At 36.3% G+C, this 70,203-nt stretch overlaps 6 protein-coding genes and 2 long non-coding RNA genes across 12 annotated transcripts; 6 read left to right on the forward strand and 2 right to left on the reverse strand.

The window, feature by feature from the left end:
* The first annotated feature begins 4,961 nt into the window (after positions 1 to 4,961).
* On the forward strand, positions 4,962 to 9,506 carry LOC118061173 (endoglucanase 8). The gene is made up of 7 exons (XM_035074566.2): positions 4,962 to 5,223; positions 5,326 to 5,733; positions 6,575 to 6,667; positions 6,765 to 6,926; positions 8,163 to 8,274; positions 8,549 to 8,712; positions 8,922 to 9,506. Exons 1-7 carry the CDS (start codon positions 4,996 to 4,998, stop codon positions 9,243 to 9,245), a joined length of 1,491 nt encoding a protein of 496 aa, XP_034930457.1. The 5' UTR covers positions 4,962 to 4,995; the 3' UTR covers positions 9,246 to 9,506.
* A 3,034-nt stretch (positions 9,507 to 12,540) lies between these two features.
* LOC118061185 (protein PLANT CADMIUM RESISTANCE 2) lies at positions 12,541 to 14,236 on the forward strand. Its single transcript, XM_035074579.2, has 4 exons — positions 12,541 to 13,041; positions 13,338 to 13,409; positions 13,555 to 13,767; positions 13,888 to 14,236. Exons 1-4 carry the CDS (start codon positions 12,837 to 12,839, stop codon positions 13,971 to 13,973), a joined length of 576 nt encoding a protein of 191 aa, XP_034930470.1. The 5' UTR covers positions 12,541 to 12,836; the 3' UTR covers positions 13,974 to 14,236.
* A 5,111-nt stretch (positions 14,237 to 19,347) lies between these two features.
* LOC118061184 (protein PLANT CADMIUM RESISTANCE 2) lies at positions 19,348 to 20,851 on the forward strand. The gene is made up of 4 exons (XM_035074578.2): positions 19,348 to 19,681; positions 19,828 to 19,899; positions 20,102 to 20,314; positions 20,420 to 20,851. Exons 1-4 carry the CDS (start codon positions 19,471 to 19,473, stop codon positions 20,503 to 20,505), a joined length of 582 nt encoding a protein of 193 aa, XP_034930469.1. The 5' UTR covers positions 19,348 to 19,470; the 3' UTR covers positions 20,506 to 20,851.
* A 1,360-nt stretch (positions 20,852 to 22,211) lies between these two features.
* Positions 22,212 to 26,496, forward strand: LOC118061167 (uncharacterized). The gene is made up of 2 exons (XM_035074561.2): positions 22,212 to 23,106; positions 26,189 to 26,496. The coding sequence occupies exons 1-2, from the start codon at positions 22,876 to 22,878 to the stop codon at positions 26,342 to 26,344; spliced, it is 387 nt and encodes a 128-aa protein (XP_034930452.1). The 5' UTR covers positions 22,212 to 22,875; the 3' UTR covers positions 26,345 to 26,496.
* Positions 24,667 to 27,421, reverse strand: LOC118061168 (uncharacterized). 5 transcript variants are annotated; one of them, XR_012170460.1, is made up of 4 exons: positions 27,289 to 27,421; positions 26,825 to 27,048; positions 25,615 to 25,687; positions 24,667 to 25,455 (listed from the first exon to the last, which is right to left on the reverse strand). It is a non-coding gene; the product is annotated as an uncharacterized lncRNA (long non-coding RNA). The 5 variants fall into 5 exon arrangements; XR_004689547.2 differs by having other exon boundaries at positions 24,667 to 25,044; positions 25,308 to 25,687; XR_012170461.1 differs by having other exon boundaries at positions 24,667 to 25,044; positions 25,200 to 25,687.
* Positions 27,422 to 27,425: 4 nt separating this feature from the next.
* On the forward strand, positions 27,426 to 32,323 carry LOC118061169 (uncharacterized). Its single transcript, XR_012170462.1, has 2 exons — positions 27,426 to 27,540; positions 27,693 to 32,323. It is a non-coding gene; the product is annotated as an uncharacterized lncRNA (long non-coding RNA).
* On the reverse strand, positions 29,724 to 35,232 carry LOC118061166 (glucan endo-1,3-beta-glucosidase 3). The gene is made up of 4 exons (XM_035074560.2): positions 35,011 to 35,232; positions 30,720 to 31,973; positions 30,354 to 30,381; positions 29,724 to 30,171 (listed from the first exon to the last, which is right to left on the reverse strand). The coding sequence occupies exons 1-4, from the start codon at positions 35,066 to 35,068 to the stop codon at positions 30,015 to 30,017; spliced, it is 1,497 nt and encodes a 498-aa protein (XP_034930451.1). The 5' UTR covers positions 35,069 to 35,232; the 3' UTR covers positions 29,724 to 30,014.
* Positions 35,233 to 39,074: 3,842 nt separating this feature from the next.
* LOC118061164 (mediator of RNA polymerase II transcription subunit 23) lies at positions 39,075 to 59,525 on the forward strand. Its single transcript, XM_035074558.2, has 21 exons — positions 39,075 to 39,344; positions 39,442 to 39,485; positions 39,564 to 39,663; positions 39,779 to 40,762; positions 43,607 to 43,841; positions 44,212 to 44,429; positions 44,903 to 45,110; positions 45,623 to 45,903; positions 47,582 to 47,665; positions 48,536 to 48,630; positions 49,017 to 49,179; positions 49,284 to 49,529; positions 50,677 to 50,847; positions 51,002 to 51,115; positions 51,221 to 51,346; positions 52,092 to 52,240; positions 52,585 to 52,825; positions 52,951 to 53,716; positions 55,706 to 55,887; positions 58,620 to 58,723; positions 58,814 to 59,525. The coding sequence occupies exons 1-21, from the start codon at positions 39,216 to 39,218 to the stop codon at positions 59,013 to 59,015; spliced, it is 4,842 nt and encodes a 1,613-aa protein (XP_034930449.1). The 5' UTR covers positions 39,075 to 39,215; the 3' UTR covers positions 59,016 to 59,525.
* Positions 59,526 to 70,203: the final 10,678 nt, after the last annotated feature.

Below are 70,203 nucleotides of genomic sequence, written 5' to 3' on the forward strand. Positions count from 1 at the left end.
TTTCATGTTAACTAGGACCACATCTCTTTTTTTGAGTGATATTAAGAGTGTATTTTTCATGCATCTCTAAACCCATAAAATTAAAGAATCAGACATGTCTTCTTAATTAGTAGATTAACTTCTTGATATAGAAAATTACAGACTTATCCATGAACTCATTATTTTTTCTTTACATGTAAAACAAACTCATGTGCAAAGTAATAAAACTTGACCAGGTTTTACTTCCAAACCGTCTTTGATATATATATATATATATATCATAGCTTTAATTGACTCATCATTTTAAGAGTCGACTCGCCCAAACCAATGATTTTAGTGCTATGCCCAGCTCATTCTCGACCTGGGTCTTGTAACCATACTCCCATGGCAAGTATATTAGTTTAACAAATAATCATGAACAAGTTTCAAGTTAAGTTAAATATCTGGATTATCTAATATATGAATTTGTTTCCTGAATTGATAAATAAAACTTCTATATTCAATAATTGATAAATCAACTTAAAATGAGTTTAAATGACTCTCTTGTAAAGGTAAATCCTAGTATTTTGAGACATGATTTTAATTATCTGAACACTCAGCTTTTTTGTGTTTAAAATTATGATAAAATTATTTTATAAAATATTTTTATTTTAAAATATATTAAAATAAATAATTGAATTTTTTTTGTAAATATAATTCATCTGCAATAATAAACACCTTCTAAACTTAATAATATCATAATGCAATTGCCAATGGACATGATTCATATAAAATGGCCTTCTCTTTTGCAATAATTAATTATATTAAAAAAAAAACTAAAACAAAATCAATGTATTGCATTGTACAATCCAAAACAAAACTAATATTTTTCTGTTAGTAGGCAAGCTTGGGTTTAGGGGTATGAAAGTCTTTTACATGGAGCTTTTTAGTAATTATATTAAAGAATGATATTAATCAATAATTTCATGTTTTTCTTACAATATAATTACAAAATGACATTTTAAAAAAGTTTCATTTGTTTCAAGGGCTTTTTGAGTTTTTTATATTTTTTATGCATGTCAATTACTTAAATGCTCCTAAAAAATAAATTTTTTTTTACCATGGATACAAGATCATTTTAAGGTTTTTGCTATGGTTTTCTTATAATTCTCATGTGGGGTTAGAGGTGATTTGATGTTTTAATATTTATAAATTAATCCATGTAAATTAATTTCATCATTCGACATTTTATTTATTGAGATTTCATCTCCTTTGTTTTTGCAACCTTTTTCTAAGCCTTGCCTAAAAGTCAATTTAGGATAATTATCAGGGCATAGGTCAAGTGGTTGGGTTGAGTTAATCCAAGTCAACCAGATCCTTCTATTTTATAAAAAAATCAAAATGATATCATATTTTAAAAAAGAAAGAAGCTAGTAAACGAGTCTTTAGATTTTTCTCGGGTTAACCGAAATATTGGTCAACCTAGGTTTTTGACCATATTACACTGAATGAATTCTCCCATAATTTCATTTGAAACTCGATTTGGTTTAAGCAAAGGGTCACCTGGGACAAGGGTCAACCTGTCGGGTAGAGCCAAGTTTTTAAATAATTACTTTTCAGATACGGTGCTTTCAGTTTAGTCACCATCTAAGGTCATGAGTTTGAAAAGTCAACACGGATTGACGTTGTTTTCTTTTCCAATTACATCCCTCAAAGTTGTTCGTTTTTAAAAATAAACATCTTTACTTTCTTTATTTTTCTTTTTAATCAGACAATCCTTATCTTATAATCTTGGTAGGAGGTTTATCTAGGTGACTTAGATTTTTATAAAAATCATTTTTTTATTTTATTTTGTCCTTTAAAATTCAATTCTTTTAAAAATTAAACTTTGTTTTTTTATATTTTTTTTCTTATATTGAATTATCATGTCCGCATGATACTACCCATGATTTTTGGTAACCTCACTTAGTTTTGTTGGTGATTTGTTTTTTAATATATTTTTTCATCGTTTTTTCCCCCCCTGATTTCATGCTACAATTTGATTCCTCAGATCTGATGATTATTTTTCTTTTTATTTTGTCAAGTTGTTGATTTTTTTTTCATTCTTTAAAATAAAATAAAAACATTTTAGCATCATTTTTTTACGCTAAAAAAAAAAATTAGCCCGCCCACGAGAATCTCGGCCCATAATTTAGTTATATAACTGTACATCATCATAGTCCCTGTGGATCCCGATCGCCCATAATCCATACCGAGACACGGAGCAGCCTGCTTTGAACAAGTTCTTAGCCCAAGTCAATAACTTGTTGGTCATCATGGTACTGTCTAGTTAGCAAGGTGCCTCCTTCTCAGAAAAATGTCATCCGCTCATCAACTCTTCTTCCTTTTATTTTTCCAGGCTTTTGTATCTTGGTGTCGACGTCTACTACAATGAGGTTACCTTCATGGAGACTAATATGTGGATCCCGATCGCCCATAATTTTTAATCTTTCGTACTCGTCTTTGTTGGAGGTGAATCTAAGTTGAAAGTTTCTATTTTTTTTTCATGATCAATTTTTAACAAGTACAGTACATTAGCCAAGAAATGAAATATGAGTGTTTGACATTTATCAAACAAAGTTAATAAAGATAATCAGTAAAACAGCATAGATTATTTTAGAATGCAATTAAAAAATATTAGTATAATAAATTATATAGGTATATAAATTTAGGTATGGAGACGATCAAGTGGGTCGGAGGATATCAGTTCCATCTTTATACTTGAATTTTAAATAAATCAGGTATTTTTACTGGTCTCTACCTCCATATAAACAAATTTGTATATTTTTGTTTAATGACTGTACGAGAGAACTTGAGTATCTGACTACACACACCAAAGCAGCTCGGTAGATATACATTTCTTCATGATTTGTATTTCATTTTACTTGCGAAGAAGGGAAAGGAAAATCGCTGATGGTCATTGGATGGCTCAAAAATATATAATCTTTGGAGTCTTTCGGCTTCAATGGAGTCATTACGTAGAATGAAGCCACTGTTTCTATGATGAGACGAGGACTTTTTGTTCCCTACCTCATCACCGAACACACATGACATGGGCACGGGTAGAGTTTTGTTTCAGGTTGGATTCACGGGATCAGACAGTATATGAATCATGGAACCGGCGAGAAGTAACATAGCTGCTTGGTCACGTTGAATCGATCACGTTACGTACACCAGAAAAGGGCAAGTCGAAAGGGTCCTGGAGACGAAGCACTTGGTTTTTCTTTCAGTAACTTGATTGTTTAATCGAGTCGGCCGAGTAATTATAACTGGATTTGATAAGCCTGTCATATCCAGACATGATAAACTATGTTTCGCTTCCGATTTCATCATGGGCTAATAGTTTTGGAGACACCGAGATTGCGGGTTTATATATACAGGGCACCGAAGAAACTTTGATCCTTTGAAGCTTCGCCTTTTTCGAAATAACACCGGGATACCAAGAGAAGGTTTGAACAGATACCGTGACAGGAACTGCATCATGCAGTTCTCCGGCTCCCATATTTTGCATTATTTCTCCCCTGAAGATCGTAACGCCGTTGCGTGATTGAACTTATAAGTCTAATTCGATCCTTTTATTTTCCTGTATATCCTCCTTTTTTTTCTTATCGTGGTTTCGCCTGTGCAAAAGTCCATGATCGTAATCTTTTCAATTATTAAATAAACTCGGACTCCAATCTTGTAGGAATCTACTCTATAACAATTCAACTATAGTTCATTGGGAATGTTCCACGATTCAATTTACGTTTGATTTTTGTGGGAAAAAAATTCCATCAAAAAGTGTTGTTTAAATGAAATATTTTACAAATAAATAAAACACCTTTACATTCATTTAATGATGTTGAAATATAATCAAGATAAAATGACAATGATCATGTTAATAATAACGCAATGATAGTTAAAATAATGATGGTGATAGTAGAATGGTTTAAATTAATGGTGCTAATGGTGAGGTGATAAGGTTATCAAATTACAAGGTGAAAGTTAAAAGCATAAAAATATTAAGGTAATTAAGTGATATCATATTATATAATTATTGAATAAAAATTAACAAGTCTTTATTGCAAATCTTAATAAAAATGGCTGAAAGCCATAGGACCACGTAATCTAAACGCACCGCTCACTTATTTTTCACAAGAACAATTATTAATCTGGATTGATAGAATAGCTTTCCAGCAGAACTGAACAGAAAACTCACATGTCTCCCTTCCCCTGGTCAAACCTCTCCGATGCCCAGGAATGATCATTCCCTATCCTCTTCATCATCAACGTGCAGAACCCTCAGGCCATATTTGATCCGCACATGCCTGGTTCAGCTTTCTCAAGTGTTTCCTTCATGGCATTAATCAAGGAAAGAGAAAAGCTCAATTGGTTTCAAAACTCGATGGAGGAAATCTGTTTTTCAACAGCAATTATTAAAAGTAACCATGCCTGTTCTAAATCAAAAAGTAACCACGTCTCAGGCTGGAATCATGCGAATCTACCACTAATCTGAAAAATCAAAATACAAGAAAACTTAATTTAATGGTCCCCTAAATTTGGTGCTTCTTTTTTGAACCACACCGAAATTTCTCGACATCTTCCTCCTAAAATTATCTTAGCAAACAGAGGAGGGATTACCGCCCTATACGCTCAACTATTCATTCTCCTATGTAGGACCCACATTCAGTTCTTATCCACGTGTCGACCATTAATGGTTCGGTGGACGATACACTCCATCAATCCTTCAAGGGCAATAAACCCACCGACCGACCCTCTTCGTGGGTTTTCTTGTTCGGGTAACCTCTTGCCCAGTAACCCGAATTGACCCGGTCAAGCATGTTTTGCATCGGGATCCTGACTCCATCCAGTAATGTCCATCCACGTGGTGACGATCCACTGGTCCATAATCTGGAATCCAATGACAGCACTTTCCTTTTTTTGTTATTTCTTTTATTTCTTTTCTGGTTATAAAATCCATGACACTCCGCCTTTCTACTTTGCTCCACCCTCAAGAAAATGGCGCGAAAATCCCTAACAACTTCCCTGCGAAATCTCCGCGTCACTACCTTTCTTTTCCTCGTACTCCTCTCTCTCCATGCAGTCATCGGCAGTGGCCATGATTACCATGACGCCCTCCGCAAGAGCATTCTCTTCTTCGAAGGCCAGCGCTCCGGCAAGCTCCCACCAGATCAAAGAGTCAGGTGGCGCCGCGACTCCGCCTTGCATGACGGCTCTACCGTTGGCGTAATTACTCTAAACTCCAGCGTTTTTCATTAATGTACATTGCTGCATTGCTTTAATCAGCTGCTTATTTTACTTCATTTCTTGCGACATTCTATTTTGCAGAGGGATTTGACGGGAGGATATTACGATGCCGGGGATAACATAAAGTTTGGATTCCCAATGGCATTTACGACGACATTATTGTCATGGAGCATTATTGATTTCGGAAGGAACATGGGGCCGGAGTTGAAGAACGCCGTCAAAGCAGTCAAATGGGCGACTGATTACTTACTAAAAGTAACCGCGGTACCTGACGTCGTTTATGTCCAGGTAGGTGACGCGTATTCGGATCATAACTGCTGGGAGAGGCCGGAGGACATGGACACACTGAGGTCGGTGTATAAGATCGATGGATCCCATCCGGGATCTGACGTGGCAGGTGAAACAGCCGCTGCATTGGCGGCCGCATCCATTGTATTTCGTTCACGTGACCCTGCCTATTCTAGGTTGCTTCTCAATCGGGCCGTTAGGGTAAGTCATTTTCAAACTGGGCTAAGCTAGCTCTGGCTCCTCTTTATTTTTTTAGTGTTTGTAAAATGTCTTCTTGATATTTCACTGTCTTCTCAATTAGCGATCGATTCTACATCTTTCATCTCGTTTACTGGTTATAGCCTGCTGTTTTACGTTTATACTTTTGAAAATTATCTCCTGGTTTTTACAGCCAGTTTTGTTTTTTAAATACAACATGCATGATTGTTAGCATTTTACTATAAGAGATAGTGTGCTATTTTCTAGCAGCAAGAGTAGTGTCTTTCTTTTCCTTGGAAATTTAAGTGGGGTGGACCGTAAAGAATAAAGGCATATTAATGCGACTAAGTATTATCTTGAACTGGGCTGTGTGTTGATAATATCTGTACCTTGTGTGAATACTTTTCAATGATTAGTGGCATGAACTTTGAAGTAGTACCAAATAAAAAAAATGATGCTTGTAAAAGGACAATGGTTTATGGAGTGAACTTAGATTTGTGCCACCGCATGTCTGATCAATTATTTTTTTCCTTGTATATATATATATATATATATATTTGCCCAACTGTTCATATCATGTTTGACTGCATTGGAGGACAGTGAGATTTATTCTGTTATGCTGATTAAAAAACAAAAGGTTATTCTTTTGATATTATTATTCGAGAAAAAATGCACTAGATCAGTTATTTTAAACATTCGTCCCTAAACTTGTTTTGGAATTATTCAATCACGGGTTGGTGTAGACGTGTGGTAGCTGTTGTCATTTAAATCGTGTGCACATTTTGGAAATAGAGCGAGAAACTGACCGTTTTGTGGGTGTATGTGTGAAACGGTCACTTCGTAGGTCTTCGACTTTGCTGACAGACACCGTGGTGCGTACAGTAGTAGCTTGCGTTCTGCAGTGTGCCCTTTTTACTGTGACGTGAATGGTTACCAGGTAAGCAACAGCCGTGCCACGTACTGAAAAGCAGCCGTTAGATCAGCTGTCAAGATAAAATAACGGCCCAGGATTAATAATAATGGTGATATTGCAGGACGAGTTGCTCTGGGGAGCAGTGTGGCTGCATAAGGCCTCGCGCAGGCGCAGATACAGAGAGTATGTAGTGAAAAACGAGGTAATACTGCATGCTGGAGATACCATCAATGAGTTCGGGTGGGATAACAAGCATGCTGGCATTAACGTCCTCATTTCCAAGGTAAGAAAAAACCCTTACGAAAAATTTAACTTTTCTAGCTCTTAATATTAACCAGTAGTTCCTCCTAATATATAGTATCATCTTATTTTACGAGAATATCGATGCTTTTAAAATGCCCGATTGCTTATCAAACCCCTCTGTCTTGTCTAGGTTTTTATTATTCTTTTTTTTTTTTGAACAGAGTCGTTTTTGTCTTGCGTTTTTTGTTTGCTACGCGGGGATCGTTCTTTCATTCTGAAAGAGTTATAAAATAAAAATTGTACGGGTATCACGTGATGAAGCATAGGCAAAGAACATCTTTGGTAGTGTGGATTCTGCTCATCTTTGGACCCATAAGTTCAGATAAACTAGAAACAGTGTAAAATGATATGCTAGATATCTACACTGGCCTAAATAAAAGCCTAGACGAAGGGAAATGAAATCTAAGAACTCAAATCATATTATTATTGTGGGGTCATCCATATAATTCTGACCCTGCTAGCTAATTTTTTTGATCGTGGTGAGCATATGAAAATATGGGAAGTGAATATAAAATAATATGAATAAAAATGATAAAACTTATTAATTTTGATGATTGCACATGATTAGATTAGATTTTGGTTCTGTTTTTCAGGTGCGCTGGCACCGATTTTTCCTCAGTAAAATCCGTGCATTCCTCAAAGCATAAAGCTACAAAAAAAAAAAAGAAAAAAAAAAAGCCATGGAATTAGGAGCTTTAATTAGAAGGGTATAACTGTCTTTAAAGTCGGTGAGAATTGAGAGTCGTTGTGTCCTTAAATTAGAGCCAAGTCACCACAGTCCAAAGGTGCCAACGTGAAATGCCCTGAAAGTCTATATATGTGTTCGTTTTTCAAGGTCTGAGCTTTTCGGGGGTCCCAGAATCACTAAGATAGTAAGTTCCTGGTGGACGCATGTGCCAAAAGGCTGGGTCTGTTTATCTTTTCGACCCCCACTTTTCTTGAAAGTGATCGTGGCAATTCCTTGATGAGAGATTTCTAGTTTCGGTCTCCCAAGTTTTAGTAAATCTGTTAGCTGAACTTTGAATATTAAGTAACTGGGAGCCAGGAAAAAACATGGAGAAAAAGAAAAAAAAATTATCCATGCGCATGAATAAAAGTTTGGGGTCTCGTAACATGACAACTAGTAAGGCAGCAAGTATTCATTGAACCTGATATACCAGGCAACACCATACACAGTTACAGCATTAATTTTTTCTGTTAAATTTATTTATAACAGGAAGTGTTAATGGGAAGAGCAGAATATTTTGAGTCTTTCAAGCAGAATGCAGATGACTTTATTTGTTCTATATTGCCTGGGATTTCTCATCCTCAAGTCCAATATTCTCCAGGTATGCAAATATTATATAATCACAATTTTCCCTGATCATTTTGACAGCTAAACCGCAATACATTTTAGTATCTTCTTTACTGTGAAAAATACCGTTATGTAGGAGAAGCATGTGAATAAGCTTGTCATTTATATGCAGTAGTCAGAGAATTATTGTGCTTTTTCAGCAAAGTTTTTGTGCAATCACTCTGTTTTGGGTTTGGAATATTTTTTCTACTTTATTATGCGTGGCTAATAGTTTGCTTGTCGAAATGTATCTGTCATGATTGGAAAAGGCGGGCTGATCTTCAAGGCTGGAGGGAGTAACATGCAGCATGTAACGTCTTTGTCTTTCCTGCTTTTGGCTTATTCTAGTTATCTAAGCCATGCCAATAAGGTCGTGCCATGTGGCGAGACAACAGCTTCCCCTGCCCTTCTCAAGCACTTGGCCAAACGTCAGGTAACTTCTATTTTATCTTCTTCTCCGTTAACCAGAGAGTAAAAACAAAGGACCCGCTCTCCAATCGGCATCATGATTGCATCAGTCTGCTTTAGGATAATTCATGGGACAGTCGGTCCGTCTATCAAACTGGCTTTAATCATAGAGGAGATGCAAAATAGCGAGGAAAAACCTTGTACGAATAATTATTTGCTTGTGGGTTGTGGCAGGTAGACTACATTCTTGGAGATAATCCACTGGGGATGTCATACATGGTTGGATATGGTCCACGTTATCCACTGAGGATCCACCACAGGGGCAGCTCGCTGCCATCAGTGCAGGCGCACCCCGCTCGCATTAGGTGTAAGGAGGGGTCGCGCTACTTCTTAAGTCCAAATCCAAACCCCAATGTGCATGTGGGTGCGGTTGTTGGTGGGCCTAACATCACAGATGCTTTTCCAGATTCCAGGCCATTCTTTCAAGAGTCAGAGCCCACGACTTACATCAATGCTCCCCTAGTAGGCCTGCTTGCATACTTTTCAGCCCACCCTTGATTTCCGGAATGGAAAGGATCATTAATTCAGTGGTGCGCAAAATGGTCACCCTACCACTTATTGTCAAAGATTCTAAGTGTCCCTAGCTAATGAAGAAAGCATGTTGATTCTGCGAAACGATGGCGCTTTCATTTTCTCCTTTGTTTCTGTCCTTGGTAATAATTGAATATCCCAGATGCTATGTTCAATGGCGAAGCCACCTAGATGGCAGACAAATTACCATAATTGAAAATTTATAATATACTAATAAATTATTGAAAACTGTTAAACTCCAACAATTGGGATGACAAAGGTACACCCTGAAAACGATGTAACGATGAAAAGCTAGTCTCTGGATTTCAATTTTTCTTTTTTAAAAAAAGAACTTGGAAAGGTAGAAGTTTCAATTTGTTCACAATATTTGAAATTTTTAAAGGGTGGTTTATAATTAAGTTTTTGGCATTGGAGATTGGAGACTATATTATTTAAAACAATGCCTAAAACAGGGGGGGGGGTATTGATTAAAATCTAAAAATAATATTCAGTCATAATTTACTCTTTTATATATATTTAATATAAATTTTAGGAACAATAGACTACCCTTTAATCGTAATAGCCGGAAAAGAGAAAAGTCGTAGCAATAACATTGATTCATGAAAACTCTGGCCATCTTAAGACCAAATGTTGTTGGGAGATGGGACTGTAGATTTTGCTAACATTCTTCCATTTTCTGAACCAAGTTTTTCTGGTCTGTTGAGACCAAAGGTGGAGCTGGTTAGGGACTATTATTTATGTCAAAGCTCATGGAAACGCAGGGGCACTAGGTGCTCGGTTTTCTTCTTCTTTTTTTTCCTTCGCCTTGGACTCCTTTCCATTTTCAATATATATTTAAGCACTGACTTGTCATCCATCTGCTCCTCAGGTTGGTGATGATGAGTCTGGGTAAGAAACAGAAGTGAACCGCACCAATTAGAGTCCACTAGTGTTGTTGTGGTAAAGAATGGTGGTTAGGGTGGAGTCTGTGTGGGTATCAAGAATCATCGCCTGGTCTGGATCTGGGCAAGTCGGGTAGTAACTCAATTAACCCGATCAAACAACAGATGTTTTTTTATTATTATTTTTTGTTCAAAAGATGTTATGTAATAACTATCAGATCTTGTTTTATCTTGCGATGATAATATTGGCATATAATTATGCAATGAGATTGCCCTTCTTCTTTCTAATTGTTGCACAGGTTGCCCGGAAGAGCGTTGACTAATAAACAAACCAGCTGGTTGTGAATGCTCAATATGCATATAGCAAAGCATTCTCTCACTCTTTGTTGGCAGGGTTGGTTGACTCTTTGTTGGCAGAGGTTAGTTGAGATGTGTTTCACATTCAATGCAAATTCCTTTTTCCTTCTTGTTTTCTTGTTGGGTATGGTTTGGGTGTATCTAATTCCACATCTGCTGGGACAGTTGATGCAGACGGAAGTTATGTGGGACAGTAACAACATAAAATCCCAAGAAAAAAAAAAAACTTTAAATATTTAATGATGGAAAAAGGTTGCAGATTGCATATCAGAACCTAAATTCCTAATTCCATTCTTAAAATTAAAATTATAGTGGTTGCATATGAAACCTAAATTCGCAATTTTATTCTTATAATATTTTGTTTTTAAATAAATTAGAAAACTCTACCTCACTACTAGAATATAGATAGAATTTGAAAACCTAAAGAAAATAAAATAAATTCGAATTATAAACATAAAATTCAAAACAACATAGAAAAATTAATAAAAATTGTTATGTTATGAGCTGTATCAGTGCTCAAAACATGATTTTAAAAGATTCAACACGCAATGGTTTTCTTAGCAACGTTGTGGGTTTTTTAAGAAAAATTACTAGTAGAATCACCTATAAAATTTAAACGTGATTCAATTTATGGATTTCTTATATTATCACAATTTTAATGAACTAATTAGTCCTGATCATTCCAAACCTTTTCTTGAACATTGAATCAATAAAAACATCTTCTAAACTATTTGCATAATCTATCTAGATTATATATATTTTCATTTAATAAAATCAGATCATCACGAGAGAATGCTCAGAAGCTACTTATTTATGCAAAGCCAGGAGCCATCAATAGTTGGCCCTGTAGCAAATCTTGCTTGGTAGTTGCCTGGTGTGTTTCCTTTTGTGCTTGGCTCTACATCTGTGTTTATCCGGGGAAAAGAGGATTGCATAGGTTACAATTTCCAAGCATTTTCATGTCATCAAGTTTATAAACCATGATGGAATGGAGATGAATTTCTGAGTACTGCTGTGGTCTCTCTTTATCAGCAGTTAGGTTTAGAATGGTTCCTCCTGCTTTGACTTTGATCCAATTATAAACATGGAAAGGTTCCATGAATAACGTATTGAACTTTGTTTTGGTATCTTTCAAGCAAACATCAGCTGGCCTTGGTACTTATTTTAATATTGGCCATCAAAATGTTCGTTTGTTTGTCCAGTGAACGGAATCAATATGTGTGTTGCACGAAATCAATTTCATGTGCCCCAACAAAATAAAAATGGTTGAAACAATAACAAGTTTCAAGTTTATATCACTTTCAATTTACATATGCAGTGCTTGTCCACAAAGTCAGTGTAAGGGCAGCCGCCAAGAGCGACTTCCCTAAGCATTCCTTAAAAAACAGATGCTCTCTCCGTCAATAACTAGGTGAAGCGTTACGTCAAGTTCTCAACCATAGATGCCTGGTGTGCAAGATGCGTGTTAATTTTGGAGGCAATTTTGACCACACCCTCGTGTTTCTGGGAAACAGTGTTCTGATGAGAATTTATAATTTTATTCAATGCTGTAACAGATTATCATAATATATAGTTTCATAAACTAAAGAAAAAATGATCTTTCAAAACTTTGAACATTTAATTATGGTTCGCGGTATAATTTCTTAGAATCTTATGAGAAATATGGAAAAACGGGATCAGATAATAGTTTTTAGGGTTAATTACATAAAAACTCATGAATTATAGTTTATTATCAAAGTGGTCCTTCGTTGACATGTGGTTACTCTTTTCATGTCTCATCATTTAGAAGGTCGTGTTATTTTATTAAGTTCATCTTCTTACAACGTCACCGGCATTGCAAACACATTAATTTATTGTTTATGAAACTCGAAGGACATACCAGGAGACTCCATGGAAGCTAACATTTCAACTCGTATTTAATTATTGCAGATTAGACAGGGCACCAGTTGAGACCTCGTTTTGGATTACCGGTGAAAAGTCCACGCGTGTTACTATATATCTCAAGCGTTTAATATCATCCTCGACTCTTAATGTCAAGTCCGCTTGACCGGCTCTCTCTGCGTTAAAATACACTCGTATTGACGTGGTCATGGCGGCTGATCACTACTTGAAAAATTGAAGTTTCTAACCCTCCCCTTATCTTCACTCGTATTATGGTTCATATATATATATATATGCGCATTCCTCTGCTAACTAATAGTGCACAAATTCAGCAAAAACACTTCGATTCTACTCCTTTCATCATTTTCTTAGCTAGTCGACGCCATTGTTGCTGCTTCAATACATTCTTTCCACGGTCTACGTACTATTTTTCATCAGCATGTATCCATCAAAGCAAGACACCGCTCATGAGATGAACCAAAAGCCATCACCTCCCTTGCCAGCACCGGTGACCGGCTATCCAGCAGGACCCTTAACAAACCAGCATCACAATGAGATTCATTCTCACCCCATTCAGCATCAACAGCAGCAGCCCGGTAGTTGGTCCTCCGGTCTCTGTGACTGCTTCTCTGACATCCCTAATTGTAAGTTCTTTCAGATGATTTGGATTTCAATTATCAGTAACATTAATTTTATAGCAAATGCTGGATTTATATTTACATTAGAATCAAATCTCTTTTTTTTTTTGAGTAGAAGCTAATATATCTTTTAACTTGTTTTTATAAATCAACAAATGCTAAACATAATTGAAGTGAAAGATGCAATTACACTAAATTTATTTATGATTTCTTATGATTGAAAAAAATAATTTATAAAAATCACAGCAAACGAAACCTTACTAATTAGTTGCTTAACATTAGCTGCTATCAAATGGTTGCAGGTTGCATCACATGTTGGTGCCCGTGCATCACTTTTGGACAGGTCGCTGAGATTGTAGACAAAGGAACAACATGTGAGCACAATACTAGTTCGTTTGTTTGTTCTGGAGATGACCATTTATAATTATGTGCAAATGTTTTAGCGCAAACCACACTTATGATGGTGCTGGAAAGTTAATATTTATTAGATGTGCGGTTGTGATTTGATATTTGTTGCAGCCTGTGCTGTAAGTGGAGCAATTTACGGCGTACTTTTATGGTTCACTGGTTGTCCTTGCATATACTCGTGTCTATATCGAACTAAAATGAGGAAGCAGCTGATGTTCGAGGACAGACCTTGTAATGATTGCTTGGTTCATTTCTGCTGTGATGCTTGTGCTCTGTGTCAGGAGTACAGAGAGCTCAAACATCGTGGATTTGATATGTCGATGGGTAAGCTCCTCGGGTGCTCATTCCCTTTCCTCTTCGATGATTAATTGCATAAGTGATCATGCTATATCCCTTCTGGGATGTGCTCTGTGGATCTATATCAGTTGGTTTTTTCTTTCTTAGGTTGGCAAGGGAATGTGGAGAGACAAAATGGTGGAGCGGCCATGATCGCATCAGCACCGCCCGTTGAACAAGGAATGAAACGCTGAATGAGCCATGCATGCTCTGAATGTTTGTGTGTTATATGTACGGCAGAAGAGATCAAGATTTCAGTTCAAAACGAAGAAGAATAAAAGATGTGATCAAGATTGTGCCGTTGGCATCCTTGTATGTTTTGTGCTGCTATATTTCTCTTTTCTTCTATTTTTTATTTATTATTATTATTGATATTGAGATCACAAAAGCAATGTTCCTCAATCTTGTACGATAATAGTCTGCTTCAATCGAATGTAAGATTTAATCATTTGTTTAATTCTTGATCATTGATTAAATTTGAACAAAAATCCATCCAATCAATAGTTGACATGCGTCCACCATGAGGATGGAACCCTTGCCATTACGAACTGTGGCGCTAGTGATGGTGTTCCTGCTGGGCGGCGTATTTGTTTGTTCTTCTATCTGTAATCGAAACTGAAGAACGTCTTCTCTCCCCGCATCTCCTTCTCGTCCTCCCGGTTGGAACTTGGAAGATATACATGGCCGCCACCGCGTTGAGCCTAGCTGTCTAGCATTTTAATATTCTGCATATATAGCTTGCTTTCTGTTGACAGCTAAGGTGCCTTAAAATGATATTAACTAGAAAATTAAAACAAGTCGGTCCACTCGCCGGTAAATTGATATACAGTGTATATTTCAATAATTCTTTTTAGTCCCCCATGTTTTATTTTAGGCGATTTAGTCTTAATTAAAGACCAAGCTGCTTTTGATTTTTTAGGCAGGGGTGAAATTTGAAAGGAGTGGATCAAAATAAAAAAGCATCAAATATGGAAGACATGCCAAAAAGTTTTTTAAAAATACACTTAAATCCTCAAACTTAAAAAAATAACACAAATTATACAATTTAGGTCCTTTAAATTCCAAAAAAAAATGATGCAAAATTTATAGTAATATTTTTCAATCCCTAATTATAAATAAGAGAGAGAAGGGGTTGCTATGTTCCCGCAATGAGAGAAAAGATCATTGTTCTAATCATTTTCAACTATAAAAATAGAATTTTTTTTCACATGGGTTCTATAAGATATAAAGAGCTTGATTGTGGTTGTTTAGAACCTCAATGTTGCCTGAAAAATAGATCTAAGCTAAGGATGACAAATCTAACCTAGTTTAAATTTTTTTTTTTTTTTAGATAGTTTTAATTGATGAATTGGTTTATAGGTGCTCTAAAAATGTTGTTGGGTTAAAATAACTTAAAAATTAGATTTTTTAAACCAAAAAAAACATTCTTTAATTTTTAGCAACCACTGGATGGTCAGAATATGAGTTCATAGACAATAAATCGTTTGCATTTTTTTTTTCCCAATTGTTCACCCTTTTAAAAAATATATATAAAAAATAAAATTAATCTCAAGTGTGAGGCCTGGATTTAAAGACCCACTTGCACGCTTAGGCTTTTCCTTGTAATGTCCGAGGCGCATTATTAGGTTCATCCTATTGGAGTTGAAGCTGTTGGGTTCAAATATGGATTTGAATGGGCGGAGACTAAATCTCTTAAAGATCTGGCATCCATTTAGGACAGTGTTATGTACCGATATTTTTCTTTTTTTTCTTTTTTTTTTTTTTTAATGATGATTGGGTTACAGATTAAAATACTTGATTGGAAGGTAGCAATTTTAATATCAGATTGATATAAACTAGGCTCAAATTGGGTTCCTTTTAGTCGATCTTGTTTTGTCCCTTCTTATTAATGGATTCATATTTAAGTTTTTGGTGTTTTTTTCATATTAAATCAATTATTATAGTAAACTGATAATATTTATTATTATTTTTAGTTATAAAATATAGTTCATTTAAAATGTTTCACAGAAAAAAAAAAAGTGTGATGCAAAACAAAACGGACCTAAATAATAAAAGGAACCTTAGGTGACTTGAGTATAAATGATGAAGTAGAAACAACTTTTGTTCATGTGGTTATAAAGAGTTTTTTTACAACGAAAATTCTATCGATATGTCCTTATATATTACTTTAGTAACTGGTAGCTACACTTCTTGTGTGGGATAATCTTATTATATTTAATATGATTTTAAATTTAAACTTTAAAAAATAAGAATATTTAATAATTACCTATATAATAGGATGGACCTCCATAGAGCTCTGGTTTCTACCAAACTAGGCGAGTGATATTTTTTGGACATTATATGAACAGGCCTCGATCTAATTAATATAAAAAATTAACAATATGATATTTTTATTCCAATTTTTAATCAAGCATGAATAGAAAAATAATGTTATTTTTAAATAGTTTTAACTTTTAAACCTTCAAACTTGAAAATGCATCTAGTACTTTTTATTGCATCGTAGATTATTTTTACTTATAAAATTAGATACAGATCTCCACCAAGGAGAATACCATCTCTGACTTGGTAAAAATAATAATAATTCCACCTCCACCTTTACATGGATTTAGAAACCTCCATGCCCACCTTTATCAAATAAATGGAAGCATAGCTTAACAAAGGCCAATCTAATTGTCATCCTTATTCATGGATCCATATAAAATATACCTAACCCTAAATAGACTTAAAAAATTTCCCAAAATAAACTTGAAAAACATCTTTTAAGCTCGGGTGTGATAGCCTAAGCTCAAAGCATAATAAAGAAGGGCTAAAGAGAGTGGGCTCGGGCGTGGTAGCCTAAACTTAACTCCTTAGAGGGCATGGTCTTGGCTAAAAAGCTTGAGCTCCATGCAAGGCGTACGCCTAATTAGGTGCACACCCATGTTGGTCATGACATGCCTAGTAGGCTCAACATGCACTTCAACACCCTTGTGATCTCGAGCTTGGGAGCGCTCCTCGAGCCCAACATACTTGGGTCCGAGTAGCGCTCCTAAACTCATTTCTTATCTCTAATGGGCCCGAGCCTCACCCTCTCCATGGATTTTTTCAAGAACCTACGCGTGCATCCTTCATATTTTATACTGATCCAATATGTATTATTTTGAGTATAATACAACTCAAAATATCACAAAGGTGAAATTATACTCTAGCCCCTTCTCTTTACAAAATTATAGGATTCATGAGCTATAAATACACCATGAATCCTTTAAGTCAAAAGTTCACAATCTCTTCATTCTCAATAATTTTATCATACATATTTTCAGAGTCTACCTTTCTAAAATATCATTGCATTTTTTCTTTTAATAAAATTACTAACTTTACCATCAAAGAATTTCCACGCCCATAAAAGAGGATCTTTTGCAGGTACCATCTATCAGTCACTTGGCTTACCAGGCACCACCTACTACTACTACATCTACCGGTCATCTAGTTTGCCAAACACCATATGCTACTATCACAACTACCAGTCATCTTGACCTACCAGACACCACTTGCCACTACTTCTCAACCCTCCAAGCCTTCCATCTTAAGTTGTTAGATACCTTTATTATAGTTCATTAATCAAATTGTTTGAATTAAGATATCAGTTAATTATCCAACACATCACCTTTATTCCTAAATATCTTGGATTCTGGGACTCATCACTTATGAGTCTTTTTTCCTTTCATTAACTAACTCGAACTCATCTAATAGCTAAATGCTTGAAAAGCTAAAACTTTAAGTATTTTTCATGAATTATCAACAACCTTCATTTCAACATGCATTGTAACCGGAATAATCTTTTTAATTGCCTTTGCAATCTTATCTACATTACATTTACATCTACATCTGCATTAAGATCTCAATCTTTAAACCAATTATTGTAGTGTTAACTTACAAATTATATGTCAATTTTAAAATAACCTCATTTTGAATAAAGAAATTTCAAAAAATAAAATAATATTTTTTGGACAATTTTTAGAGTGAACCAAATTATACGTAAAACTTATAAGGTTTACTAGGTTTACCATGGAGCCATCTTTAATATTTTTTCCAAGTTATCCAACAAAATTCAACTAGAGTTAGACCTCTAATTAATGTTGCATTTCATGGGGCCATCTTTTTTTTTTTAAAATGTGGATATCTAGAACAGTTTATGTATACCTTAACTAATCTCATGGATCCTGAAAGTTAATGACTATATAAACTTTCAGTAGCTCTGAAATTTGTAAAACTAAAACTAATAATTTTTTAAAAATAAATTTTAAACCTGACCATAAACTATGACGTATAACCTGTAAACTCTTAGTAGTGAGAGTAAGAATAAAAAACAACTTTTTTTGGCCTTTTTTAAGGAGTTCACATACAATTTCGCACTCATAAGTAGTTTTCAATGCTCGTGGCTATCTATTACTCACATATTGCTTTTTGGTATATTTGTTATTATGAAGAATAATATATTTTTTTATTTAAATACATATTAAAATATTTTTTTAATATATTAAAATAAATTTTTATATTTTATATTTTCATATTAACACATCAAAATTAATAAAAAAATATCAATTTAATATTTTTAATACTGTGTGTGTGTATATATATATATATATATATATATATATATATATATATATATATATAAAGAATCGGAATGTTAAATTACACTTTTCTTGTTGTTCTCGAAGGAACTTTTAGGGTGTTTGGAGCATGGAAACAATTGTTTTTTAAAATATTTTTTTGTTCTGAAATACATTAACATATATATTTTTTATTTTTAAAAAAATTATTTTTGGCATCAGCACATCAAAATAATTTGAAAAAACAAAAAAAATTATTTTGAAAAAAAATAAATAAAACATTTAAATTGTTTAAAAATAATTTTTAAATATAAAAATAAACAAGCCAATTCAAAAACAAACAAGGAAATGAAAGAATTGATTATTGAAAAGCAAGTCTACATCGACTTGTCAAAGAAAACCTTCACTCTCATATCTTTTTTTAAGCCAAGTTATAGAAAATAGTTTTTATAAAAAATAAATTTTTAAAATTGAATTTTTTTTTTTTTTGTATTTAGTAGTGTTATTGAAAATAAATTGATAAATAATTTATTAATATTTTAATTTATTTTCAATTTTATTAAAAAAATATGATCAAAATGTGATAGATAAAAAGTTAAGGAGGATGAAATTAAAAATAATAATCAAATTTTATAAATTATTTAAAATAAAATAAATAAAAATTGAAAAAAAAAGACTAAATATGATAGATAAAAAATTTTAAAAAATTAATTAAAATTTTTTTTTTCAAATAAAATAAATAACAATAACAAAAATAGAAAAATAAAAAAATTAAATAAAAAAAATATCAAAATATATAGTAAGTAAAAAATTAAGAATTAAGTTTGATATAATTAACAAATATAAATATATTTTTTATTTTTTATAATTTTTAAAATATATTTTCCGTTTAAAATATAAAAAATAAACTAATTTTTTTTTTATTAATCAACTTCTCTCGTAATCAACAAATAAATTAAAGTTTAGAAAATGATTCATGAAACATACGGGTCTTATTATCAAGTTAACCCGCCACTGGAGGTGGAAACCACATGCTCCAAACTACTTTCTTCCCATCTTGATCTGGGTATATAAACCCATTACTTAATTGCTCATCATGTACTCACAAAACCCATCTTCTTATGAAAAATTCTCCGCTTCGCAGTCACCAGCGTTCAGTCAAGATACAACAACAACTGGGATCGCACTCACCTCAACAAGCCAGTTCTACAGTACTGATGATTCTAGATCTTCTATTGAACTCCGATCCAAGAACAAAGGCCCTTGGTCAACTGGGTTGTGCGACTGCCATGATGATTGGCGAAACTGTAAGTTAAAAAAGCTGCTCCTCTTAGTGGCGCGTTTTTCACACGCGATTTATTTGTGAGCGTGGGGTTGTTATCTCATTGTCTGAATTAATGGCTGTTTTTTTCTTTCTTTCTCCCTCTCCCTCTTTATTTTTGTGGTTTTACAGGCTGCATAACGTTTTGGTGCCCCTGCGTCACGTTTGGCCAAATTGCTGAAATCGTCGACAAGGGATCTTCGTGTAAGTAAATATTTCCAATTTTTGTGCTGTTATTAATTTTATGATTTACAGCTTCATTATTATTAAGAAGTCTAAACAAGCGAATTATTTAATCGAATTCATATAAATAAGTAAAAAAATACTCAACTCTATGTTTTTAGAATATTGTATCTTAATTAAGACCATTATTTATTGACCAGAATGATGTATGCGTTAAATGCAGCTTGTGGTGTAAATGGAGCACTTTACGCACTGATTTCATGTGTTACTTGTTTTCCATGTTGCTACTCCTGCTTCTACCGTGCAAAAATGAGGCAGCAGTACTTGTTGAGGGAAACCCCTTGCGGGGACTGTCTGGTTCATTGCTTCTGCGAGTGTTGTTCTCTGTGTCAAGAGTATCGCGAGCTTAAAAGCCGTGGATATGATTTGGCTATGGGTAAATATATATAACCTTGCGCTTAACTATACATACGCATATGCTTTATGGGTTTAATCTGGATTCTTAATTATATTGCGGACTTGTTGTTTTGAGATTGCTTAGGATGGCATGGCAACGTGGAGAAAAACAATCGCAGCTCGGAGATGGCTTCAGTGCCGCCATTGGTTGAACGGGGCATGAGCCGATAAGGGTGCCCCGGATCTGGTTGTGCAAAACATTGCGATGCGTTATCATCAGTTCACATCGTATGATCCCCTGTAGCTGTTTAATAAACTACTTGACAGTGTTGGAGGCTTGGTGTAGTATAAAAATGATACTCCCAGGTATATGGAATAAAACCCAGTAAGCTGTCCAGTGCCAGGTGGCATGTTTGTGATCTTCAGTTGATGCATAGACGAATTTAATTTGCTGTCTGTATTTTACCCTGGTCTTGTCCGTTTCATGAAACTATGTGGGCTTTTCCTTTGTAATATGGTGACTTGGGGTATTTTTAGATCCTTGCCCTATCCACACTGAAAACATCCTCGAACTTTATCCGTTGTGTTAAAACAAAAATAGCAACGCCCACATGCACCTGTAAATCCAGCTTTCATGGCATATGTGCTTCCTTTCCCTGTCGAGAACACCTCTTTCTTTCCCGTTTTCCTTTCAGGTCTTGATATTTATCAAAACGATGGATCTCCCACAAATAGTATGAAATCCACAAATGGTCGAGAATTAAATGGATAATATACCGATACAACGACTGTACCGAAAATTCTCCATGGCTCCGGGGCCATTTCAAAACCATGATCATAAATTCATCCCTGTTTGTAGTGATACCAAGTCACTCGTGTTATTGAATCATTGATGGGAAGAGCCAGAGTAAATTAAAGCGAAGCCCATGAGACAGAAAGGTCGGAGAGTTGATTCCATCGACAGAAAACAAGCATGTACAAAAGAAGCGCGCACACACAGGTTTTCCATATTAAACGAACCCATATGAACAACTAAATATATCCAACCAGTTCAAAAAATATTAATCTACCCAAGATTGGAGTCACCAAAGTGATCCGAGACATTATTTTTACGGAATCACGTGAAGTTGCAGCTTATGAGCTAGAAAATCCGGACCCAAGGAGAACCGGTATCCTGTTCGCACACAACGATGAGGTTCCGGGCTGCCCTTTGTAAGAATTGATTAATGATTATTAAGAAAAGAACTTCTTGACTGGTCGTTAGACCTGGCGATCCCGCTTCCGCCACGCAGTTTTTCCAGCATGCTAGTACAGGGAGGGGGAATCCTATTTGCAAACTATTTAGTCATCTAAACTAACAAAGAGTTTGCTTTGAAAGTATCGGAGTTTACGAGGACCCACATGTTTCCTTTTTAAATCCCGCAATTGCCGTCTGTTTGTCTATCAAGTGTAAGCCCAGTTCAGAGGCCCCATCTTTAGAAAGGAATGTTAGGGGACTTTTGCTTTAGAGGTTCCATCTCTCTTCCTCATGTTGCAGAAGCTGCCCGGCACCGAGCTTCAAGGGGAGGTAAAGTTTCTGTGGTAGTGGACCTATCCAGCTACAAAACTAATTATGACTGGGATTGGTGTAGTTAGTCAAGAGTCAACTTCCTCTGCCCCTCATGATAAAAATGAAAAAAGGGAAAACCTTCTGCAATGCCTAATTCCCCATTGCCCTCATGTTGATTTACCAAGAGGCAAATTCTACAATGCCTTGCCTGCATCGAGTTTTATATTTATTTTTTTGCCTCAGTGTAAACCAAGATAAATTTTGCTCTTAGTTTTTAGAACGGCGATCTATGCAAAATGCATTTTAGTCGAAGACATGACAGGAGAATCTCGCAGAGAGCAAAGGGCTGATCAATTCCGGTGTAGGAACTAGGAAGCCGTTCATATTATTATTACAACTTGAAGAAGCAATTGAGCTAATCGAGTGTTGATAGCTACAAGCCTATAACACAACTGGTCAAATGTTGTAAACAGTTTTGTGGTATAAATCCTAAGAGCAAAGCTACTTTTACTCAATAGTCAATACAAGAAATTATCTGGGAAGAATAAGATCAACACTACTTAAATCCTATTAACCTCAAAAGTTGAGCCTACATTTTTTTCACAAGCCACCATCTCCAATCTCTATAGTATCACATATCAATCAGGTCTGGTCTTATTTTGTGTGGAGGTGAGCTGCAAACTTTCCGCTAAAACAAGAGTAAAAATATATCCGAAGACGATTACAATATACTGGTTTTGTCCCCTCTACGCCTACCCCAACAATAGCCTTACCTTGTCGATACTCAAAAACGCGCCAAGAAAGCTCCAAAAACGAGAAGAAAGAAAAAGAAACCCTCGAACCAACAACCTTGCTCTCTTTCCCTCTCTCCCCCTCCTTTTATTCTTCTAACATCTTCTCTTTTGCGACCTTTAATTTTTACCCCACCCTGTCAGTCTTTTCTCCAAACACTTAGTACGCTCTTACAGTAACTGCTGATACAAGCAGTTTTATCCTCGTTTTTTATTAAGTGATGAGTGAATAAACAAGAAATCAAGAATCAAGCGAAGTGGATGGAAGGAGCAGAGCTGGAACTAGAGAGAAGGAGCAAGTTCTTGAGTGGTTTGATAGAGAAAAAGAAGGCCAAAGAACATCAAGAGCAGCCCAGCAAACTTAGTGTTCGTGTTAGAGCTGCTGATATGCCCATTGTTTTGCAAGACCGCGCTTTTAGGTGTGCCCGTGACCAGCTTAACTCCATGCCTGGAAAGCTTGACAGCAAACGCCTTGCTCTTGCCCTTAAAAAGGTTAGAAACTAAGCAAGTTCCCTTCTTTTCTGGCTCTCGATCTTTGTTTACTCTTCAAGCTTAGAACCTGTTAATTGTCTTTCATTCTTCTTTGTTGGAAACTAATGGGTTAAATTATGCATGGAGGCAATCCTGTTGACTTTTGAGTATTTAACTTGAACTTCAAACGTGCTTAAGCACGAGAATAAATCGGTTTGCTGGGATTTTTAATGGGGTGTTTAGTTTAAATTAATGGGTACTTGGTAAATTTTGAGAACAGGTGGTCCTGTTCGAATGTGTCATTACTGTAAGTGAACATGGCGATGTCCTTTTTATGCTGCTGGGCTCTAATCCTTCTTTTGGGGTCTGCTTATACGTGGTTTATCCTGATGATTAAAGTTGAAATCCTTTTTTGTGAAGACGAAAGTGTTTTGCATGCGTTAGATTTTTTCTGCTTCCATTATGAAACAGCCAAATCAATTTTGAATCTTGTCAGTAGTGTGTGTACAGAAACTGCAAGTACAGGTGGTCCTATTGATCATTTGTGCTGCTAACTTCTAAAGTGAAATTCTTTGGCTTTATTTTTATGCTTGATTGCCAGCTCGGTCTGGACCAATTGGTTCTTCCGCGTGCTCTGCTTGGTTTCTATTGTAAGAATCAATGTCTTAGATAAAGAAAGTGAAAGTATGCAATAGTAGGTATTGAGTTGATAGTTATAATACTTAGGTTTGTAATTAGTCTAATTGAGCCATAAATGTAACATGTCTCGTAACCAGAACCAGCAATTTATTTATTATTGATGGTTGAATTATGGTCTTGTTTTAGATTCTCTTTTGGTTGATTGCCACTCTGAATGGCTTCTCGGAATTGCTAAGTGCATTTGCATATGTGCAGAGGGAAGAGCATTACATGTATCTGAATGTGTTTTCCATCGACTTCCCTGCAATGATTTATTTCAGTTGGAGGGAGAATTTAACTTCTTTGTTTCCCTTTTTATTGAGTGTAGAGTTGAGACTTTGGAATTATAGGGAAACTATTTTCTAGACGCATGTAACTAAATGTATGAGAAAATTAGAAGTATCTGGGAAGGTTTTCATTTAGGTCGTGTTTAGAATGGTAAATGGTATCCAACCTGTTAACAAGCGCAGGACTTATTACCCTTATGACCCCAGAAAACTTGACAAAATGACCACCTGGAGTGCTTGGTGTTTAGACATTCTATGTATTGGGTATCTAAATCCTTTAAACTGCTAGCGAGTTCTTAGAATTTGTTCATATTGTAACAGCAAAGCTAGCATTCTCACAGCTCCAATGCACCAGAATTGTTGGGTTTAAATTAGGAATGGAAACCCATGATGGATGATCCCAAGTCCATTTCCACTTGAGAATGGAGTTTCAACTCAAAAACTATCTTGATGCAGTTTTACATACATGTTAGTTTCTTGTGTTCTACACTGGTCGCGGTGTACCAACTCAGCATGATTGAGTTAGAAAGCAAACCAGTCATGTTGCAACACCGAAAAAAAATTATGTATCTGTAAGAGAACATGGGTTTATTTGTTAGAATTAAAGAAAATGGCATTTTAACTTAAATCTATTGTAACCACTCTTCCAATGCAGTTTTTGTCTTGCATGCAACCATTCAATTGGTTGGGTTTTGCAACTCAGCAATGCTGAGGTGTAAAGCTGCTAGTGTAGAATCTTTCTAGTTTTTGAATAGGAAAAACTAACTGAGAAAAAAAAACACCTTTTATCTCTCTGTAAAGGCTCTCTACATTGTGAATGGCTCTTGAATTGTGGAAATTGGGTGTTCTTTCTTCCTTGATTGCATGCTAAGCCTTAAGCACATAAAATAACAGTGATCTTGGAAATTCCGCAAACTCCACAGCTTGTAGTAGAGGTAACCAATATTTGTTAAATTGCTTCATTTGTGGCGGAGCTATGGTTATTACTGTCTTGCTGCATGAAAAAATAGGAGCAAAAGATATGAATGCACTTCCATAGGCAGCACAAAATAAAACCTGTAAATGTTGAAATGTCAGGAATATGGACACGTCTGGCCTAAGCACCTTACAACACTCCATAGTGTATTATCAAGTAAACAATTAGCTTACTGCTCTTTCTGCTGATGATGGCATTAGGTAGCCCTTGCTAGCCAGATGTTCTATGTTTCAAATGAGAACTTTGTCAGTTGCATTTCTTGGGGATACAGTTGTCTATACCTGTTCATTCGTTTTCCGATTTCTGTGTGTTAAGAGAAACTTTATGAAAAAGCATCCACCGGTGGATTTCTCTGGATTTACTCCTTTCCCAGTCTCTTACATTTTCCCTTTTTCCCCGTCAGAACTTTCTCATGTATGCAACCATTATCTTCATCAAACATTGAAATTACCTACTGTTAGATTGTTTTAAGAAGAGAACCTTTGTTTGATAAATAAAATGAAAACTAGAAGCGGGAAAATGGGGAGAGAGGAAAAGTTACACAACCTGGAATGTGTGAACACAATAAAAGAGAAATGGGCTGATTACCTCATGTATGCAACCATTATCTTCATCATCTTTGAAATATGGTATTGTTTCCAGTTTGATGAATACCCAGCTTCTGTGATTCATGATAGTCATTTACACATGGAAACGCCATCTCTATCTCTCTTACATCTAGTCAAGCAGTTAATAGACTTGAATATTGTTAGCCAAAACCAATTTTCTTGACTAATTATTGCTAGTGGAACATAACAACAGCATGTGCGAGCATATGTTACTCTGCATCGGGTTTTCTAGAGATACCATGGAAGCTGGGAGGGGGAAATGACACTTGTCAAACTTCAACTTGGTAGAGCAAATTGGCCCCATATCTTTGGGGTTGTTCTGTAACCATCTATTATTATTTTGTTGCATGTTTTAAAGAAGACCTATTGAAGCAGTAATTGTATTGATGTTTGAGTACTAAAAACAGAGATGGACAAATTTCTGCTTTTCCTCTATCCTCCTGTTTCCTAAGAGATTATGATGATCATCTAAGCAGGAATTTATGGAATTTGTTGTTGGAAGTGCCATTTAACATTAACAATCTAACAGTTCCCAGTTTTTAATGGTTTGCCAGGAATTTGATGCTGCATATGGTCCAGCCTGGCACTGCATTGTTGGCACTAGCTTTGGTTCATATGTTACTCATTCCACAGGAGGCTTCTTGTATTTTTCGATTGACAAGGTTTACATCCTTCTCTTTAGGACTGCTGTCGAACCTTTAGAACGCTGACAGTTTATAAATTTTGAGTTCCTTGCTTTTCTATGTGGTTATGCCATGCTGTCGCAACTCGACAGCTATCATACGTTTCATTGGCCAGTTTTTATGTATAATTAGACTGTAATCCTATAATATATTATTTTTTTTACTTTTCAGCTGTACAACACTCTCTCGTCATCCTAAGAGCATAAGAGATCGCTACTCTTTTACCATTTTGTTGCTGCATTATTTTCTTTACATTACAATTTAATTAAACCAGGCAGAAAGCTTAATATCTTCGGTTTATTTGTCAAGGATTTTCGTTTCTCACGCTTTAGACATTTACTATGAATTAGTGCAATTAACCTCACCATGTTATCTGCAACACGGTGACACAAATAGCATTTTTTTTGGTCACTTGATCCTCTCACTAGCAATTTCACTGGCACAATATCGCAAGCTCAGGTTTTGATAAATGATAATGCCAAGGATCCCTGCAACTGCAAGTGTTGCCTTTGTTATCTTGCAAAGGTGGACCTTGGATAATTTGGAGTCTTGCGTTCATTTGCTCAGAAAGCAAGAAATGAAAAGCTGTAAGCAGTCTTTGTCAAATGACTTGGAAGTTCCATTCACAGGTGTACGGTCCACGTTGCTCAACATGTATAACCTCGGTTACTCAATTTTTTTGTCTTGTCTTGCTGTGCAATCCTTCCACACCTCTTTTCTTGAACTTTCTCCTATTTATATCAACAAAATTAAAATTCAAACTCAGTTACTAATATTTTAGCTTGATTGGGAACATGGGGATTTTTACTTTCTGTAGAGAGAGAAATGCATGAAAGCACAGAATACTTTGTGCAGACTCAGCAAATTCTTTCTGCTTTTGTTTCTGGTCTTGGTTCCAAAAATAGATATAAAACCAAAAAGTGGAACCAGGGGGGGCACCCCATAAGGTTCTATTTCTTGTCTTTGCGTACCTCGATGTACCTGAGCTTCTTGTCATGAGTGAAGCTTGCATGCTACTCAGAGATGCCGTGGACAAAGATGTTATCATGGCGGGATATCATATCATTGAAAAGCCCTTGAACTCGAGATTGTATGATGAGATTCTGGTGTAAATCACTTCGAAGGCGAATGGAAACCTGAGAACTTTGCCTCTTTTAAACTGTTTCGAGATCACAGGATATGGGCTTCAAACCGTCATGCATAAAAATCCTTGAATCAGTAAGGTATGGTTACCAAATCGAACCTCTGTTGTTTCTTATTTTTCCTTTTTTTTATATAATGATTAAATTGATTTTCCTCGCTCTTTGGCTTTGCTATTCTTGGGGGGGGGGGGATTGGATACTTGCCACAGTTTTTCTAATAACCAATTATCTAGGTTAAGGTGGACTGGATAAGATTAGTTTGGCACTGGGGATTGCTTTGAAGCAAAAGATACCTAATCTTATCGGTTATAAATGGATAGACTCGCTTAGATGTTGACTTGCGATAGTTCGAGAAATGGATGAGTGGCTTCCTGAGGCAAAGCATAATTAAAGATTTAAAGTAATTCACGTGAATTATATATTTTTAGTCAATGGAATTAATTAGTCGATCGAGTGACGTACTGTAGATCAGGATGAAATACCATAGAAAGGTTTCGGCTCTACTTTCTTGCAATTGAAGTTGCTTCAACTGACAAGTTTGCTGTAGCTGTAGCCTGAGAATTAGATCCTGCTACTTTTCTCCCTCTCCCTTCATCGGGCTTCGTCGTCTCCCTCTCCTTCCCACTCAGAGGATATCTAAGGTCTGTTTTGCTGGTTAGACAGACCCACCGGTCACTTATAAATGCATAGAGCTGGACCCCCCTCGGGTTGGTTGCTTTTCGATGAAGCCTCCACCTACCGGGAAGAAGGAAAAATAGGCCCTGAATACTATGATAGAATCGGTTGTTACAGAATCTGCTGTTTGAGGATCAGCTGAAACAGAATTTTGATGTCACTTAGGAAAGGAAATCCGATGGTATGTATAAAAAGAAGAGGCACATGCCAGCCCAAAAGAGGTGTCCCATTCAACCCTAGTACGAAAGAGGAAAACTGGTCAGCGTTGTCAGAAATTTATTTTTCCAGATGTATCAGATCGAATGGGGACGGTGATACATTCTTAAGCTCATCTGGATAAAAAAATAATAATAATAATCTTAAAAGAATTCTGTTTGACTCGAAGTACCCTCAACTTTTCGAACCAAAATAAGACAAAACATTCTTCAGGTGATACATTGTTTCTTATACCTTTATATTAGTAGGGTTTTTTTTGGTGCCTGTATCCCGTCAGTTTTATAGATATAAACGAACTATTATATTATTATAATAATTTTATTTACTTATATTTAAATAATATTGCATGGACTTTTTATATTAATGTTATCAATACTGTTATGATCGTAATAATAATTATAATTTTTTTAAATTCATGGTAAAAGACACAATTAATATAGTCAAAGGACATTTAGATTTTTTAATAAAATAGTTTTATTTCACTCAAATTAAATATTTTTATATAAAAAAAATGATAATTATTATTATTATTTAGTATTAAAAATAAATAAAAATTATAGTGTATATATTTTAAAAGACAGTTGATTAAAAATAATTTCTAAGCTGCACTTTTTAATGCAGTTCATGAAATTTAATTGATATATTTTATTTTTAAAAATTCTTGAAATATTAACTCTACCGGAGAGAAGGATTTATGCAAATCAAGGGTAAGGCTAGGGCAGGAAGGCTAAAATATTCTTCAATACCAGACATAGAACATAGGATCGAAGCTGATATGGGATCGTACGGGAAATATGAATACGGGAGCGTACGGCGTACGCCATGAATATGAGATCGTACGCCGATAAAAATATATAATAAATCCAATTAACCATTTTAATTATTTACATGAAGGTATCGTAGATATATATAGTTGCTTCAACTCAATTATAAGAGCCCTTGTCCTTATCGGTGATATATTGAAAGAAAAAAGAAAAAGAAAAGGAAAAAAACAAAGTAATGGAAGTATTCTTAAGAACAAAAATAAAATAAAAAATTGAGGGTAGTAAATTTCAGAGGATGTTTATAAATATAATAATAGTTATTTTTTATAATATTTTTTTTTTATTTTAAAATATTTCAAAATAATATATTTTTTAAAAATATATTTTTAACATGAAACAATACAAAAACATATAAAAATTATTTTTTAAAAAAATTAAATTTTGAAAAACACAGTTGCAAACGCAGAAGTCAGCAATCTATCTTAAAAAAACGCAACAACATTAGCCGCAAATTTGACCAAATGAAGGCCTAGAAGAATCTGCAGCAAAATCATTGCATATCGAACTGCAGGGAACAAACAAATTGTCTGCTGCTGAAAATCATCACACTACCAATCAGAAACTGAACATGTCATAAATCCAGTTCAAAGAATACATATCCTGCCCCGAGAATATAGTTATAACTTACAACAATAATCCAGGCAAGTCGTTTCACCTACTCATGTTAGAAGTACTCCATGGCTATATATAAGATCAATCAACCTTGCCACCCCTCAACTCCTCTCCAGGAAAAACCAAAATTGGGTATGCAGCAAGTTGTCTAAAAGAGTATTAGAAACGAAGGTTTTGAATGATTCCAAAGGGTATTAGGGGTTACAACTGATACAAAAGCACAGAGTTTTACAAGAACAACACGCTCATTAGTAAAACACCTAAAATCACAGAGGTTGTGAAAGAGCCAGCACCATAGATATATACTGAATGGCAACCCGACGTCGCAGAATTTGAAGATGGTGCCAGAGAAGTTGTATTTGGTAAGGTGCCATTTCTTCCAGCACTACATAAGCAAAAACAAGGAGAGAAGAGATGTCAACAAACTACTCATGACAATCGGGTGTATCCGTACCAGAGTTATTGAAATGCAGTACAAAGTGAATTAGACGTGGATGGCAAGAGTGGAAAATAGAAACAAGAAAAGAAAAGTAGGCCTTTAAATCAATAAGAATCTTTTGTTTGTACCTTCCAGGAAATATACAGGAACCATGACCTGCACAAGTAAAGGAAAATGAGAAGCTTCTTATGCAATAAGAAAACACTAGAAAAGAATGGACAAGCAACAGAAACTCTCACTTGTGAGAGCATCTCTGGTAAATTAAAAAAAAAAAAAAAGTTCCAATCTAGCAGTTGCGAGAATTAAACACCCTAAAAATGTTAACAGGACCTGCCACTTATCTTTGCAGTGGAGTAGCTTTTACGCTTGATAAACACCTATCGCAATTCATCTCACTAGCACATTAATGCCCATGAAGCAATTCATATCCTCACTGTAATGTAATTTGTTGTTTTCTTCTCAAATTCTATCTTGCTAGAACTATTATTGCTTACTTGGGTCAGTGGTGGTGATGGTCGCCACCCCTTTAAAATCACAAGTACCGGGGGACTTGGCCATCATCTGGAAATAAGCGTTGAAAGCATATGTTGAATGAGCAACAACATTATCTGGCTCGTAACATGGCTGCCCTTGTAACAAGTATGAGCAATCAACTTTTCCTGGTCCACAAGCCCAATCAAGAGCAGCTTGTAGCATCTTCGGGTCAGCACCTTCCTTTGCCACGCAAAAGGTTTGGTTTGTGGTGTCGTTTGCCAATACAGTACCAGCACCAGTCAAGTGTAAGGTATAAACTGGAATGCCATCGTCATCAAAAAGCCCCCAGTTCTTTTCAGATATTGCCCCGGGTCTCAAATCTTCATTATAGAGTTCATAAATATATGTACTAACTGCAATTTTAGGATGTTTGGGAGTTCCTGTGTTATTAAGCACATGCCTGATCAAGTTGCTGTTGTAAGTGTTAGCATTTTCAAGTGTTGCATCCGGCTCAGATGAGTCACCTTTGGAGGGCCAACCAGACTCCGTCACAAAAATAGGGACATTGGTGAAATTCAGGTAGGACATAGCAAAATATGCTGCATCAACAATGGCATCAAAGACATTAGTGTAATGAAGTAGTGTATTAGCATCCACGGCTTCCTTGTCAGGAGGGAGAGGCCGGAAAAGCGCATAATCCAATGGGATCACACCATTTGATTGCATGTAGTCGTAATATGGATATGCATTTAGCATGAAGTACGACCCTGTGGACCGCAAAAATTTAAGCAAGGGAACCATGACTGGATCCCAAGAGCGATTAAAAAAGGCTTGGGAAGGAGGGAACGAGTCAAGGATGATGGACGAAGACTGAGGGGTAGAGACTTTAATTTGGCCATCAAGATTGGAGGCAACAAGGGCAGAATGGATGAACTTCAGGGCAGAGACCAGGACAGGGGCAGCATTTGGGAGCGTAGTAAGGATTTCAGATCCAACTGCTATGGCTGTGATGTTGGTGGCAGGGACATGGGCTATTACATTTCGAGCAACCCAGTTGGCTGCCGTGGCATTCGATTGACCAATGCCAAGGATCTGGTCATTAGGAACAGAAACAGTTACACGGATGCCTGTGTTGGCAAGGGCAAGAAGCAGGGCTCGGTCTGCATCATAGAGCCTGACATGTCTAATATTCTGAGCCTTAAGAAGGGCTACCACCTGAGTTGGGCTTGGCATGTCAGAAAGTGCTGTGCCAATGTTTACACCAACGAAGCCATCTGGAAAAAGGGGAAAAAAATGCAATTCAGCAGTAGGATTCAGACAAAAAAATTGTCCTTGTTGACAGAAGATTTCATCTTAATCAAACCACTAAGTGTTGAGAACTATATTTCATACGAAGTATGAATGCAGACATTGCAATACTATGTTTAGAAAGAGGATCAGTCCTTGGCGTGAGAAAATCTGATACACATAAAGGACGAGTGCCTTTTGACATTGAAGAGAAAAATAGTCACTAGTCAGGCATGGAAAATAATTTCCATATTGTCAGACACAAAGTTCTGTAACTTGAGCTCATTTGACACCAATCAGGTAGATATCCATGATCATCCATGCATTGTGTGCCTCATTTTTTACCCATGCACAATGCATTCAAAAAACCAGGTATTAACGGTAGGCATGATCACTTAATAATAGTGCCAAAAACAACAAGTGGATAAAAAAGAAACATAAATGCAAACTTAATTCCTTTCTACAATTACAGCATCTAGCAATTTACCTTTACTCTCTTTTGGTCTTATTCCAAAAACAAGGGATCGAATTCGTCCACTAATCCCAATCAAGTTTGGAATCATCATACTAAAAGCCCCCCACTTTTCTTATTGAGAAAAACTTTAAGATGGCACCAACAGATGATGGGGCTCACACATTCCTTTTACTGTTAAAATGCAAGTTGTGTTTATCTACTTTGTACAATCATACGTAACATTCACTGATCATCTTCATGGCTGAAGACATAAATGATAATGTAAATACAGACATCGTTATCTGTCTTCTTTTGCAGAGCTCACTGTGAGGACAATAATTCACAATTTCGCATATCTAACCGGCCGGATCTGTAGATCACTTTTCATTCCTTTATAGCAAAAGACATGCAAAGGATACAAAGAATAGCTACATGGGCATTTGTGGCAAGTGGCCAACTAAAGAAGAAAACAATCTGACTTTCAAATTCTGGCCCTGGGCCATATATGGAATTATGAAGGGTTGCGGTAAAAAAAAATAGATTCATCAAGATTTTACTTATGCCTCCATAGTTTAAAATATCTCAATATTACACCTTTAATTTTTAAAATGTTTCAATTTTTTCCCTTACTATTAAATAACTGACGAAAAGCTCACTTTTTTTGTATTTGTAATTTTTCCCTATAAAATTCCCCAAACATATTGTAAAATCTTAATAGGAAACCTAAAAAGCCACTAAAGAAAGCCAAAAAAAAATCAAATTCAAAAGGTAAGCTATTTAACGGTTGATGGTAACATACTAACTTCTTGGGATCTAGAAGGTAAGACTATTTGGATAGAAGTGAAACATTGATGAATTTGAAAAGGCAAGAGTGAAGTTTACCCTATCATGAAACATTCACAGTTACATTTTTATCCTGTCTATCACAGTATGTATTATGCGATTGTTAGCCTTTGAAGCTGGCTCTTCTAATACTTCTCCTAAGCTCAGGCACAATATTTAGGATACTTGTATATTATCTTAGAACTTAGATATAGAGGTTAATGAATTCCAATCAGCAAAGTATTTTTTATGAGAAAGATGTTATTTGAGGTTCTCTATCTGGGGGGGGGGGGGGGGATCATGTTATTCGAAATGGGTTCCACTATGTAGTGAGTCACTTACAACGTGGAAAAGGTCATCTTTTGAGGTTGCTGCTATTTTTTGAAGAAAGGGAGGGTGCAGGTTCCTACATTCAAACTATAAATAACATAAAGTAATGTTAAGGTGTCTAGTAAATAAATAACCCATCGCACAAGTTATGTAGCACTGCCACCTAACTTTGAACATGGGTTTAAGCCTTGTCCTTAGTAGACCATCATCAACTTCAAAAATTTCCAAATATCAAATCTCTAGATATTCAAAGGGAATACACGTAAAATAATTGGCAGGTTTATTCCTGAATACCCTGAGAATCAGATCTGCGATGAGGATGGCTTCTATAATTTTAAAAAGAGCTCTGGGGATTAATAGAATAGCTGAGGAAGGTAATGGTTTTTGCATATTATATCCACCGGGGGGGAGGTATACGATGCTGTAGTGGAGCATATGTATGCAACTGGTTGCGGTACTGGTAGCGAAATGACAATGATAGCCTTGGAAGAAGATTTCTAGGATTCCAATCCATTCAATACTAGATGCTTTTGCATCCTCGAGCTAATGGTATTTTGGTCCTACACCGTATTTATTAGAAATATATGACAGCATATGCTGGTCAAAGGACTGCCACATGAGCTGGGAAGCAATATGGTTGGGATTCCCCATTAAAAGAGAGGGTGGAGAAGAGATTAGAGGTTTTCAGCAAAGGGAGAGATTATTATGCAGAGGCTTATACTCTGATAGCAACAGGTTAAATGGCAGGGTGGAGAGAAGATTTTTTTCATCACGCCTACCATGTTTCCTTATGCAGGTTTCCAAGATAATAAGACATGTAATAAAGTCGAACAAGGTTGTGACTTCATGTTCAAGAATCCCACCCTACTGTTTTTAGCAGACTTATTGACTAATTAGTACTGCTAGCCTGCAAATCAAACCAAATAACACCTGTTTTATTTGAAACTTTATTATAATACCAATAATCCCGTCTCTCTGTTCAAACTAATCACTGAAAACCAAGCTTGTGTCAACTAATAAAACTACTATTTCAAGAAGAAGCCTTAAACTATTAAGTAGAGATAACTGAAATACTGCAAAAATTTAATAAGAAAAGGGAAAAGAAAAACAGGGGAATACCTAGCAAAGGCACACACGAATATAACTACAGAGCTACACAAAAGCAGACAACTTGAAATGAAAAGGAACTCGAGGTGAACGGAGAGAAAAGGCAAAAGCAAGATGGTAGAATAGAATGGCAACTAATGCCTGCAAATCATTGATTCAAGAGTGAAAACAAGTAAAATAAGCTAGCTAAGAGCACTCAGCTGCAGCTAGTAATGAGATACAAGTACAAAACCAGAACAAACCAGCAATTAGAGACTCAATTTAAGAAAAAACAATAAAGCCATGAAAGCACAAAGAAAGAAGCTTATTACCTTCATCAGCAGAAACAACAGACACTGTCAGCAAGAAAAGCAGGAACAGCACAGCCATTGAAACTTCAGCTACAGATTAAATCTTTTATATCTTGAAAAGACCATAAAACTCAGAAAGGAAATCTATTATAAGACCATCCCAAACACATTAGAAGAGAACAAGAAAGAGTCTGCAGAGAGAAAAAAGTTTGCTCCTTTCGGGGTCTCTCTCTATTGTGGGAAGCGTTTTTAAACGAAACAGGGATGGGCTTAGTTTAGTTTAGTTTTGTTTAGTTGTGTAGTAAAGAGACAGAGCGTGTGGGCAGGATTTGTTTATTTCTTCATGTAAAATACTCTTCGCAACAGCTACATTATAGAAAGAAACTAGATCATGACCCGCAGCATACGAGCGGGTTGCATGTGAGTTTAATTTTTTTAATATAAAAAAAATCAAATATAACTAATATGTTCTCTAGTAAAAAAAACAAAAAAACTACGTGGGGATTAATTAATTTGATATGAACTTGTTAAGTTAGCGAATCTAAGTATAAATTTAATAATTAATAAAAATATAATTTAATTAAAATAATATTTTTTAATATTAAAACAAAAATTTATTAAATTTATCTATGAAATCAACAAGTCAAATATTGAGATTAGGATAAATTTGTTAAAAATAAATCAAAATAAATTATAAAATATAATTTTTAATCAATTTAACATTGGTTGATGTAATTAAAAAAATTTAACTTTTTTTAAAAAATTGGATTAACATGCTAAATTCATGACTATGATCATAAAAAAAAACAAATTAAAACAAAATATAAAGCTTAATTTTTAATTGTGAAATTGAATAAAAAAATCAATAAAAAATATAATAAAAAATCAAATTAATCTACCAAACTCTCCATACAGGTCATGATAAATAGATAATATTATAAAAAATCAAAATAAATTAAAAAACTTAATTTATATTAAAGAATAAAGTTAAAAATAAACAGTATTGTTACAAAATAATGATATGTAAAAAAATAATTAGTGAATTCACCTGTTTTTTTAGTTTTTGCTAGTATTTTCATAAAAATTTCCTCCACGCTAACATGGTAGCGTTTCCATAATTTACCAGTTATTTTTAATAAATTAAAACGTGCTTTGCGATTAGAGATTGATGTATCATTTTACATGTAAAATTAATATGAATTCTATAGATCATTTTATCTTCTCAAGAAAGTGATGCTATGCATTAAAGCAAAAAAAACTTATAAAATATACACAAGATATTATTAGACTGTATAACATCTATTATTGGATGCTGTATATTAATTTCACAGTCCATTATTATTATTTTTTGAAGTTTTGTTAAATATTTAACATTTATGCTTTCAAAACCGTCGACATCGGAAAGCCGTTTCATCAAATGCAATGATTCCAGGTTGGGATCGAAGTTTATAAATAATGTATTTGGGATTGTAATAATAATAAGGGTTTAAAATATTTTTTTGTTTAAAAATATATTAAAATAATTTTTTAATTTTTTTAATTTTTTTTTATTAAAAAAAACACAATTTTTATCGTGTTTTTAAATTCTTCCTGAAAATAAATATATCCCGTCACACTTTATACTTAAAAATATCGGTATTTTTATTATCCCTTAAAAGAACTAAAGTAACCGTCGAAGGCGATATGTTTAATATGCACGTAAAGTGCTCCGAAAAATAACTGACTTTTAAAGTGTTTTTAGTTATAAATATAATAAAATAATAAAAAGCTTGAAGTAAAAATATTTTTTATTTTATCTTTTTTAAAAAAGGATCTGAGAGAAGTAACAGGGTAGGCTAGATTTGTGATTTGAAAGAGGTGTATCTGCAGGCTTTTTAATGCGTGGGGGCAGAGGAGGGTCACCTCACGGCCTACGAGGAGAGTTCCAGAGCTGGATTCAATCAACGGTCATGTTCCAGGAAGAAGAAGCTCCCTTCTCTGTGTTCCTCCTCTTGTCCTGGAATGAGATAGCGATCGCCCAACTTTGCCAGTATATAGCTCTGTAAATGTCTCATTGTTTAGAATTCAGAGACTGTGAAAACGCATTTTACAAGAAACCAAAAACATGAAACTTTAGTGGATCTAGACGCAGAGGTAGGGGGTTGGCAGGGCCCGACCCTGCAATTTCTTTTTTCTAGTCATTCACCTTACATAATTTTAACCTTTTATCTTAGAACTTTTAAAATTTTGAATCTCCAGTGGAACAAAAAAAAAAAAAAAAACTGCAAAAGAAATCTTAATTTCTTGACGAAATCGACCCTAAACCATGGAGAAAAATGTGACTGAAGCTCCCTCTGGAGTCATCTCGTTGAACAAGAAGCAGCGAGTCAAGTTTTGTTCACGATTAAAAAAAAAAAAAACCTAGCCCTCTTAAATATCTCGATGAATTTCCCGGCAAGATTTAAATTCTTTAATTGCATCTGATGTGTTTATGGTCACACACAAAAACCTTGTTATTTAACTTGATTTTCTAGTTGATTTCTAATCCCCGTGAAAGACCTGACTTTTAAAGGGTGTTTGGGAGTGTGGTAGCTGTTACTTTTTAAATAGCTTTTCGTGCCGAAAAGCATGCCAATAATATTTTTTTATTTTTTAAAAATTATTTTTGATATCAGCACATCAAAACGATCCAGAAAGTACAAACCGAACTCAATTTTAGCAAAAAAAAAAAAAAGTTTGAATTTTTTCGAAAAGCAGGTTACACCTCAATCCCAAACGGCCTCTTAGTGTTTGATCTTGTACGATTGAAAAAATTTAGTGTTTGGAAGTTTAGTAATGGTTATTTTTTTAAAATAATTTTTATTATGATATATATTAAAATAATATATTATTTTATTTTTTTTATAATTAATTTTGATATAGCACATCAAAATAAACTAAAAATATATTAATTTAAAATAAAAAAACTTTAAATTTTTTTAAAAACACTCTATAATTATATTGATAAACACTTTTGGGTGTATATTATAAAGTGCCTAATATTGTTGTTTATCCTGGGAGCTGACCTGGGGAGCTGACCTGAAGGAAAAATATAAAACACATGCTAGTACATTGAGGTTGTTTTTGTTTTTATGTTTAAAAAATGTTTTTATTTTTTATTTTAAATTAAATTACTTCTAATTTTTAATAGTTTTGATATGATGATTTTAAAAATAAATAAAAATATTATTTTATTATATTTTCAAATAAAAACTATTCTAAAAAAAACAACCATCATAATCTTAAAAACTGACACTTACTTTTTCTATGCAAAAAAACTGTTCGAATGTATGTGAAAAGAGGTCTGTCATTCAAGATGACAATGAGCTTGAAAATCTACACAACCTAACATTATTCGGTCAGGCAACGCAACAAAACACCATGCAAAGTGATATTTTTTCCTCGTTTGTCGAGAGTTTCAAGACCTGTTTGATGATAAAAAAAAATCATTTTTGATCTTCATTTATAGCTCTTCTTGGTTTTCAGTTTTTATTTTTTTAAATCTAAATTAAAAAAACATGTTTATTTTTTAAAAATAGAGAAGATTTTTTCTATCCAAAAAATGAGAAATTGTAAGATTATAACTATATTTCCAGAAAAATTGAAACCATAATCTATAATTTTCATCTTATTTTATTTTTGTATTTATTACAATCTAACCATAAAAACATATTTTAATTTATTTTAAATTAAGAATTCTCATTAAAAGTTTTTACTTATCAAGTAAAAAAACATATTAAATTCATATTAACCCTGATTCTAAGAAGATATATAACCATTGTCGTATAGGAAGGTACGCTTCCCTTTCCTTGTCACAGAGAAATTCATTTATTTGTAAATTATCTAAAAATGGTGTAGTAAAATAAAAAACATCGCTAGAAGCCAAGAACAAAAAAGGAAAAAATGAATTTGGTGGTAGAGACGAAATTATATAAATACAACCATTTTAGCTGAAAAACGGGTTCTCTTCTTTCAGTAGATTTTCCAAATGGGTCCGGACCCCCGACCCAAATGCAATCCCCCCTAATGGGCCTAGAAGACTTCTCGCAGCACCCACACTCACCTTCGACAAATTTCCCCTTTCCTTTCCGCAACGCTATACTTCTGTGCTAATAACTCTCAGTGACTCGGTCATTGCTCTTTCTGCTTCTTACTCCTCACGACTCGAACCTTTCCTCCGACGAAACATGAAATGAAGTGAAAATAAAATGGAACAAAGCCAGAGATCAATAACAGCATCAGCAGTAGCCTCGTCCTCAGCCTCAGCCTCCTCACGCGGTCACCAATTCCACCCAGCTCGAGCTGCCATTATCGATCTCTTCAACCTCTACTTAGGCGTAAATCATCGTTTTCATTCTTATTCTCAATTTTATCAATCACCTCCAAAAAAGCGAAAAGATTAGTCATTAATACTTCTTGATTTCCTTTTCGCAGCGAAGCAGCCGCCAAAAACCCGATGATTCAGCTCGCGAACCGCCGTGAGTTTTAAATTCGTTTTTCCTTCGAGGATTATTCTCTTATTATTATTATTAAAAAATCTGACTTTTTTTTTTCAGGAACAAGACCCAAAAGCGTGTTCTTGCTCTCAACAGAGAGCTTCCTCCTCCGAATGAGCAATTTCTCTTAGATTTCGAGCAACTTCATACCCAATTTCCGGTAAATATTCGTGCTTTACCATCGAATTACTTCTTTTTTTTGGTGTGCTCGTGTTTAACTGGTAAAAAAATATCGTGTTTTGATAATGTGACGTGTGTATGCTCTTACACTTCAGGATCAAGAGCAATTGCGTGCTGTTACAGAATCTGTACTTATAACTCTGGTTGTGCAATGTAGTAATCACGCCCCGCGGGCGGATTTTCTTCTATTTGCCCTACGGAGTTTATGTAGTATAGAGTACATTAACTGGGATAGTTTCTTGCCGAGTCTTCTTTCTTCAGTATCTACCACCGAATTGTCAGTCAGCCAGGCAGGTCAAGCAGTGCCAGCTGTTTCGTCCACTGGTTTAGCGCAGAATGGGATGCTTCCTTCTTCAAGCACAATCGCCAATTCGTCAATTTTTCAGTCTTTGAATCCTACATCCCCACTATCTTCTGTTCATGGCATTGGCTCTCCAGCCCCATTGGGGATGGAAGCTTCACCTTCTGTAGCTATGTCTCCGGTTAAATCATCTGATATTTCTGGTAATGGGCCACAATCTTCAGCAAGGGTCAATTTATTGATAAGGGACAGTGCCATGAGCAGTCTTCGCCAGCTATGTTGCAAGATTATTTTAACCGGACTTGAGTTTAATTTGAAGCCAGTGACTCATGCTGATATTTTCAACCATATGTTGAGCTGGCTGGTTAATTGGGATCAAAGACAACATGGTGTCGATGAATCTGATGGTGTGAAATCCTGGAGACCTGTCAAGGCTCTGATTGAATGGCTGCATAGTTGTTTGGATGTGATCTGGCTGCTGGTGGATGAGGATAAATGCCGAGTGCCCTTCTATGAATTATTGCGCAGTGGGTTGCAGTTTATAGAGAACATTCCTGATGACGAGGCCTTATTTACACTTATCTTGGAGATTCATAGGAGGCGAGATATGATGGCTATGCACATGCAAATGTTGGATCAACACCTTCACTGCCCCACATTTGGTACTCATCGGGTTTTATCTCCTACAATTCCTACTGTTTCAGTTGAAGCTGTGGCTAACTTGCGCTATTCACCAATCACATATCCAAGCGTGCTTGGAGAACCTTTGCATGGAGAGGTGATGTATTTTTCTAAGAACTCACTCTGGAACTTCGAAAAATTATACCTCATTCTAGTAAAATAGTATGGTTCTGGGTTATGCTATCCTTGAATAGCATCCTTTTGATGGCAGGACCTGTTATCACGGGGCCTTCCAAATACAGCCACCCTCAATGGTAGTCTGCTGGTGTGTGGGCTTATATCATTACTACTGTTTGCAATAGTGCATTTTTAATTGGATAACAAGAACCATTTTTTTCATGCCTTATAGAATTTCTTCAAATTATTCATAATCCAAAATTAGTTCAAGTTTCAACGAAGTGCATTATAGATGCTTTCCTGTTGGAATAATCATAAAGAGATCCTAATTTTCTTTTCGTTCATTGAACCAATACATGGTAGATATGCATCTTCCCATCATGATTTAGAAGTAGTGACATTTCGCAGTTGTGAAAGCAATGCTATATATAAAAACAAACCGTACAAAAATTGCATATAAACAGGCGTTGTTATTTCCCTTTTTATCCTCTACCAATCATTTAATAATTTTGAGACCCAAAATTCACCCCTTATGAGTTTCCACATCTGTCTGTTTGGAGTTTTAGTATGATTTGTTGTATGCGTAGCATTTTCTTTGTGAAAATGAATTTAATTTTGATCTCCAGAGACCTGTATTGTCTTATTGCACCTATTCTGTGCTTATTGTACTTGGATGCCGACACTAATTAGTGTAATCAGTTGAGGATATATAGACAGCGATGGTCACCATTTTCTTATTCATTTCTGTATATTTGGATTAAATTGAAAGCACTTGAAAAGAGATTATGAAAGTAGAGGGGTCGATATGTGAGGATATGATGCATTGAAGATTCATAAATGAATACTTTTGGAAAACAAGGAATGACCATAGTTATAATAGTGATGCTGTGTTGTGCCACAATGAGAATATGGGATAAAAGTAATTATGCAATCAGGTCACTTTTGAGTCATAAATAATGATTACTGCTGATTTTGTTCCCCATGTACACTACTATTGGTGAAGTTGAACCGCGAAGACATCAAATGGAATTACATATGGAAAGACTGGGACAATATATGTGCTATCTTTGTTTCAAAAAACCCTTTATCAAACATTCTGTTTTTGGTATATTATTAATTATCTAGACATATGTTGTTGGGGCCTGAAAGATGACTCTGCTTCCTTTTTTACCCACATGAAGATGATTGAGATAATGTATAACCTATCTTTGTTTCCTAAACTCCTCCATCTAACATTCTGTATCCTTGGGTATTTTATTAATTATCTAGACAAATGCTGCTGTTAAGGCCAGCATGGTGATTGTGGCTGCTCATTTTACTTATGATATTGGTGAATTTGAACTGTGAAGATATTAATAGACATTATATACAAAAATATTAGCATAGATATAAACCCTCTTCATTTCAGAAAATTCCAGCATTCTGTCTGGTTTTATATATTCTTGTATAAAAATTTCTTCTTCAGCAAGCTAAGATGCTTCAGAGATGGGCTGCTGCATCATTAACAATATGCTTTTAGAGTATTTTGAAGGAGATGTGATTCATGTGTGGAATTCCTGATCGAAAGATTCTGGATCTTATACCAAATTTGCTCGTGACCTGTTTGTGTGTGTGAATGAAGCTTGCATTGTCTAAAACATAGAACAAGAAGTACACCAGATAAGACATATAATAAAAATAGAAAATACAAGTTCGTTTTTAGTATACCCACTGTTTTGTGTAGTTCTCTTGTGCTTTAGAAAAGAAAGGACTGCAAAAAACCGGTGAAAGACTTTCGAAGTGAATGAAGCTAGTATTTTATTGTATATGTCGCAGAGCATCTTCCATGAGATCCTGTATCTAGGATTGGAGGATTGTGTTTTGTCTAGGATTCTCTGTTTTACCTTGTCAGCCTTAACAGGACAGTAAAATAATCATGTTTTTCTTGTGTCTTCACCTGGAAAGAAACATTCTGACATTGTAAGGTGAAATATCTTTTATTTGTTTCGTGTATGGAAAATATATCATCATTATAATTCTTATCTCTAAATATATTTTAAATATTGATTTATGGAGATTGTTCTTTATACAATGTTGCTTAAAAGTCAAATGGCTGCAAAGTTAACTACAGTTTTTAACAATTTGCACTTATGCTTGTGTCTACATATATGTTTATACATTTACATGTGCGCTGTTGGGCTGTATTTACCTTTCATTATTTCTTTAATTGCTTCTGGTTAAAAATTGGATAATTCTATATGCAGTTCGTTGCTTATACCATGATATTTTTGTTGGGCTTCAATTTTTCTGATGAGTTTTATCATTACACTCTTGTTTATCAAAAGTTTTACTCTATTTATATGGAAAGATATCTTTGTTATCAAAGTTATGAATTTGGTTTTGATTCACTTTTTACATGCCTTCTATTGTTTTTTGATGAATTAAAGTACATTTCCAAATTTTAGTGCATCCTTTCCCCATCCTTTAGCTCCTTTCAAAATTTGGTTTAAAAGCTGTCTAGTATTCCCCATGGTATATATGTTTTAACTCGAGCATGAATTTTTTAAATAAAAAAATTGAAGGATTATTTTTAAATAAAACATTTTTGTCAAATCATCGAATGCATGTCTGGGATGAACCAGCTAACTTGGAGCCTTGTACAGTGCGTGGAAGCTGTTATTCCCTCCTCCTTTCTTTAAGAGGTTTTCTTTATCTTATGTCTGAAAATGCAATGCTTTTAAGAAAATATTGTGTTTGTAATTGGGTAATTTTGTGCCTGTCAAATGCAAAAACACACGCATCTATCTACTACCGCCTGTGACATTGTTTTCTTTTAACCATTTAGGATCTTGCAAATTCTATTCAGAGGGGAAGTTTGGACTGGGAAAGAGCTTTGCGTTGTATAAGACATGCTCTTCGTACTACTCCATCACCTGACTGGTGGAAGCGTGTGCTTCTTGTGGCTTCATGCTATAGGAATCCTGCTCATGGGCCTACTCCTGGTGCTGTTTTCACTTCTAGCATGATTTGCGAGGCAACTATTGATAGAATTGTTGAACTGTTGAAGCTGACAAATTCAGGCAATTATTTATTCCTTTCATTTTTTTTACTTTCTTCTGTTCCTATATAATGTGCTCAAGGATCACTTACTGTTCATGATCTTTTCTTCATTGAATGTCTGGTAGGATTGTTCAACTGTTAAATTGCATATTTTCACCAGCAGAATTGAAAATGTAATAGCACAATTTTTAAGTAATATGAAGCAGTAAGCATGGTTGAGAAACTTGGTGGACATGTTTGTCACAGTAGCCCCACTACTTTTAATTGCACGAAAGCTGCTTATGTTTCTAATATGTTTAGTGTGTCTGGTTTAAAAATTGATTATAGCAAATTTTGAAATGCTTCTTTTTGTAGGATAATAATTCTTGTAATTTTCTTTTTCATTTGCAGAAATGAATTGTTGGCAGGAATGGCTTGTATTCTCTGATATCTTCTACTTTCTTGTGAAAAGTGGGTGCATAGATTTTATCGATTTTGTCGACAAACTGGTTTCAAGGCTAATAGAGGGTGATCAGCACATTGTTCGAACAAATCATGTTACTTGGCTGTTTGCACAAATTATTCGGATTGAGCTTGTGATGAATGCATTAAATACAGATGCTAGAAAGGTTGTTATTACCGTAAAATTCATTGCCTTATACTGCCTGGTGTAGTTTTGCATCTTTCTCACCATCATAATATATCTCAATGTTGTTTATTTTATCGATTTTGTGGACAAACTGGTTTCAAGGCTAATAGAGGATGATCAGCACATTGTTCGAACAAATCATGTTACTTGGCTGTTTGCACAAATTATTCGGATTGAGCTTGTGATGAATGCATTAAATACAGATGCTAGAAACGTTGTTGTTACCGTAAAATTCATTCATCTTTCTCACCGTCATAATATATCTCAACGTTGTTTATTCCTTGTCCAGTGCATTTACATTAGCTTCTTTCATCCTTGGTGAAATTTTATTGGCCTTAATTTGTAGCAGATTTATAGGTTCATGCTTAGGACTCTGGTTTGGTCATAATATTAGCCATAATCTTGGGGTCAACTTGTCACACTCAATCTTGGGCGTCACAATTTTGCTGGCAGGTAGAGACAACCCGGAAGGTTTTATCATTTCACAGGGAAGATCGAAGCTCTGATCCTAATAATCCTCAAAGCATCCTGCTTGATTATATTAGCAGTTGCCAAAACTTACGTATTTGGTCATTGAACACATCAACAAGGGAATGTTTAAATAGTGAACAGCTTCAGAAAGGAAAGCAAATAGATGAGTGGTGGAAGCAAGCAAGCAAAGGTAAATTTGTCTCACATATAAAATAGAAAAAAGAGCAGGTAAATTTCTTCCAATAGTAATTGCAGAATCGAACTGGTTTGATAATGTGGATCTTGCTGGTGGTTAGTATTAGAAAAATGCTTTAGTGTGAAGCACTCTTCTGCTTCTTTCAGTTTTCTACTTTACATTTTAAGGTAAATGCATGTTTTTTTTATCATCAGAATATATTGATTTTAGAAAACTGCTTGAATGTGCAGCACATTTTGTGGGCATGTGCTTTCACATACATATGCATGTGTGTGCTCACTTATTTTTGTTGATACTCTCCCAACAAAGACAGTAGCTGTTTCCAACAGGGGGGAAGGGACCTGTTCTTTCTTGATTTTTCACTTTTCACATTGCCATTCTCATGGAATGCATACTTTTCAACACTCATGCTTCTTACTAAACAATGCTAAGTATGAGGATTGGCACTTATTAAGTATCAAACAAATTTGTACTCATGTTTAAATTTGTTTGAATTTTCTTTTCAGGGGATCGGATGTTGGATTACATGAATATGGATGACAAATCAGTTGGAATGTTTTGGGTTGTATCCTACACCATGGCTCAGCCAGCTTCTGAAACAGTGGTGAACTGGTTATCCTCCGCTGGAGTTTCTGAATTATTAACTGGAACAAACATGCAGTCTAATGAGCGGTTAATGGTGATGAGGGAAGTAAGCCCTTTGCCGATGTCACTATTATCTGGACTTTCCATGAACCTATGTTTGAAGTTGGTGTTTCAAATGGAAGATTCTTTATTTGCTGGGCAGGTAATGCTTTTAGTGCTTGCTTATGTTGTAGTTGGCAACTTGGCGGCAGGATCCACTTTTATATGCTCCCTAAATGCATGCTTGCAAAATTGGTGCATAGTTCAAAAACCATTTGTCATTCAATGTAATTCTTGCACCATTACAGGCAAGATTTGGATCAGGTCAAAAGAACAAAGGCATAGCAAAAAAGAAAAGAAACCACCAAGTTTATATTATACAAATTGAAGCATTCAGTCTCATTTTGAACAAAGGCATGGCAAAAAGAAAAGAAATCACGAAGTTTTTATTATAAGGATTGAAGCATTCATTATCATTTCAGAAAGTAGCACCTAATGTTGTTGCGTAAATGGCATAGTGCTTTGTTCCCAGATCCCCAGATGGTTGTCCTAAAATATAAAAATGATAAAGAGCATCCTTACTGCTTCAGACAATTAATACAGATAGCAGAATGGGTTTCCTGTTATTAAGTTTTTGAGCTTTGTTTTGGAACACAAGGATGTGATGAAACAAGGGAAAAGATTATATAGGTGTTGAAGATCAGTTTATAATTAATTGTTTTATACAGTTCTAAGAAATGCTGAAGCCTTATCTTTTGTCATCGGGAACCTGTACATGGTCTTCTTAATTATTAGTTGCATAAATGACATTTACATATTTGTGTGTTTGAGAGGGGATTGTGTTTTATATTTGTTTCAGCTTTGGTTAATGTGGAGCTCAATCTTTATTTTAAGGGTGGTTTTCCTGGGATGTCTTTTATCTTGTTCTTTGTTTGCCTTTGAAGTTGATGGTTCAAGTAGAATGATTAGCAGAGGGTAAAAATAGAGAGTTAAGGGTATGATAATTGGTTGAGGATCTCATGAATCGTGTGTTCCAAAACCCGAGTGGATGGGTTCACAGCACGACAAACAATGTGACTTCCAACGGTCTACTTGTTTTGCTGATGATGCTATGTTTCTGTCTGATGATATGGAGAGGTTCTTGAAAATTGTCCTGATTACATATCTTTATGAAAGAGTTTTGTCTTGAAGATAAATTTCGTAGTGTGATTTATTAGGTATTCATGTACAAGGCTCTTTTCTATGTTGCTTCCTTGGTAATGCATGTTGGTCGAACTAACATTCTGTGCTTTCTGTGCTATGGCTGAAAGATCTGTAACTTGGAAGGCGGGTAGAAAGGGGAACATCTTTAGTCAGGAAACCCACTCTTAGTCAGCCTTATTTGTCTAACATCCATCTTCATAACTTCTTGTTATTTTATGATTCTTGTGGGGTGGCCCATGGTATTAAAAGTGCACCGTGGGATTCAAAATGGAAACTTAGTTTTAGTTCAAAATAAAGGTCCCTTGTCCAAAAGTAAAACTCAGAAAGAAACATTGTAACTAATGACAGCAATTGGCAAAAAGAGAATTGTTGATGATGTATGTTGCATTGGCCTCTGTAATAAAAGGGTAAATAAGTGCTACAACACGGTGCTTTGAAGAAGATTATATCTAATGGGTCTAGTTTATAAGTAGAGACTAGGCTATTTGAACTTTCTTCCTGTGATTTGCTCTTCTGGGAATGACTTGCCATAGCTGGGACTAAATGGTTTCTACTTTCCAATATAGATGTTGTGGACTACCTATCAGATGTCTGACAGTTTTGACATTTCTTTTAATGTGATCTAATGTTTGGTGCAGGTTGTTCCTAGCATTGCAATGGTTGAAACATATTGTCGATTGCTGCTCATCGCTCCTCATTCACTGTTTCGGTCACACTTCAGTGTATTTCTCTTTACCCTTGCTTCTGAAAGTATACCATTCCTTGCAGATAAATTCATCACAGTGATGCATTCACATGCATAGAAAAATACTAAAATCTCTCTTAAGCGCAATCATATAATATGCAAGCCTGTTTGGTGATTCTCGTGTAGATATCGGCATGAAATCACTGCTCTTATTTATATATTCTGTTACCTAGTAGCCTTGGTTATGAGCCCTCAAAAATATCAGGGGTAAAGTTTATTTGTGTTTGGTGAATAAAATGGTTTGAGATAAAATTTATAACTCCCAGATTCTCTCATTTACTTATACCTAGTGTTGGGACCTGAAAAAAACTCTTTTTTTATATAATTTTATGGAATGTCTAATGCTCTTTGAGTTTTTAAACCTCTACCAAACATGTTTGAAAATAGCTTTTTATATTCACTCTTACACCCTTAATCATTCCTCCCGTGATAAATACTTTCATAACAATTCATCTTCAATTTTAACCTTTTACCAAATTGACCCTTAGATTAAAAATTTGTCTGGTACTTGCAGTGCATGCTACAATTTCAAGTCAACTGATCTACATATAGGAAAGGAAAGCTGTTCTTTTGCATGTCATGTTTTGATGGATTGTGAACTGCCTGTGAGTGCTTAAAAAATTGGCTAGATGAACACATCAACCATTTTTCATGGAAAGCTTTTCATGCTATTATACTAATGTTAGTGCATTCCTTAAGGCTGACCAAATGATTTAAATGTCCGTGGATGCTGAATCTTTGTATGTCTCTGCTTAAGTTAATTGTTGTGCATTTTATCACATGTATATTTTGTGAGGTAATGTAATTTTAATGTGATGATGATGTACATTATAATTTCTTTGTAAAGCATTTGGCACAGAGGTATCAATCAATATTGAGCAAGCCTGGGGTGACTCTTTTGGTGCTAGAAATTGTGAACTATCGCTTGCTTCCACTTTACAGGTAATATCTGCCAACTGCATCCTGTGAAGCTATTCCTTTTCCTTTTCCTTCAAACTGGTGATAATTTGCTTAATGTATTGAAATTACTGAGGTTTGGGAATATATTTAAAGTCTGCGTCCAGATATTTCTGCTCAGAATCTTTTTAATTGTGGACAACCTCTACCTTCAGGGATTTTGTCTTTTCTTTGCTTCCCAAACATATGCCATGTCTTGTTTGGAAGTTAGGTTGCTTAATGTAGATAATATTTTAGAGTTTTATAGCTTTTGTTTGGGTTAATGGACCTTCAGATTATGCAAATAATAATTTCAAGATTTTTTTTCTTCCATGAATTTTTTTTTAAAACAAAAACTGTAAATCACACTTGTTCGTTACATTTTTTCTTAGGTATCAAGGGAAAAGCAAAACCTTAATGTATGATGTTACGAAAATAGTTTCTACTTTAAAGGGGAAACGAGGAGATCACCGTGTTTTTAGGTTGGCTGAAAACTTGTGCATGAACCTCATTTTATCACAAAGGGATTTTTTCTCAGTGAAGAGAGAAGGGAAGGTAAAAGACTATCATTTTTAAACTGAAGATTTTCTGTTGTAGCTTGTGTTCCTTCTTTTTTTGTTAGTATCTGAAAAATCTAAGATTTGTTTAATATTTTGCAGGGCCCCACTGAATTTACTGAAACTTTGAATCGTGTAACTATAGTCACTCTTGCCATCATCATAAAAACACGTGGAATTGCTGACGCTGATCACATCCTTTATCTTCAAACTATGTTAGAACAGATATTGGCAACAAGTCAACATACATGGTCAAAAAAAACATTAAGCTACTTCCCTCCTCTTCTTCGTGAGGCCTTGATTGGGAGGATGGATAAAAGGGGTTTGGCTATTAAAGCTTGGCAACAGGTCAATTATTGCAAGCCATTTTTTTTCAATTCTTTCATTATGTTACTTCTTTCATGTTTTGCTGATTGGCATTCTTTGTTGAGGATGGAAGTCTAGAATCAGATAACTAGATGGATGTATTGATCTAGTGGGATGCAAGTCTGAGATTTGACTGGTACATGTGACTGGAGGACTATCCATGTGCATCTCAAGACTTGAAAATGGATCAAGGTTCCTCATTGTGCTAAAAGAAATCTGACACCTGGGTAGATTTAGGAGGGGGGGTGTAATTTGCTATGTGCAGTTTATTTTATCATCTTCATTCTAATAATGGATCAGGGAAGCATATCGGCAAAGTTGACATGATTTGAGAATGGATCCTTGCATAAGTAGGTGTTATATTTTAAATAAGCACCTTAGCAGTCTGGTTTAGTTAACTTGATTTAAGGATTTTCATTCAAAGGAGACAAATGTAGCATGATATTCATGGGTATTTTTGTGGTTTTCAGATTTGGTCAGAGTTAGCAGATATTCAATAATGAATTTAGTCTATCCTGTTTCAATTTAGTATCATTGAGGTTTTCTTTAACAATTAAGAAGCCTTATTGGTTTGGGAATTATTTTTGTTTATTTTTGTTTTCTTTATTGGATGAAGATTTATCTTGTTTAATTGGGATTCTTTTTACTTATATTTTAGCCAGTCCTGTACCATTAAAGCATTAAAGAGAGACTATTTCAATTAAGTTTCTTTGCACGTGTACTTTTCTTTACGGTTGACAATCCAATAGAACAGTACATAAGATTTTCATAAAGACTAATATAATTCTATCATTAATTTTTTATGAAATAAAGGGAAAGGAAATGATTTGTTTTTTTTATTTTTTATTTTTCATCGTCATCTTCTTTTCTGTGGTCCATGGGAGGGCCTATTGGGCTTTGGACAGGGAGTACTCGAGTAACCTCCCTTTTCCCTTAAATCTCCACATTCCTTTGAAGGAGAACACCAGAGCTTCAAGTTAGAAATGCAAAGTTTTAACTTGCAAGTTTGCATTACTCTTAATCGGAGAGTTTAACCTTGTGAAATGATTTTAGATTTGATTATTTCCATGCCTGCTGCTCAGATTGCTTGGCAATTCAGTCAGTGTTATAATGCCCAGTGTTTTTGCAGGCAGAAACAACAGTGATTAACCAATGTACCCAGCTGATCTCACTTTCAGCTGATCCTACTTATGTGATGACATATATCAATCATAGTTTCCCCCAACACCGACAATATCTATGTGCTGGTGCATGGATACTGATGCAGGGACACCCTGAAAACATCAATAGTGGAAATCTGGTATTGACTACATTCTTCTAATCTGTTTGTTGGGAAAACATCATTAGCACAAGGGATTGTTCCTATAGAAATCATCATTTCTGGACAGCTTTATCTTTCTGTGATTTCTTTTAAAAGACCCCTGACTAATTATGTGTTGGTGGATGGAGTTCAGGCACGTGTTTTGAGAGAATTTTCCCCTGAAGAAGTGACACTGAATATATACACAATGGTGGATGTTCTACTTCATCACATTCATGTGGAACTTCAGCATGGGCATGCCTTACAGGTTTGCATCTTCTGCCCTGGTTATTCTTGCAAATTGTATGCACTAACAGCTCTTATTTGTTGTGCTAGTTCATTTAGTGCCTGTTTGTTCCCTTTGTTTTCCTAGGACCTTTTATTGAAAACTTGTGCAAACCTTGCCTTTTTCATTTGGACTCATGAGTTGCTGCCGTTGGATATCTTGCTTCTGGCACTTACTGACCGTGATGATGATCCCCATGCTTTGCGTATTGTGGTATGCTTTTCTGCACAATTTGATCTTGTATATGCACATTTCTTAATCCTTTTCTTTTGTGTGCACACATGCACCATCAAACATGACATAATCGATGTAGTGTTTGAAGGATGATTAGTATAGCAATTACTGTTGCTTTAATCAACAGAGAATCTGATTACTGTCTGGGAAATAAGACTTGGGGAAATTATGATTTTGTGGTTTGGGTCAGAGGGGAAAGTCTCGGGACAGATTTGGAGGTGCAAGATTGAAGACTTGTTAAAAAGCAAACATGATTTTCTGGTCAGCGACTGCCTTAAGGTTTTAAGGCTCCAGGTTGAGGGTTTGCACTATGAGAACGATCTTGGTATATGGAGACAGTGAATCCATTAAGAGGATTCTAATGGTAGAGTTATTCATCCAACTGCTGCTTTGACAGCTTTTATTCTGGTTTTTATGCAAACCAGCAGCCACTTACATAAACTTACAAGTAGTATATAAGAGAAGAACGAGACTTGCTCAATTTTGTGTGCTTTGGTAAGGAAAAAACTTTCAAGAGCGTTTATTTTAAAGCCAAATGCCTGTTGTGCGATTAGCTTGGCACTTGTTATAATATGCTAAGGTTGCTACGTCTTCAGTGACACAGTTTCCTTGAAGGCAACTTTTGGCACGTAAACATAACTTCTCGTGCATAACCATTCAAACATAGTTTTGATGTTTATTGTTCTTGCACTGACACTGAAATGCATCATAATGCATGTTTCAGATTAGCTTGCTTGATAGGCAGGAACTTCAATCAAGAGTGAAACTATTTTGTATGAATCGTGTGCGTCCTGATCATTGGATTCTCTCAGGACTGTTCAAGCGTCTTGATTTGCCAAAGGCACTTGGAAATCACCTATCATGGAAGGACAGGTAAAGACTTCTAGATTATGTGTTTCTACATGGAATTTTATTCTGTTATGTGAAATTACAAGACTCATGATAATTTAGAGCATTGGTAGTTGATTGATGTCTCTAGCAATTTAGGAAGCATAGATACTCCAAAATGCTTACTGTAAATGCATCAAGCTCTTTTAGATATGGATATGCACCTGATACAGCACGATATGTATTGGATACAGGGTATAAGAAAGAATAATAAAAAGATAGTTCAATCTTGATTATGTTTTGGCTTAAAGGGAATAATGCAATGCTGAAATTTCATTGGAATACAAGAATCACAGCTTCCTTAACACTGTTTGCTATAAGCTCTGTAGGTATCCCACATTTTTTGATGACATTGCGGCACGCTTGCTTCCAGTCATCCCATTAATTGTTTATAGACTTCTTGAGAATGATGCTGTAGATCCAGCAGACAGAGTTCTGGCCATGTATTCTCCACTTTTAGAATATCACCCCTTAAGATTCACATTTGTTCGTGATATACTTGCCTACTTCTATGGTCATCTTCCTGGAAAGCTCGTTGTGCGGATACTGAATGTACTTGATCTTAGTAAGGTATTTATAGCTTCTCTTCCCTTCCTGTTATTATTTTCTTTCTTCTTTGTTTCCTCGTTTCAAGTCTTTGGAATGCTATTTTCTTTTTTCTGTATGTTTCTTTGTTGATTATAAACTTGTCACAGATCCCATTTTCTGAGTCATTCCCACAGCACATTAGCTCACCAAACCCTGTCATCTGCCCGCCCCCAGAGTATTTTGCAACTCTTTTGTTAGGGCTTGTGAATAATGTGATACCCCCACTAAATACCAACTCAAAGTATGGATCAGTTGGAGATGCTTCAAATAATTCAGGGCGCAATCCACATACCAAGACATCAGCAGCCTCTCAGTCTGGGCCAACAAATGCTTCTGAGGGTCAGAAGGCGTTCTATCAAATCCAGGATCCTGGAACTCATACTCAACTGGTTCTAGAAACAGCTGTCATAGAATTGCTCTCACTTCCAGTAGCTGCATCCCAAATTATCCCCTCTCTAGTTCAGATTGTTGTTAATATACAACCGACTCTAATTCAATCCAGCAATGGAGCTCCAAATTGTGTTGGACAAGGATCAGTTTTGCCAACATCACCTTCTGGGGGAAGTACTGATTCACTGGGTGGAAGCAGATCAACCCCTTCAGTTTCAGGAATCAATACTTCAAATTTTGTTCTACGAAGTGGTTATACTTGCCAACAACTTTCTTGCTTGTTGATCCAAGCTTGCGGTCTCTTACTAGCTCAGCTCCCTCCTGATTTTCATGTGCAACTTTATATGGAGGCATCGCGTATAATAAAAGAGTGTTGGTGGCTTACTGATAGCAAAAGGTCACTTGGGGAACTAGACTCTGCTGTTGGCTATGCATTGTTGGATCCAACATGGGCTGCTCAAGACAACACCTCAACAGCAATCGGTATGCTATTTAATTTCTTCTCTAGTGCTGTTCATCATTTTCTCTTGTTATTCTCAACATTCCCAGATGCCCAAATTTTCACAAGTTACAGCAATTGGTATGCTATTTAATTTTTCCTCTAGTCATGTTCATCCTTTTCTCTTGTTATTCTCAACATGCTCAGGTGCCCAAATTTTCATATTTATGCTAATTATTTAATTAAAATGTTGTTGAATTCAGGACTTTCCTAAATTCTGTAAACTTGAGCCCCATCTATCTTTTAACTGTGCAAAACTTGTATGATTAGAAAGGATTGATGACCATGGCTGACTTTTGCTGATGACTCTAAAGCAAGCCATCTTGTTAATTCTGCAGACTAAGTCATGTTATATCAACAACACACAATGAGATACGTTTACATAACGTCTTGGAGACAATACCGGAATTGCATCTCGAGTTTGGTGATAGTTTAGTTTATGCTTTGGTCCGTTTAGTGAACCTAGAAGCCAATACTGCTACCATGTGAGGGGAGATGACAGGGCGTGTTAAGAGAGTGGTAGTAGAGGTACCAAATGAATCCAAGGTTGTAGACCTTACCCTCAAGGGTCCTCGTGATGTAGGACATGATTATAGAAACAGAGGAAATAAGGAGAAGAGGAGAAGGAAGGGGCAAAGCAAGTGAGGAAAGTATGAGAGTGGATACAAAAGAGGAGGAGGGTTTGTGCATACTTACCCTCATCATGGATGAGCTAATCAGTCACATACAAGCTGATGTACCATGGTGTGTGCTTTGTCGACAATGTTGTGAATTGATAGTGTAGGAGTCATCCAAAAGATGGAGTTATGGAGGAATACTCTTGAAAGTCAAGGTTCTTAGTGAATTAGAAGTAGGATGAAGTATATGCACTGCAAGTTTTGCTCTTGTAAAAGGAATGAAGGAGATGTTAGATTGGATGGAATTGAAATACGGTCAGTTTAGGTGTTTGGGTTGTATCCTCCATTCAGAGAAGTCAATGAGGATGTAACTCATGGAATAAAAGCAAGGAGGTTGGAGTGGAGTCGTCTCAAGGGTGTGTTATGCCAGCGTAATACCTCTTATAAAGTGAAAGTTAAAGTTCTATAGAATGGTGGTGAAGCTAACCATGCTGTATGGAAATGAATGTTGGAAATAAAAGCAACAGAGTACCCTTAGATGAGCGTGGTAGAGATTTGAGAGTGGTGAGACAAGAATGGACAAGATTGGAAATGAACATGCAGCCACATATTGGAGATAAAATGAGAAGGGTTGACTAAGATGGTTTGGTCATGCCCAATGTAGGTTGCCAAAGGTCCCAAATCAGAGGAATTATTAGGGACTGTAAAAGGAAGGAAAAGAGGAAGAGGAAGATTTGAGATAATGGGATGGAAGTGATGCTGAGAGATCTAAACTCTTGATGCGGAGGCAGATTTGATTTATGATTAAGCTGAATGGTACTGAAAGAACCATATAGCTATCCCAATTAGTTTGGGGTTAAGGCTTTGTTGTTGTTGTTGTTGTTGTTGTTTGTAGGACCCTTGAATGTTGCTGACATTATGCTTGTGGTGGGTTGGTAAGGAAACACAGGCTAGAGGAATGCAATCTGTATTTCGTTGTTGTTACGAAGGTCCAAACTTCAAAGTTTTCTTCTTGTACTTGCCCTTTAAATCTTAGCTTTCTTAGCAAATGTTTTCATATCTTTAGCAGTCATTTCCCTGTTATGAGCTCGTCTTATGCCAGCATGTAATTCCCAATCAGGTATTATGATTATTATCATTAAATGCGAGTATCCCAGATATATGCCAGTCGTATCATGTGACTTCAAAATTATTACTTTCTTATTTCAAAAATGACACCCATATTTCTTAGATGGTTGGAACTGGAAGGCATGCATTCTTTCATCTAAATCTGTCATCATTGCCTATTTTATGTTTTATACATCAAGTACTTGTGTCTTGTGCTCTGATTCTGTGTTATAAATATTGTATTGCCAGGTAACATAATTGCCCTGCTGCATTCTTTCTTTAGCAACCTCCCACAGGAATGGCTAGAAGGAACACATGTTATCATTAAACATCTCAGGCCAATAACATCAGTTGCAATGTTGAGGATAGCATTCCGTATAATGGGTCCATTGCTCCCAAGACTTGCCAACTCTCACACGCTCTTCAATAAGGTATAAAAGGCTACTTGTTAGTTTTTATCTCTTAAATGCTTGCAAGGTGTGATTGCAATTATGGCATGCCCCAGACAATTCATATTGTCTGGTTTAGTATGTGATGAACTTGTCCAGTCATGCTTGAATGGTTGTACCATGCATTTATTGAGTTGTTAAATCCACAAAATTTGTAACTAGGCACTAGGCAATAAGCTGAAAATTGCTGGAGCTTAACTTTTTCGGTGCCATATCTTATCACTAAAGTCATAATGCATTATGACAACTTAGGATTAATGTCCACAAAAGATTTGTGTGAGCTAGGGTTCGTTTTTGTTGAATTAGGGTTGTATAGGATTTTTGTAGATGAAATAGGATGGAAATCAGACTGTTAACAGTAACACAGGGATTGTAGCAGCGAACTTCAAGCAAGAAGGGATGATAGGCAATAATAGAAGAACATGAGTAGAAGAAGACCTCTTGGTTCCTAGACATCAAAATAACCTTAAAACACATTTTTATTGCTTACTTCAGCTGCAAGGTAAACAACATGATTCTGTAGTTCTTTTCAGTCTATTGATGTGATTTCTTTATCAAAAGAAGAAGGAATAATAAGATATATGCATAACATGTCCTAGCATGACTAGGTAAGCAATAAATAGGAATATAAACCATTAAGATGAAAACACCAAGTTCCTTAGTAAGGCCAGGACCTTCTGCTGAATCAAATTTCAAATATCTTTCATGGAATGATGCAGAACTTATAATTCTGCCCTGCTTACAAAAATCACCTATGACTTGGAACTTTAAACCCCAAGCCAAGAAATCTCCACTTCTCGTATGAATAACTAATTTATTGAGGCTTGGATTTCCAAGGAGAGATTTTTTTTAGTTTTAAAACATAGCTACTCCATCGACTTCTGTTGAGCTGACAAGTTGATAGTGTGAACTATATTTCGATAACTGCATAGATATAGAATAATATGAGGTGCATCTTGAATTTGTTGATTAACTTGCCCTGTGAAGTGACAAGATAAATTCAACAGAAAAGAAGAAAGAAAGAAAAGAATAGAGGGTAGCTGAGGGTAGCTTGATGGTAGCTGAGGGATTGGACTGATGAGCCTTGACCAGTCCTTTTTATCCTCTTAATTTTGCAAATCATGTCTTAAGTTTTTAGATAGAAATTAGAAGGTGATTATGTAAACCTGAATCAGATGGAAGTGAGTAGAAGATGCTGATTAATGGTTGTCAACAGAGGATGAACTATGGAGAAATGAGGGGAAAACATTTGTTAGGAAGATGACTTTCTATGTGTAACAACCATCACGTACTGCTCTAAGTTTTCTGAAAACACCAAACCCTAATTTAATAACAGGCTCTAGTGTATTTGGTGCATCATTTACTTTCATACTAATATACTTTATCTGATCTGGTCTAGATGAGAGTGGTTGTTGCTGTTAATTGTTTTGTAAAGACAAGACACTGTTGATATTCATGACTGCCGAAGGTAAACATGTATAAAATTCTTAGCGCATAAAAAAATAGAGAGCAACTAGTTTATAGGTCTCTGCTACGTTGTGGGTCAAATAAAAAAAAATTGGATGTAACAAAAAATGTCCTAGCTAAAGAGAACAAGTTGGCATTGTTATTAAACCCGACTCAGCGAGTCAATCTCGAAACCTCTCAACCCAACTCCTTATCGGGTTCATGTTTAAATTAATAGTGTGAGTTTCATTGACTTAGTTGGTCTAAAGGCAACATGGCTAACCATTAAAAAAAGTCCTATGATGAAAATGAGGAAAAAAAAGAGATGCAATTGACAAGAGAAAAAACCTTTCGACCCAACTCCTTGCATGGTCTCGGTTTAAATTAGTTAGTGTGGGAGTTGACCTAACATGATCCAATCGACTTGGCCAATTCAAAGGCAACTTGGTCGACCGGTAAAAAGAAGTTTAAGTATAAAATTGAAAAAAAAATAAAAGATGAAATTGACAGGGACAAAAACTCGACCCATCTCCATATCTAAATTGGGTTTAAAATTAAACCGTGTAGCGGTTTCCTTGACATGATCCAGTTAACTTGGTTAGTCTAAAAATAACCCAAAAGATTATAAAAATAAAGTCTGAAGATGAAATTGAAAGAAAAAAAAGAGGCTAAATTGATTTTAAAAAAAAAGGGTAATATATTAGAAGGGTAATATGATAGAGATAGGTATGATAGTGAAGCTCCAATTTAGAAGGGTAATATTCATGCGCAAAAGCAATGGAATCTATGTGATGTTGTCTTAGTTCTTGCATCTTTTCATTATATCACGAAGGGGGATGATAAAAAAATGCAATGATTGTCACCTGAATCTGTCAAACTCAATGTGCCCAAGGGAAAGAAAACCCATTTATAGTTATAAGGGAATAATTTCAGCTTCTAATGACATTATCACTTTAGGCATCGTGCAATTTTCCTTTTTATTTTCTATTTGGTTTTTGAAGAGAGAAACTTTTGTTTGTTTCATTTATCTCATACATGGATATACTGTATATATTCTCTTTTGCACTTATGAAGAGGAACAGGAGAAAAAAAAGCAAGAACTATGTGAATATGAACGCGAGAATATTGCCTTTTGAAACTATTTTCGTTGTCCTGGGAAGTCAATTAACATTTTTTAGAAACCAGAGTTTCACAATGAGAACATTGACTTCTGAATATTTTCTGATTGGTTTGAATTTATGTTTGATTTTCCATGACCATCATTTCAGACCCTCTCATTGCTTTTAAATACAATGGTCGATGTTTTTGGGAGGAATTCACAGACATCAACTGCAGTTGAAGCATCAGAAATTGCAGATCTCGTTGACTTTCTGTGAGTATTCGCTATTTGGAACTTCCATTTATATGATTTGAAATTCCATATATTCGAAGAACTTACATTGACAAAACTCGTGTACGTCAGCCATCACGTTGTCCATTATGAAGGGCAGGGAGGTCCTGTCCAGGCTAACAGCAAGCCTAAAGCAGAGGTTCTTGCCCTTTGTGGGAGGGCGGCAGAAAGTCTACGTCCAGATTTGCAACATCTTCTTTCTCACTTGAAACCCGATATGAATTCTTCTATATATGCTGCCACTCATCCAAAGTTGGTCCAGAATCCCCCATGACCTTTGGGTTTCCCTAGCCGATCATGAGATGGCAATGCCCTCTGAACAAAGATCGTTATAGAATTGAACAAACTCTGTATCTCCGGGGCTCTTTGTACTGCAGATTTTACTGCTTTGTGTTGCCTTGAAATAAGATATGTAAAAGAGTAATGATGAGAATCACTAGGTACTCTCAACTGCTTCCAACCCTGACCGTGATGGCAAAGACATTCCAGTTTTAAGGGTACTGCTCCGCTGATTTGGTGCAGGAAAGCATCCACCAGCATCCATGACGATAAAAGGAGAATTATCCATTAAGAGCTGTGGAGCAGATGCTGTACATCACTGTAAATAGCTGCCGCGCCAATTGCATCCAAGGTATCTGTAGGTCAAGAGGTGATGACATAATTGTTCCAACCAGTTGTTAGCTTATGATTATAAATATCGGAAAGCAGTGGAATTTGATCATCGCGCGCGAAAGGAGTGTTGACTTGAATTAAAAATTTGTGGAAGTGTCAAATTTTAATCACATCCTGCACAAGGCTTAAAGGGCATCTCAGAGGAAGGGGGGAAATAGGAAAAAGAAAATGAAAGCCATAAACGTTCTTTTGACTGTTGCAATAAACTAAAAATCTTCCCAGCATTAACCAAATCGTCCCCCCGCGAAAAAAAATATATCCAAGTTATTAAATAAATATTATTTTAAATATTTTGATTAATTGATGTTAAGAAATTATAGAAATGCTAAAAAAATAATTTTAATACATTTTTAATTAAAAAATAATTATGTAAAACATCACCTTTGGATTTATTTATTTTTCCTAACAAAGGGCCTTGATCAAAATACTAAAATTAATTTCATTAGGCAAAACCCCATGTTTAGCCTTACAGTTCAGCACAGAACCTACTAGATCGTAACTTTTATAATGTACAAAAACATTCAATAATCTAATAGAGGGTTCCGTGTTAAATTCTTCTTTTATTTCGCGTAAGTGTTTCCTTGCGCGGTGAAGACTTGGAGGGCGAGGTCCAGGTTTTCTTGGTGTGATCCTGGAGATTAGGCGTTTTGGATAGAGGCGTTGAGGCCAGGGATTTATTGGGGGTTTAACCGTGTAGGAGTTGGATTCAGGGAGGATTGGGATTCCAGGAGCGGCAGCGGATAGAGTACGAAGGCGAATTTTGATGTTGAGGAGGGTAATACTGGGATTCTTGAAGATCTGGGACCGATAATACCTGAATTGATGGAAGATGGTTCTAGATTGATGGAAGCTTATGATTTGGTAAGTGGCGGCAGCGGTGGAGGAGGAGGACGAATAGATTGAAGCTTCAGATGATTGGAGTTGAGTCTTCAGGTTTTGACGTTTAGATTAAAGGCTAAAGAGTTTGTTCAAGTGTTTATTTTGAATGTTTTGCAGGTTTTCCGAAAAAATGGGGGAAGGATTTGTGGATTTGCTTGGAAAAAAAATTATATATATATAGCTAAATTTGCAGATGTATTTTAAATTTTAATTCCAATTTAATATGCAGAGTTTTTCTGAACATATATATATATAAATGAAATACTCATATTGCTTCTCAAATGGAGCGCTGTGCATTCTCCTATATCCATTTTTTGTAGTAAAAAAAAAAAAACAATGTGGAGGCCAAACAAGGACGCTATCATGGCATAGAAGAAAAGGAAAAATTTTCTTTCTTTTTTTAATTTTTTTTTCTGAAGGTGAAATTTTAAAATTGGAAAGCGTATAATCTTTAGAGTTTGTTAGATGTAGAATAAAAGGCCACGAATCTTCATCTCAACTTCAAACACGATATATGAGATAGTCTAAGTAATTATTTTGGTGTTGCAACTTGTTTTTAAAATATTTTTTTGTATAGAAATATATTAAAATAATTTTTTTATATATTTTTTTATAATTTTAATATATTAATATTAAAAATAAAAAATAAAAAATAAAAAATAAATATTATTTTAATTGAAAACATTTTTAAGAAGATAAAAATAGATGATTTAATTTGATTTTTTTTTATTAAAATTAAATGGGTTGAAAATAAAAAGATTTAGACACTTCACAATTTTTTTTATTTTTTGAGATAAAAAATGAATCTTTTAGTTTAGTTTTTGGTTTTTGATTTTTTAATTTAATTTCTAGAATTATTTTTTGTTAAAATTTTTATTTTTAAGATTTAAAATTAAAATCAAGATGATTTTTTAAAAATAATTTGATTCAATTAATTTTAAATCAATCTTTAAAATTTTCCAAATAACTCTGCTCACCTCTGAATCGCTGTGGTGCTTGAAAAGAAAATTAAAATCCACCGACCAGATTAATGCCATGTTTATTTCTTAAATTTAAAAAGTGTTTTTAAAAGAATTAGAATTTATTTTATTTTTTTATTTTAAATTAATATTTTTATATATTTTTAAATTATTTTGATTTGTAAATGTTAAAAATATATTTTTTTAAAAAAATATCATTTTAATATATTTTTAAATAAAAAAACATTTTAAAAACAAAATCACAACTACAATCACAATTAAAATTTAACCAGAACCATTCAAATTCCAAAAAGGACAGCCACTTATTATCCCCTGTATGAGCACGTGAATTTGGTGTACGCATGACGACGAAACCAATTGATTCCATATCTCTCAGTCCTGCACATTTGTATTTTGTCTGCCACTTTGCATTAACTGTTCTTTCTACCTCTGCCCACACTCGTTAATTTTCATTTATCATTGAGGATATATATTTCTCCGTACGTAATTTGAAATCATTTTTTTTTTTTTAACATCCATGTGATTTAACTCTTCATTCTCTTACTGATCACGATTTCTTTTAAAAATATCATGCTTGTTATCTGTCCAGATATAGATAATATTTGGAAAGATAGTTGAAATTGTGTTTTTTTAAAAGAAAATTATTTGAAATTAATTTTTTTATAGTTTTAAATTATTTTAATATGTTAATATCAAAAGTAATTTAAAAAAATTAATTTAATACATTTCTAAACACAAAACATTTTAAATCATAATTATTATTATACTTTCAAATATCTTCTTAATCTATTTCAATATAAAAAAACTAAATATAAAAGTACCCTTATATTAAAATGCGTTCTCATAGTCTTGATGAATATTGAGTCCTTAATCTTTATTTTTTATTAAAGTAGATGTTTAGATTAATTTGTGTATATTTCAACTATTTTTATGGATATAGAGTAAATAATCATATAAATTTTTAATGGTTCTAAAATTTATAATATTAAAATTAATAATTTCTAAAAAATAAATTTGAAACTTAACCAGTAAAGTTATACCCCTATAATTATATTAAGTCCTAAATCTTTGATTTTAACAAGGCGAGGCTGGTTTTTTTTTTTTTTTTTTTCATGGTACGAAGTTTATCACCATGATTCCATTAAATTAATTCGCTTTTTTATAAATGAGTTGCCTAAACAATGCTTTAATAACTTTTGCTGTCATAACAAAAAAAAAAAAAAAAGGTGAAATTACCTGTACTTGAAGTTGTGATGGTAATTAAAATTAATCAAAGAACTTCTATCCGACGCAAACTACGAGAGGAAATGTCACTCAATCACCGTCTGAGCTTGTCTGACATGGCCGTGTCTTTTAACTTTGGCGTCGACCGATTAGACTGTTAGCTAGCTATTGTCGTTGTAGACTTTTAGCTATTGCTTTATGTGTAGAATTTGTTCAATTATACTTTCATATTAAAATAATTTTTATTTAAAAATATATTAAAATAATAATTTTTATTTTTTAAATTTATTTTAAATATTAATATATCAAAACATATAAAATCATTAAAAAAAATTAAAAAAACCTTCAAATTGTTTTGAAAGTATATTTAAAATGAAAAAACAACCATACTCTTAAAAAAAAACTTTAAATATTATTTTCTATATATTTTTTGTATTGTAATAATTTTTATTTTTCTTTAATAAAAAAATATTTGGTTTGTTAAACCATTTACGTTTTTTTTTATTTCACATCACATATAATTGCTTTTAAAATATTGATTTTGTAGAAGATAAAATAATATATATTTTTATTTATCTTGAAAGCAATAATTGATCTCATGTTATTTTTAATCAAAAATCCAGTTGCCTTTGAATTTTGGGTGATCTCTCTTGAGCATGTATGCTTCGGCTACTTGTTCTACATCACACTTCTTCCGTACACGGCGAAACACTTTGACTCAGTGAGTTTCGCGGCATTCCGACTTCGATGCTCCGGTTGCCGAAATCCAGTTGCCTTTGAATTTCGGGTGATCCCTCTTGAGCATGTATGCTTCTACTACTTGTTCTACATCATACTTCTTCTGCAAACGGAGAAACGCTTTGACTCGGTGAGTTTCGCGGCATTCCTACTTCGATCCCCCGTTTGTCGAAATGTAGTTGCCTTTGAATTTCAGGTGATCCCTCTTGAGCTTGTAAGCTTCTGCTACTTGTTCTATATAAGACTTCTTGTGCAAATGGCGAAGCACTTTGACTCGGTGAGTTTCGCGGCATTCCGACTTCGATGCCCCGGTTGCCGAAATCCAGTTGCCTTTGATTTTCGGGTGATCCCTCTTGAGCATGTAAGCTTCTGCTACTTGTTCTCCATCAGACTTCTTCCGCAAACGGCGAATCGCTTTGACTCGGTGAGTTTCGCGGCATTCCGACTTCGATGCCCCGGTAGCCGAAATCCAGTTGCCTTTGAATTTCAGGTGATCCCTCTTGAGCATGTATGCTTCTGCTACTTGTTCTACATCAGACTTCTTCCGCAAACGGCGAAACGCTTTGACTCGGTGAGTTTCGCGGCATTCCGACTTCGATGCCCTGGTTGCCGAAATCCAGTTGCCTTTGAATTTCGGGTGATCCCTCTTGAGCATGTATGCTTCGGCTACTTGTTCTACATGACACTTCTTCCGCAAACGGCGAAACGCCTTGACTCGGTGAGTTTCGCGGCATTCCGACTTCGATGCCCCTGTTGTCGAAATCCAGTTGCCTATGAATTTCGGGTGATCCCTCTTAAACATGTATGCTTCTGCTACTTGTTCTACATCATACTTCTTCCGTACATGGCGAAACACTTTGACTCGGTGAGTTTCGCGACATTCTGACTTCGATGCCCCGGTTGCCGAAATCCAGTTCCCTTTGAATTTCAGGTGATCCCTCTTGAGCATGTATGCTTCGGCTACTTGTTCTTCATCAAACTTCTTCCGCAAACGGCGAAACGCTATGACTCGCTGAGTTTCGCGGCATTCCGACTTCGATGCCCCGGTTGTCGAAATCCAGTTGCCTTTGAATTTCGGGTGATTCCTCTTGAGCATATATGCTTCGGCTACTTGTTCTACATCAGACTTCTTCCGCAAACGGCCAAACGATTTGACTCGGTGAGTTTCGCGGCATTCCGACTTCGATGCCCCGGTTGCCGAAATCCAGTTGCCTTTGAATTTCAGGTGATCCCTCTTGAGCATGTAAGCTTCTGCTACTTGTTCTCCATCAGACTTCTTCCGCAAACGGCGAAACGCTTTGACTCGGTGAGTTTTGCGGCATTCCGACTTCGATGCCCCGGTTGCCGAAATGCAGTTGCCTTTGAACTTCAGGTGATCCCTCTTGAGCATGTATGCTTCTGCTACTTGTTCTACATCAGACTTCTTCCGCAAACGGCGAAAAGCTTTGACACGGTGAGTTTCGCGGCATTCCGACTTCGATGCCATGGTTGCCGAAATCCAGTTGCCTTTGAATTTCGGGTGATCCCTCTTGAGCATGTATGCTTCGGCTACTTGTTCTACATCAGACTTCTTCCGCAAACGGCGAAACGCCTAGACTCGGTGAGTTTCGCGGCATTCCGACTTCGATGCCCCTGTTGCCGAAATCCAGTTGCCTTTGAATTTCGGGTGATCCCTCTTGAGCATGTATGCTTCTGCTACTTGTTCTACATCATACTTCTTCCGTACATGGCGAAACACTTTGACTCGGTGAGTTTCGCGACATTCTGACTTCGATGCCCCGGTTGCCGAAATCCAGTTCCCTTTGAATTTCGGGTGATCCCTCTTGAGCATGTATGCTTCGGCTACTTGTTCTTCATCAAACTTCTTCCGGAAACGGCGAAACGCTGTGACTCGCTGAGTTTCGCGGCATTCCGACTTCGATGCCCCGGTTGTCGAAATCCAGTTGCCTTTGAATTTCGGGTGATTCCTCTTGAGCATATATGCTTCGGCTACTTGTTCTACATCAGACTTCTTCCGCAAATGGCCAAACGCTTTGACACGGTGAGTTTTGCGGCATTCCAACTTCGATGCCCCAGTTGCCTAAATCCAGTTGCCTTTGAATTTCGGGTGATCCCTCTTCAGCATGTATGCTTCTGCTACTTGTTCTACATCAGACTTCTTCCGTAAAAGGCGAAACGCTTTGACTCGGTGAGTTTCGCGGCATTCCGACTTCGATGCCCCTGTTGCCGAAATCCAGTTGCCTTTGAATTTCGGGTGATCCCTCTTGAGCATGTATGCTTCTGCTACTTGTTCTACATCAGACTTCTTCCACAAACGGCAAAACGCTTTGACTCGGTGAGTTTCATTGCATTCCGCTTCGATTCCCCGGTTACCGAAATGCAGTTGCCTTTGAATTTCGGGTGATCCCTCTTGAGCATGTATGCTTCGGCTACTTGTTCTACATCAGACTTCTTCCCCAAACGGCCAAACGCTTTGACTCGGTGAGTTTCGCGGCATTCCGACTTCGATGCCCCGGTTGCCGAAATCCAGTTGCCTTTGAATTTCAGGTGATCCCTCTTGAGCATGTAAGCTTCTGCTACTTGTTCTCCATCAGACTTCTTCCGCAAACGGCGAAACGCTTTGACTCGGTGAGTTTCGCGGCATTCCGACTTCGATGCCCCGGTTGCCGAAATCCAGTTGCCTTTGAATTTCAGGTGATCCCTCTTGAGCATGTATGCTTCTGCTACTTGTTCTACATCAGACTTCTTCCGCAAACGGCGAAACGCTTTGACTCGGTGAGTTTCGCGGCATTCCGACTTCGATGCCCTGGTTGCCGAAATCCAGTTGCCTTTGAATTTCGGGTGATCCCTCTTGAGCATGTATGCTTCAGCTACTTGTTCTACATCAGACTTCTTCCGCAAACGGCGAAACGCCTTGACTCGGTGAGTTTCGCGATATTCCGACTTCGATGCCCCTTTTGCCGAAATCCAGTTGCCTATGAATTTCGGGTGATCCCTCTTGAGCATGTATGCTTCTGCTACTTGTTCTACATCATACTTCTTCCGTACATGGCGAAACACTTTGACTCGGTGAGTTTCGCGACATTCTGACTTCGATGCCCCGGTTGCCGAAATCCAGTTCCCTTTGAATTTCGGGTGATCCCTCTTGAGCATGTATGCTTCGGCTACTTGTTCTTCATCAAACTTCTTCCGGAAACGGCGAAACGCTGTGACTCGCTGAGTTTCGCGGCATTCCGACTTCGATGCCCCGGTTGTCGAAATCCAGTTGCCTTTGAATTTCGGGTGATTGAGCATATATGCTTCGGCTACTTGTTCTACATTCTTTGACACGGTGAGTTTTTTTCCAACTTCGATGCCCCAGTTGCCTAAATCCAGTTGCCTTTGAATTTCGGGTGATCCCTCTTCAGCATGTATGCTTCTGCTACTTGTTCTACATCAGACTTCTTCCGTAAAAGGCGAAATGCTTTGACTCGGTGAGTTTCGCGGCATTCCGACTTCGATGCCCCTGTTGCCGAAATCCAGTTGCCTTTGAATTTCGGGTGATCCCTCTTGAGCATGTATGCTTCTGCTACTTGTTCTACATCAGACTTCTTCCAAACGGCAAACGCTTTGACTCGGTGAGTTTCGCGGCATTCCGACTTCGATGCCCCGGTTGCCGAAATCCAGTTGCCTTTGAATTTCGGGTGATCCCTCTTGAGCATGTATGCTTCGGCTACTTGTTCTACATCAGACTTCTTCCGCAAACGGCGAAACGCTTTGACTCGGTGAGTTTCGCGGCATTCCGACTTCGATGCCCCGGTTGCCGAAATCCAGTTGCCTTTGAATTTCAGGTGATCCCTCTTGAGCATGTATGCTTCTGCTACTTGTTCTACATCAGACTTCTTCCGCAAACGGCGAAACGCTTTGACTCGGTGAGTTTCGCGGCATTCCGACTTCGATGCCCCGGTTGCCGAAATCCAGTTGCCTTTGAATTTCAGGTGATCCCTCTTGAGCATGTATGCTTCGGCTACTTGTTCTACATCAGACTTCTTCCGCAAACGGCCAAACGCTTTGACTCGGTGAGTTTCGCGGCATTCCGACTTCGATGCCCCGGTTGCCGAAATCCAGTTGCCTTTGAATTTCGGGTGATCCCTCTTGAGCATGTATGCTTCGGCTACTTGTTCTACATCAGACTTCTTCCGCAAACGGCGAAACGCTTTGACTCGGTGAGTTTCGCGGCATTCCGACTTCGATGCCCGGTTGCCGAAATCCAGTTGCCTTTGAATTTCGGGTGATCCCTCTTGAGCATGTATGCTTCTGCTACTTGTTCTACATCAGACTTCTTCCGCAAACGGCGAAACGCTTTGACTCGGTGAGTTTCGCGACATTCCGACTTCGATGCCCCGGTTGCCGAAATCCAGTTCCCTTTGAATTTCGGGTGATCCCTCTTGAGCATGTATGCTTCGGCTACTTGTTCTTCATCAAACTTCTTCCGGAAATGGCGAAACGCTGTGACTCGCTGAGTTTCGCGGCATTCCGACTTCGATGCCCCGGTTGTCGAAATCCAGTTGCCTTTGAATTTCGGGTGATTCCTCTTGAGCATATATGCTTCGGCTACTTGTTCTACATCAGACTTCTTCCGCAAATGGCCAAACGCTTTGACTCGGTGAGTTTCGCGGCATTCCAACTTCGATGCCCCGGTTGCCTAAATCCAGTTGCCTTTGAATTTCGGGTGATCCCTCTTCAGCATGTATGCTTCTGCTACTTGTTCTACATCAGACTTCTTCCGTAAAAGGCGAAACGCTTTGACTCGGTGAGTTTCGCGGCATTCCGACTTCGATTCCCCTGTTGCCGAAATGCAGTTGCCTTTGAATTTAGGGTGATCCCTCTTGAGCATGTATGCTTCTGCTACTTGTTCTACATCAGACTTCTTCCACAAACGGCAAAACGCTTTGACTCGGTGAGTTTCACTGCATTCCGCTTCGATGCCCCGGTTGCCGAAATGCAGTTGCCTTTGAATTTCGGGTGATCCCTCTTGAGCATGTATGCTTCGGCTACTTGTTCTACATAAGACTTCTTCCCCAAACGGCGAAACTCATTGACTCTGTGAGTTTCGCGGCATTCCGACTTCGATGCCCCGGTTGCCTAAATCCAGTTGCCTTTGAATTTCAGGTGATCCCTCTTGAGCATGTATGCTTCGGCTACTTGTTCTACATCAGACTTCTTCCGCAAAAGGCGAAACGCTTTGATGCATAGGTTGAGGAAATCCAGTTGCCTTTGAATTTCGGGTGATCCCTCTTGAGCATGTATGCTTCGGCTACTTGTTCTACATCAGACTTCTTCCCCAAACGGCGAAACTGTTTGACTCGGTGAGTTTCGCGGCATTCCGACTTCGATGCCCCGGTTGCCTAAATCCAGTTGCCTTTGAATTTCGGGTGATCCCTCTTGAGCTTGTATGCTTCGGCTACTTGTTCTACATCAGACTTCTTCCGCAAACGGCGAAACGCTTTGACTCCGTGAGTTTCGCAGCATTCTGACTTCGATGCCCAGGTTGAGGAAATCCAGTTGCCTTTGAATTTCGGGTGATCCCTCTTGAGCATGTATGCTTCTGCTACTTGTTCTACATCAGACTTCTTCCGCAAACGGCCAAACGCTTTGACTCGGTTAGTTTCGCGGCATTCCAACTTCGATGCCCCGGTTGCCTAAATCCAGTTGCGTTTGAATTTCGGGTGATCCCTCTTGAGCATGTATGTTTCTGTTACTTGATCTACATCAGACTTCTTCCGTACACGGCGAAACACTTTGACTCGGTGATTTTCGCGGCATTCCGGACTTCGATGCCCCGGTTGCCGAAATCCAGTTGCCTTTGAATTTCGGGTGATCCCTCTTGAGCATCTATGCTTTGGCTACTTGTCTACATCAGACTTCTTCCGCAAACGGCGAAAAGCTTTGACTCGGTGAGTTTCGCGGCATTCCGATTTCGATGCCTCGGTTGTCGAAATCCAGTTGCCTTTGAATTTAGGGTGATTCCTCTTGAGCATGTATGCTTCGGCTACTTGTTCTACATCACACTTCTTCCGCAAACGGCCAAAACGCTTTGACTCGGTTAGTTTCGCGGCATTCCAACTTCGATGCCCCGGTTGCCTAAATCCAGTTGCCTTTGAATTTCGGGTGATCCCTCTTGAGCATGTATGCTTCTGCTACTTGTTCTACATCAGACTTCTTCCGTAAAAGGCGAAACTTTTTGACTCGGTGAGTTTCGCGGCATTCCGACTTCGATGCCTTGGTTGCCGAAATGCAGTTGCCTTTGAATTTCGGGTGATCCCTCTTGAGCATGTATGCTTCGGCTACTTGTTCTACATCAGACTTCTTCCCCAAACGGCGAAACTGTTTGACTAGGTGAGTTTCGCGGCATTCCGACTTCGATGCTCCGGTTGTCTAAATCCAGTTGCCTTTGAATTTCGGGTGATCCCTCTTGAGCATGTATGCTTCGGCTACTTGTTCTACATCAGACTTCTTCCGCAAACGGCGAAACGCTTTGACTCCGTGAGTTTCGCGCATTCTGACTTCGATGCCCAGGTTGAGGAAATCCAGTTGCCTTTGAATTTCGGGGTGATCCCTCTTGAGCATGTATGCTTCTGCTACTTGTTCTACATCAGACTTCTTCCGTACACGGCGAAACACTTTGACTCGGTGAGTTTCGCGGCATTCGGACTTCGATGCCCCGGTTGCCGAAATCCAGTTGCCTTTGAATTTCGGGTGATCCCTCTTGAGCATGTATGCTTTGGCTACTTGTTCTACATCAGACTTCTTCCGCAAACGGCGAAAAGCTTTGACTCGGTGAGTTTCGCGGCATTCCGATTTCGATGCCTCGGTTGTCGAAATCCAGTTGCCTTTGAATTTAGGGTGATTCCTCTTGAGCATGTATGCTTCGGCTACTTGTTCTACATCAGACTTCTTCCGCAAATGGCAAACGCTTTGACTCGGTCA

The sequence above is a fragment of the Populus alba genome, chromosome 8 (assembly GCF_005239225.2).
Source record: "Populus alba chromosome 8, ASM523922v2, whole genome shotgun sequence".
NCBI classification, from domain to species: Eukaryota; Viridiplantae; Streptophyta; class Magnoliopsida; order Malpighiales; family Salicaceae; genus Populus; species Populus alba.

Bases quoted from the DNA above. Each gene is read 5' to 3' on its own strand.
- LOC118061173 (XM_035074566.2), top strand. From the start codon at position 4,996: ATGGCGCGAAAATCCCTAACAACTTCCCTGCGAAATCTCCGCGTCACT. The intron at 5,224-5,325 runs GTAATTACTCTA...TCTATTTTGCAG, and splicing joins ATGACGGCTCTACCGTTGGC to AGGGATTTGACGGGAGGATA. The intron at 8,275-8,548 runs GTATGCAAATAT...TGATTGGAAAAG, and splicing joins TCAAGTCCAATATTCTCCAG to GCGGGCTGATCTTCAAGGCT.
- LOC118061184 (XM_035074578.2), top strand. From the start codon at position 19,471: ATGTACTCACAAAACCCATCTTCTTATGAAAAATTCTCCGCTTCGCAG. The intron at 19,682-19,827 runs GTAAGTTAAAAA...GTGGTTTTACAG, and splicing joins CCATGATGATTGGCGAAACT to GCTGCATAACGTTTTGGTGC. The intron at 19,900-20,101 runs GTAAGTAAATAT...CGTTAAATGCAG, and splicing joins CGTCGACAAGGGATCTTCGT to CTTGTGGTGTAAATGGAGCA.
- LOC118061185 (XM_035074579.2), top strand. From the start codon at position 12,837: ATGTATCCATCAAAGCAAGACACCGCTCATGAGATGAACCAAAAGCCA. The intron at 13,042-13,337 runs GTAAGTTCTTTC...AAATGGTTGCAG, and splicing joins CTTCTCTGACATCCCTAATT to GTTGCATCACATGTTGGTGC. The intron at 13,410-13,554 runs GTGAGCACAATA...TATTTGTTGCAG, and splicing joins TGTAGACAAAGGAACAACAT to CCTGTGCTGTAAGTGGAGCA.
- LOC118061166 (XM_035074560.2), bottom strand. From the start codon at position 35,068: ATGGCTGTGCTGTTCCTGCTTTTCTTGCTGACAGTGTCTGTTGTTTCT. The intron at 31,974-35,010 runs GTAATAAGCTTC...CCCTTTTTCCAG, and splicing joins TGTTGTTTCTGCTGATGAAG to ATGGCTTCGTTGGTGTAAAC. The intron at 30,382-30,719 runs GTAAGCAATAAT...TTACTTGTGCAG, and splicing joins CATCACCACCACTGACCCAA to GTCATGGTTCCTGTATATTT.
- LOC118061167 (XM_035074561.2), top strand. From the start codon at position 22,876: ATGGAAGGAGCAGAGCTGGAACTAGAGAGAAGGAGCAAGTTCTTGAGT. The intron at 23,107-26,188 runs GTTAGAAACTAA...ATGGTTTGCCAG, and splicing joins TTGCTCTTGCCCTTAAAAAG to GAATTTGATGCTGCATATGG.
- LOC118061164 (XM_035074558.2), top strand. From the start codon at position 39,216: ATGGAACAAAGCCAGAGATCAATAACAGCATCAGCAGTAGCCTCGTCC. The intron at 50,848-51,001 runs GTATTGACTACA...GATGGAGTTCAG, and splicing joins ACATCAATAGTGGAAATCTG to GCACGTGTTTTGAGAGAATT. The intron at 52,241-52,584 runs GTAAAGACTTCT...TAAGCTCTGTAG, and splicing joins CACCTATCATGGAAGGACAG to GTATCCCACATTTTTTGATG.